The sequence below is a fragment of the Melopsittacus undulatus genome, chromosome 2 (genome assembly GCF_012275295.1).
Source record: "Melopsittacus undulatus isolate bMelUnd1 chromosome 2, bMelUnd1.mat.Z, whole genome shotgun sequence".
NCBI lineage: Eukaryota > Metazoa > Chordata > Aves > Psittaciformes > Psittaculidae > Melopsittacus > Melopsittacus undulatus.
Genome location: NC_047528.1, coordinates 2317449 through 2388447, shown reverse-complemented (window position 1 = coordinate 2388447; position 70999 = coordinate 2317449). Strand labels below are relative to the sequence as shown.

Sequence of the window (70999 nt, the reverse complement as noted above, 5' to 3'; positions counted from 1 at the left end):
TGCCCTGGGCTACACAGCTACAAGGGGTGGTAGTCATTGTGAGCTTCATGGCACTTCTCTCAAGTTGGATGTATTTCAAGGGATCCCAAACTTTGATTTAAGGGTTACAGGGCAAGAAATGTAAAGATAAGGGGGAAGATGGGTTCCCTAAATGAATATAGTTAAAGGATGGCTGTATGGAGCAGAATCATAGAGTCATAGAATGGTTTGGGACAGAAAGGACCTTAAGATCATCCAGTTCTAACCCCCTGCCATGGGCAGGGACACCTCACACTAAACCATGTCTCTGTCCAACCTGGCCTTGGACACTGCCAGGGATGGAGGATTCACAACCTCCCTGGGCAACCCATTCTTGTGACTCACAGTAAAGAACTTCTTCCTTATATCTAACTTGAACTTCCCCTGTTTCAGTCTGAACCCATCACCCCTTGTCCTATCACTGCAGTCCCTGATGAAGAGCCCCTCTCCAGCATCCTTGGAGCCCCCTTCAGACACTGGAAGCTGCTCTGAGGTCTCCATGCAGCTTCTCTTCTCCAGGCTGAATCAATAGACAGCATCCCCTGGTCACTCCACCACTTCCCATCACCGAGCTCATCCTGCAAGGGGCCAATAAGGAGGTTTTTCTTCCCTTCTTTCCACCTGGATACAAGACACAGACCCTCAGCATGGAACCAGCTTCTCCCAGCACTACATCCCTGTTGGCTGCTCATCCTCCAAAGGCCTCTGCCTGGCTCTGCTCCACTAATGCTCTCTGTATCATACCGAAACAATCAGCCAGCACCAGTGTGTATGTCTATTGAGACCAGCGAGCAGTGGGTCAAGAGTGCACCCCAGGAGAACATGGTGTAAATAACTGACTCCATCTGCTCCGGGTCAGAACAGCTTCAACTCATCAGAGGGAACCCCAGAGCCTCCATCGGCAGCAAAGGGGCTTTTCTGTGTCCATCCAGGGAGCTGGCCCTGGAAAAAGCCAAACAGGCTCTCAAGTGTTTACACTGTCAGGCTCTGAGGTATTCATCTTCATCCCGAAACACATTCCTCACAGAACACTTCAGTGCTTCAAGCTGTATCATGGGGAGAGCTGAGGAAATAAGAACTGGGAGGATGATGGGAGCCGTCCTGCATCCCATACAGCAGCCACTGCTCCCATGCCTGGGGTGTCTCGCAAGAGGCAGCAGGATACTGCATGGTGCTGGTTTGTTTTCATCCTGCCATGAGCACCTGAAATGAAGGGTTATATCCCTGTGCATTATATCTATGTTATATCCCTGTGCATTATATCCATGTTATATCCCTGTGCATTATATCCATGTTATATCCCTGTGAACCTTTGTCAGCTCAGTGATATGTGGGGAAGCAAAGGAGTTGTTGCAAACCCAAGCATGAAACTTTCCTGCCTGCTGAGTTCCTCCTCTCAGACTTACAAGCAAACCATAAGACAAGTTTTCTTCTTTCATTAGGGACTGTAGTGACAGGACAAGGGGTAACGGGTTGAAACTTAAACAGCAGAGGTTTAGACTTTATATAAGGCAGAAGTTCTTTACTGTGAGGGTGCTGAGGCACTGGAATGGGTTGCCCAGGGAGGTTGTGAATGCTCCATCCCTGGCAGTGTTCAAGGCCAGGTTGGACAGAGCCTTGGGTGCCATGGTTTAGTGTGAGGTGTCCCTGCCCATGTCAGGGGGTTGGAACTGGATGATCTTAAGGTCCTTTCCAACCATAACTATTCTATGATTCTATGATTCTTTGCTCTCAAGCCCAAGAAAGTAACCAGGACAGTACAACCCATGGAAGCAGCAGCTCCTTAAATGCATAAATTTAATCTAATTTCAAACACTGTTTTTAGTGGGATATTGTTTCCACTTCATGATTTTGACACTTTTTTTGTCCCCTCCCACCTGCCAGCTGTAATATATATACACATACATATATATATGTATGGTCATTCTTTTCCTACTGCTGATCTCCTGACAGCATACATCCTTTAAAGACTTTTGATGGGTAATAAAACACTGGGAATAAAGCACTGGGGAATAAAGCACCAGGTATAACCTGGTCTGCAAAGAGCTGGAGTGCTGAGCATCACTGCCTCTGCCTTCTCCCCTGGCCAGCTTCATTATATATCCCTCTGCCAAAAGCACACGGGGATGAGATGTGTGTAGTCACAGATGCTCTGATTACTTCTGTGCCCTCATCCAGGATCCAGACAGATCTATTTTACATGGGGGCAGACCAGAGGTGCCCACCTCATTTAACACGACTCACCCTGGCAAGGGGTTTCTCAAGCATCAGGGAGGTTATAGAACCATAGAATCATAGAATAGTTAGGGTTGGAAAGGACCTTAAGATCATGAAGTTCCAACCCCCCTGTTGGTTTTGGCCTGTGTTGAAAGAGCTACAGCCCATCACTCTTCTCCTATGTCCAGCTGAGAAACAGGGAATATGTTTTTCTTATGCTCTGTTTTAAGAGAAATGGCAGAAGGTGATTTGCTTCCTTAGGAAATTTGGATGCCAGGTCAATCCCTCCATCTGCACCCTTGTTCCCTCCATCTCCAGATGATCTGAAGTCGATCTTCCTTTTCCCCTGCGCCCAAGACTTGCCATTGTCTTTGTGAGATCTCTCTGCATCCCCTCTATATGAAGTTGTGAGCACAGCTGGAAATAATGCAGGGTGTGCTCACAAGGAGTTTCCATGGAAGCTGTGACATTAAAACCCTCCAGACCTGGTGGCGATATCATCCCTGAGCCTTTGAGGCTTTGCTGGGAGTGGGATGGAGTTGGAATGGAGCAGCAGCCAGTACATCGAGAAGGAATTTGATATGTTAAGCCAAGGATGGATTAAGGTTAAGTGGGCCCCATATCCACCTCATTTTGACCCATCCAGAAAGAACTTCCCGGCCTCCCAGGACTTTTTCCTTCCCTCGAAGACAAGTGGAATCACCAGAACTGGGTGGTGAGGAGCTTAATACATGAATAATGATGCAATCCTGGTCTTGACCAGAAGGTTGGTTTAGGTTGTCTTATGGTCATACCAGACAGGTCTGCTCCACCTCCATGTATAAAGAGGTAGTCTGCAGAGGGCCCTTTGCATGGATGATCCCAAAAAGTGATAAGGACATGGCTGCATTCCTGGGGGAAAGAAGAGATACTGAATTAGTGGGTTAGGCCCCAAAGGAAAACTCTCTTCACCTTTATTCTTCTTTCTCTTCCTCTCTCAGTCAGGTTCTACACAGCCTGTGGTTACTTTTCCTATAAAACCCACTGCTTAGTGCTTTCACAAAGCATTTTCTTCCCCCCACAAGTGATTTCCAGCTGTTCCAGGATATGGGCTCCATTCCTGGCAGTGCTGTGCCTGCATGCACAGCTCTGGCTGCCTTTAAGCAGCGTGGCACACGAATGACTCACACCTGCAGAAGAAAGATGGGATGAAAGACACGCTACTTGTCACCTGCAGCCTTGTGATCCAGACATCATGGAGCCTTGGGAAAGCTTGGATCAGGCTTCTCTGCAGCTGTCAGCTGCCTCTGTAATTGCCTATACACAGTTTGGCATGTTGAGGAACTCCTGAGCTGCATCTGAGCATCCTGGACCAGGCTCGAGTCACGCCACAAAGTCTGGTCCTGCTTGGCACCATAGACATTTGGTTGCAGGCAGGTAATTAGTAAGCTTTCTGGTGCACCATGTTGTAACATAATCGGCCTCCCTTTCTTCTGCTTTTTGAGGTAGAAATAAGAGATTCCAGAGTTTTTCTCTTTTGCAGCCATTAAACCAATTTTCTATGTTAAAAGGAGAAAGAAAAGACCCAGCAGCTCCTTCTGGGGGAAAGGATGGAGTTGGTAATGACTTACAGAGCTGTGAACCAGCAGCACAGAACAATAGGTCCCAGACAGAGGGGTTTTGACAAATGAAGTCCAGCCTACAACAGCCCAGGGGCTTGGAAAGAAATGATAGAGTCAATCTGGGCGAGAGATCTCACAACAAAAGATTAAGATCTGATGCTGTGTGAAGAGCTCCTGGGGAGAAAATAAACTTGCCATCCTTGCAAAACTGGTGGTTGCACCTCCCAGGATCCCATTGCTGGTCAGGGGTGAGGTTGCATGCAGAGGGAATCATGCTGTTCCCACGCCAGCTCCTACAGTCCCCACAGCATCAGTCCCCACATCACTGGGGCTATGTGGTCCCTCGACCCCTGTGGATGGCTGAGCTGTGTTAGAACCAAGAGGCATCACTGAATCTGGCCTTTCCCTCATAGGTTTTGATTTTCAGCCTCATTCTGTGGCAACATGTGGTTTTGTTTTCAACTGTTTATTATGATGTCTTGTGTGCTCTGTTTTGGAAAGGAGCTGGGTCTATAGCTGATGGATATGGTCCCGCGATGCAAGAGAAATGTCTCCTTTTAAATTTCTTAGTTTAAAGAGAGATCTGATTACTCCTAAGCTTTATTTACATGCTATGCAATTTTCCCATTGGCATCATTAAAGAACCAGCCTTTAGCTGTGTTTTAAACACAACATTTTCTTGCAATAGTGGAGATCATAGACTCATAGAATGGTTTGGGTTGGAAAGGACCTTAAAATGATCTAGTTTCAACACCCTGCCATGGGCAGGGACCCCTCACACTAGACCATGCTGCCCAAGGCTCTGTCCAAGGCTGGTTCCATGTGAAGCCTCAAGGGCACATCAGCTTTAATGATATTAAAGGGGGAAAATATCAACCATAAAGAATAAGATTATCTTGCTTTTTACTAGCATCTTCCAACTGGAGACAGCCCCAACACAAACAGATCCAACCCTCTGAATTTGCAAAGTAGCTTCATTCTCCTCTATAAGTGCAAAAATGAAGGGAGAGAAGTGAATATTGCTTATATTTCTTATTGTTTCTATAGCTTCAAGTGGCAAAGGTTTCAGTGGGCTTGTGCAGAGCAGGATGAGACCCAGAGAGAGTACAGGAGACCCAAGTATTGGTCCCTTACCTCTTCCTCTTTCACTGCTCTAGTCTGTCTCATTGGCTTTCATCCCACAAGGCTGTCTGTGCTCAGAACCCAAATATATATACTGCAATATATAATATATATATAATATATCAAATATATTACTATAATATGTAAATATTTGCTTGTTTGTCATGGCATTGCTGTGCCAGCCCAAAAGCAGCCTGAATAGCAGCGTGTGTTCTATCCCAGCCCTGGAAGGCACTGACTGGGGCTGGAGAGTCCTGCTTTAACTAGATGTGGCTTTACATCATGCCCTGAGAATATCCAGAAGAACGACTGCTCATCCACCAAAATGAAAGCAAAATTAATGGCCCCTATTCACCTTCATTTTGGGAAGAAATTCATGTGCACCCAAACCCTCTGAGATTGCTCTGTTTTCCATCCAGCTCCTCATCCAGTCATAACTGACTAAACTACTTTATATTCCCTTGGATGCCTGCCCAGAAAATGTGTGGTTTCTTAGAATATATATATAGATGTATACACTGCTTTAATACCAGCCAATACCTTCTGAAACGTAGGTGGCCAGAGAGGCATTGGCTGCTCTTTTCCTATTCCATATTTCAGAAATGAGTTGACATTCGTATATAAATCCTGCTTAAGCTTTCATGGAGTTTTAGTAGCAATATTGAAAGGGAATGTCAGCAACCGCTTAGCTGGAGATAATAACTAAGGTAGCCGAGCAAATCTTCATTTCCAGGAAATTCTGTCAGTTAGGCAAAAAAAGGATCAGTTTGGACCATAATAATAGTAATAATCTCGATTCCTTTTCATGAACGAAGTAGGTGCTGTGAGGTCGAAAGGAAATTTGAAAATGGATGGATAAGGTCCTAATTTCCTTTAATATTTCCCGTGTAAAGGCTTCAAGTTAAAGATTGATTTTTCCAATCAACATTACGAGTGTAATGACCTGGAGGTATGATCACAGATCACGTAGCAGATGGGGAGCAATGGAAAAAGAGCTACTGCTGTTGGAATGCGTTTTGTCTTCGTTGTTTTTCTCAGGGAAACCTGCAGTAGATTGAAGGGAAAAGGTGGGATTCTGAAGCGTGCAACAGGAAAAACTCCACTTGCTAACGTAGGAATAAAGACTGAAGAATTTGGCCCAGAAGCAAAGTCTCTTAGGAAAGGAAAGCACATATGTCAAATTTAATTGGGATTTCAAAGGGATTCCCGACACACAAATGGCATTTATAATTTGGTCCCATAAATACAGAAATCATGAAGCTTTGGTCAAAACTTATTTTGCCAACCAAAGGAAGTGTGATTTTCACTGAAATGAAGACTTTCTTTCAGAGTCCTGACTCCAACACAATCCCATGTTAAACTTGAGTAGGCAAATTCAATGTGCAGGGTCTGTGTCTCCACCTTTCAGAATGGAACTCTTTGACCTTCTTTTGTACCATTTTTCATAGGACAAGCACTGATTTCATGAAAGAAAACCTTAAGAACTCTTAAAATTATGGATTTCATATGAAATCGGATGATTTTCTTGAAACCAGGTGGATTTTTGATGGATTAGATTTTTTTCCTGGTGCATTTTTGTGTGTGCTTGCATGTTTGGATTTCAGGGGTGGAAGGCACCAAATGCAAAGGCAGAAAAGCAAGTTCTCATTCCCAATTTTCATCCTAAACACACTACTAAATGCATTAGATAGAAGCCCTGTTTTCTGGCTCCCTTTAGGAGCAAACAATTTGGGATGGAACACCAAAACCAAGGGTAGAAAATGGACAGGGAGCTGGGACAGAGCAAACTCACTGTTTTTATAAGTCATAAAATCATACAATAGAATGACAGAATGGTTTGGGTTGGAAGGGACCTTAAAGATCAACCAGTTCCAACCCCTTGGTCACTACAGGTAACTGGGGACCAGCGTTTGCCCCTGATTTCACTCTTTTTTGGCTAATTCATCCCTTTATTTCCGTATTTATTTTGTGTTAGCTTCTGCATAATGTGTCTTCCCTGTAGGAATCATTACTCGTGCTCCTGGGTGCATACAGCAGGATGTGTTCTTGCATCTGCTGTTCTCCCCCCTTACAGCTGCTGCCTGTGACTTTAACACCTTCTCTTTGGGGTTTGGAGAAGGATGTCTTCATCCCCAGACTCACCCAGGTTAGTGAGGAGATCTGATGGTTTCTGGATCAATGCATACATGCATTGGTGCTTATTGCTCCTTCTCATCATCAGCCATGCCAAGGACACAGAGCCACCCCAAGGATGCTGCACGTGTTGTCATCCCGATTGCATCCTTGGCAAGAGATATCCTTCATCCGGGATGTCTCATGGTGCATCTGACAGATGGTCCTCCCTACAATGACCCAGGTGCATGCAGCTGAGAGGGCTGCAAAAGCACCTGCACCCCTTCCTGCTGTGTTCAGAGCGCTCCAAGGACATCTTTCTACACCTTTTTTGTTGGGATAAGTGACATTTCCCCCCTCATCTCAGCTGATCCCATCCCACCCACCCCAGCATGGAACAAAGATCAATGGGAGCTGTCGGACAAGCAAAGAGTGCGAACCTCATCACGAGAGGGAAGGATGCAGAGGGAGAAGCAGTGAAAATGTGTATTGTTCCCAGTATAACGCAACAATGGAACCTGACTCCTTCTGAAAACCTCCAAAGCACTTAAAAATGGGAATCCGGTCCCTCGCCCCCTCTCCGCCCCACATACTCTGAAGTGTACAACAATAGAAACTCTGTTCCTACGGGTTCCCCTACAAATGACCCCTGGAAAGCGTCGACTGCTTCCTGTAGGCTCCTGCCATCATCCCTTTCCCCATAATATCTGCATCTGCTTCCAGATCCGTAATCACATTCCCCTAATTGAGCTGTGAAGTAGGATTTACGTGACCCCATTTAGATTTCGTCGCTTGCCAATAAGGAGATAGTTATTTCAAATGAGACACAAGGAACATGAGATTCTGATCTGAGGGAGGATTTAATATCTAATAATATGTGCCTGGCTATAGGTGATAATTTAAGATGAGTTTACAGAGCCCCTGTAATTACATTCTCTATGTGTGCTTTGTTGTGGTTACCAGGTAACTGCAAAGGGATTACATGAATACTTATGCTTGACAGGTTAGACACTGCTGATAGTGGGATTAGCATCATTTTTTTCCCCCTTGTAATGCTTTGTGCTAATATCTGGGACTCATATCAGGATAAAGGCACCTCACCAGCAGAAAAAAACCCCACTAATGACATGCTTCTTATCTGTGGCATCAATTTGCCTTTCCCTGCAGCATTGCACTCACATTTTGGAATACAGATCAGTCCTTTCTTCCTCTGTGATACATCCAGGATAGCTTAAGTTAGGTTGGAAATCTCTGATCTTGTGTTTCATAGAGTCTGAACAACATCATTTCTGTTAAACCTATGAAACTTGGTGTATGTGCATGTTTGTGTGTGTGTTTGGACATAGTAGTTTAGATATATATACCTATATATATATATATAGTGTTATATGTTGGGGGATATAAATACAAACAGGGTATGGACACAGGAGCAAGTCACCAAGGCAAGGGCGTGAAGTTTCAGTGTGTCATACTGCCCACATCCATGCTCTTACTCTGTGGTAAGCATGAGGTAATGGGAGATGAAATCATGCCCCTTAATTAGAGACAGCAGACATGGCTCACGTTCGCCATGGTACAGGAGGGTGTGCACCACACTGTCCTGTGCCCTCAAAGGATCCATCACGACTCTTTCGCAGGCCCCAGACAACATTATTGTGGAGTCACATCCTTGGCAACTGCATAGATTTGGGATTAACATGGATCTTTGGGGTGTCCGGCTGGTTTGCTCCTCACCTGAGATGTGTTAAATCATGGCAAGGTCTTAGAATAATAGAATCATAGAATGGTTTGGGTTGGAAAGGACCTTAAGCTCATCCAGTTCCAACCCCTGCCATGGGCAGGGACACCTCACACTAAACCATGGCACCCAAGGCTTCATCCAACCTGGCCTTGAACACTGCCAGGGATGGAGCATTCACAGCTTCCGTGGGCAACCCATTCCAGTGCCTCAGCACCCTCACAGTAAAGAACTTCTTCCTTATATCCAATCTAAACTTCCCCTGTTTAAGTTTTAACCCATCACCCCTTGTCCTATCACTACAGTCCCTGATGAAGAGCCCCTCCCCAGCATCCCTATAGGCCCCCTTCAGATACTGGAAGCTGCTATGAGGTCTTCTCTGAATAAGAGTGGTTTGTGTTGGAATGAACCTTAGCACCATTGAGTTCCACACAAGGTCCCTTCCAGAATCCCATAGAATATGACTCTGCAGTAGCAACCTACCTTCAAAACTCCAGCTGATGAAGAGCTGCCTTTTGCCACTAGAGGCTACATCTGTAAGGGTCAATGCAATAACAGGCCCTAAAATGGAGCAGCCCCTTCCAAACTCCCTACTGGGAAAGGGTTTTCCTGCAGAAGAGCTTTGTTTTCTGCAGACAACGGAAAGCTGAATAGAGCAATGCTGTAAGGGAACCATTGGGTTGAGTGCTTGTTTAAATAGCTCATCTCCTCTGGTGTAAGTGTTGTCCCAGTACTACATGAGCTCAGTGAGAATTACTATTAGTCATGGACCTGATTTTCTTCTCATCATCCATTTACTGAATCTGATCAAGCTCTCTTAAGCCAGGAAGAACAACCCAATTGTATTCCCAGGCCAGGAGAGAGGGAATGGTGATCAAAACAAGCCTGGCCAGCAATCACCCTCAGTTTTACACTGCTGCGGTAGAACCCATACAGATATTACATGGGTGTCACATTATGATAACCCAGGTTTAACCACTCCAAGCTTAAGCAAGGATTTGGTTGCCAATGATTTCAGAAATGACTTCTATTTCGCCACTCTTTGTGAGCAGGCTGCTGTTTGCACATGAAAACGGTCAACTTGCATAAGACAGATCTACAACATGAGCAATGGGACTGAATGCTTGGGATCTGATTTATTGCAAGGGCTCTGTATGGAGCTTTCAGAGGGTGGAAACCTGCACTGAAGAAGGAGGAAATGATTTGAAGGGAGTCTGCTTTTAAGTAGAAAAGAAGTAATTTGCTGGATGTTTTCAGATACTGTTGATGTTCTCACATTTAAGGCATGAAAAGGAACCGTTTCTAGCAGCGGGGCTGTGAGCAGGAGCCATCCTTTGATCTATATCTGCACACAGTGGGGTGGGGTCTATGAATTACAAGGAAACTTAATGCACTGTCATTCTTAAATGAAACCACACCAGCTAATTAAATGGAGGCCCAGGGACTGGTTTGCAAGTATGGAAATCTCTATCCTGTGCAGCTCTGCAGCTTGGGGTAAGTCACTTAACCTCTGTGTTTCCCAGTCCCCCTCCCCATAGCCTCCCTGTCTACTGATGAAGAATTAGGTATGATTTACACAGAGCTGTATGAATGCATTTTCCTCATCTTTCAGGACTCTGACATTAATCAGATGTGCACGCCTTGACATAGCATCTGGTTGGCCTCTACATGTCCTCCGTCAGCCAGGCTGCTGTGTGGGCTGGCTGCTCATAGGGTCTCTGTTGGTCATCATAGAGGCAAAGGTTTGGAGACCCAGACACTGGAGGATGTGGGTCAAGCAGGGAGCATGGTCCCACAAGACCACGAGAAGCACTTAATCTCTCCTCTTTAACTCTCACATTGTGATGGGCCAGCCAGAACTTCCCCACATGACATCTTCCCTTGGCCAGGACCATCATATAAGAAATATGATGAGCATTAGCCTAACTCACCCTGGATATATCAGACTGATAGCACATGTATATCTAGCTATCTGATGGCCAGCAGTCTTCTGGAAGCCACATCTTTAGGTGGGCTGCTGAATGTCTGCAAACCCAGCAGGTCATTTGTAAAAGTAGTAGATCATCATTAAAACCCAGGAAGAGCATTATCTTGCTCATGAAGTTAGCAAACTACCTCAGCAAGAAAGAGAGGAAGAGATTACCCCCAAAGCAGTAAAATGATAGATTACTAGGGAGACAAGTTATCAAGTACAACAGAGAGCAGTAGATCAAGTTAAAAGTAGTAGTTGGCCATGCAGGTCATGAAGGGGGTGTTGTCTATTCTGGTTTCACCATTGTAGAAGTACCAATTTGGTTGGAAAAGGGTGAATACATCCAAAACCTTATCTAGCTTCCAAGTATTGGGAATGCCTGTTTACCTGTGGAAAGGTTTTGCTGTTGGATGGAAAACTGGAGTTTCACCATGGAAGAAGCTGCCCTCGAGCTCTGGTTGTTTCTGGAGGGCCAGGTCAGATTTCCATGCCAAAACAAGGGGTGTCTGTAAAATGCTCTCAGTCCACATTCAATCTATAGGGTTTTAGGGGGTGATAGGTTTCTTGTTTGCTTCCAGCAGCATTTGGGAAGGCCAAGGCACTAAACTGATACTGACTCAATCATACAAAGTCAAACCAGTCTGTACAAACCTTGGGGCCAACAAAAAGGACCTGAGCCTCTCATGTAGCAGTCACAGAATAAGAACCCCAGGCCTGGATCCATCACCTCTACATGAGATGAGACTATCTTGGTTATGTCTGTGGCAGCTCCAGGATCAATGTGAGAAGCCCTCAGTGAGTGATTGAGACTTCACTGCAGAGGTTTGTCTTTATCCCATGGTTTAGGGAGAAGCCCCAATGCAGCTCCTATTCAAAACTAGGTGCTTCATTTAGGTTGGAGGTTCCTCTGTGTCAATGAAACAGGAATGCCAGAGTAGAACACGCTCCTCAGCCTCACCTAGGGCTTGGGAAACTGCAATGACAAGTGCTCATTAGAAATAAATGGGACAGGGGTATCTCAGAAAACTTGATTCCTTGAGATGCTGGGATAACTTCTTACAGGGGCCATGGAGATGCTGCACTGGAGCCAGGCTGAGAGAGCTGGGCTGGGGCAGCCTGGACAAGAGAAGGCTCCTGAAGGAGAGAGCTGAGAGCAGCTCCAGTGCCTAAAGGGGCTGCAGGAAAGCTGGAGAGGGGCTTGGGACAAGGGCCTGGAGGGCCAGGCCAAGGGGAATGGCTTGAACCTGCCCAAGAGAGAGGAGACTGAGCTGAGCTCTGAGGCAGAAGCTGTTCCCTGGGAGGGTGTTGAGGCCCTGGCACAGGGAAGGATTTCATGGAATCATGAGGTTTGTACTGGCCCAGCCCTCAAGCCTCAAGATTCAGCTGCATCCCCTGCCAGCCCCCTCTGCCTGCAGGTTTGCATCACCCTCTTCCCAAAGAATCTGCCTCTATGACCAGGCATCTGAGGACCTTGGCAACCCTTGGACCATCCTAGTAGTGCTGGTGGCTGCTGTGCCACCAGCTCATATGCCATCCATGTCCTTGGCATCCCAGAGCTGAAGATGCAGTCATGATGCTGGGCAGTTCCTGGACAAAGCATCCTTTTGCCTGGTACATTTGAGGTCCTCTTTGCTCACCACCCCAGGGCAGAGCTTTGTGGACTGGCCTATGGCCATCTCTTCTACCAGGGCTGCATCAACCCTTTCCACACCCTATTGAAATCACACATATGAAGACAACCCTGCTCTGTAATTCTGAACCCTGAGACATCAGCAAGGATCCATCCAGGTTGCTCCTCTCCATCCAAAGGTGCAAAATCTCCCTGGGAGACCCAATAGCCCCTGTGTGAGACCAGGGTCTGGCACGCAGCAAAGGGAGCTGGTTTGCATTATCGAGTTCCCTTGCACATAGCCTGATTTATTAATATCTGGAGCAATCTGTGCAGGGCTATATTCACCGAGCTAATTTTAAGTGGCTTTTTAAAGCAAACAAACACAGGATTCCAACTATTCCTCCTCTGCTGCCCCATCTCTGAGCTTGCTCCAGCAGGAAAAGAGGACCCCACAAGGACTGGGCTTCACTGCTGGGTATCAAAACAAACACACACACACACAAAAAGGGACCTGGCTGCTAACCTCAGGCAGCTTCATTTATTACACACAGCTCTGTGTTTTAAAGGGAGCCGCCTGCCCTGCTGTGCCCGGCTCTTTATTCCCTGTCGGAGCATTTCATGAGCAAAACCAAGCTGCTTCTGAGCCGCTCTGCTCATAGCCTGTGCACAAGGAGACTTTGTTCTGTATGGAAGTGAGCTGGCTGATAGCCCCACATGCTCACTGCAGGGCACCCAGCACCCCATAGAACCCTTCGGGGCATTGCAACAGAGTGCAGAGAGCTGCTTTGCCATGGGAAGATGAAGGCTGATGAGAAGCCATCAAGAGGAACCACTATGGGGAGAGCCAGAACAGTTGACACAGGGGGCTTGGACCACTAGGCTTTGCTGGAGAGCATCCATCAATGCCCAAATGGCCCATGCTGCTCCGAATTTGGGTTAATAACAGTACTTTTCAGTCCTAATAGCCTTGGGGACATGTTGTAAGGGAGCATTACTGTGGGCAGAGCCATTCCTCCACCACTGAGGACCATAGCATAGCAAGATGCTCCATGAGCCCAAGGATGGAGACAGATGCTTGGACACTGAGCAGCAGAGCATCCTCCAGAGCTCTATGAGATGATTATTTGGTGGACTCACGTTAGGAAATGCACCATTCACTGCTTCCCTATGGTATGAGGGAAAAAGAAAAGCCAGCTTGATTTATGTCTTTAATACTGAATTACATGACCCTATCAAGCCCTGTTGCAATAGGGATGCTTCTAACACACTACCATAACACATAGGTGAGTCTTCGCAGGAGCAAAGCCTGACTCCATGGCACCAGGGAAGGGCCTAATTGATACCTGCCATGATGGTGTTTTTGACTGTAAAAGCCCCAAACCCCCTCCTTTTAACCTCATTTACTGCTGGAAGAGCAGCAGGTGCGGGCGGCAGCTCTACAAGGCCTCGTGACAATGTGGGATTGTTTCCTGCCGTGCGCTGGGAAACAATGGGAATCATCCTGGGGAATGGGACATCTGCAAAACCTCATTTCCAGGACAGTGATGCCTATTCCAGAACAGCTTCAGAAACAGCCTTGGCGGAGGAAGAAAACGACGTCTTTTCCACACAAAGCAGTGTTAAAACAGCTCTCGGGGATCCATTCTCCATCCTCAAATGCAAATAAAACCCAGTTCTGGTCTTTTCCAGATCCCATCCAAATATGATGTGAGCAGCAGCTCAGGGAGGGGATCCTGCCCCTCTGCTGTGCTCTGAGGGGACCCCCCCTGTAGACACTGGGGCAGCAGCACAAATGGGACCTGGAGCTGCTGGAGCGAGGCCAGAGGAGGCCATGGAGCTGCTGCGAGGGCTGGAGCAGCTCTGCTCTGGAGCCAGGCTGAGAGAGCTGGGCTGGGGCAGCCTGGACAAGAGAAGGCTCCTGAAGGGGAGAGCTGAGAGCAGCTCCAGTGCCTAAAGGGGCTGCAGGAAAGCTGGAGGAGGTGTCCCTGTCTGGAACTGGATGAGCTTTAAGGTCCCTTCCATCACAAACCAGTCTGGGACTATCAGGTCTCATTCAGACCGCACAGACCCAGAGCTCCCCATCAGCGCAGCCGCACACCGGCCTTATAACAGTGATCAAAGTAGGGCGAGGGCTGTTTCCCAGCTGGCTCGTTGGTCTAGGGGTATGATTCTCGGTTTGGGTCCGAGAGGTCCCGGGTTCAAATCCCGGACGAGCCCTTCTTTTCTTGTTCCGTTTTCCTTTATTTCCCCACAATCCGTTCCCTGTCCACGCACACTCCCCACGGGTGAATTTTCCCTCCCGAGGAGGGTCTGTGTGTGCGTGACCTGCTAAAAACGGCCTCGACGTAAAAGAAATAAAGGAACTTCTTTCCCTTTCGCTCTCTATGGGGAGGGACGAAAACAAAAGCAGGGCTCGTCCGGGATTTGAACCCGGGACCTCTCGCACCCTAAGCGAGAATCATACCCCTAGACCAACGAGCCGACACGCTAGCACCCGCCCCGCCCGCCTTCTGTTCCGAACGTGCTGACGTCACCGCGCTGCGTTCCGCCCCCCCGCTGCCTGTCTCTTCCCCTGCCTGCTGTCTGCCACCGGCTGCACCCGCTGCCTGCACTTCCCACTGCCTACAACCCCCCTGCCTACGCGTCCCCTGCCTGCACCTGCACCGCGCTGCCTGCACCCAATCCCTGCCTGCAACCCATCCCTGCCTGCACCCCCTGCCAGCACCCCCCTGCTTGCACCCCCTCCACTGCTGCACCCGCCTTGCCTGCACACCCCGCTGCCTACGCATCCCACTCCCTGTACCCACCCGCTGCCTGCACACCCCATCCCCCTGCCTGCACCCTCGCTGCCTGCACCCAATCCCTGCCTGCACCCTCCTGCTTGCACCCCCTCCACTGTTGCACCCGCCTTGCCTGCACACCCCGCTGCCTACACATCCCGCTCCCTGTACTCACCCCCTGCCTGCACACCCCATCCCCCTGCCTGCACTCGCGCTGCCTGCACCCAGTCCCTGCCTGCACCCTCCCACTGCGTGCACCCCCCCCGCTGCCTGCACCCAGTCCCTGCCTGCACCCCCTCCACTGCTGCACCTGCCTTGCCTACACACCCCACTGCCTGCACATCCCACTCCCTGTACCCACCCACTGCCTGCACCCCCCCATGCCTACACCCCCCTGCTTGCACCCCCCACTCCCTGCACCCCACTGCCTCCACCCCTCAGCTTGCACCCCCCCATCTGCACGCCCCTGCCTGCACCTTCTGAACTCTTTGCCTTCACCCATACCCCAATAACCACTTGACCCCCTGTACCCACGCCTGCACCCACTGCTGCTGCTTGTACCCCCTTCTAGAGTACCCCTTCTTCCTTGCACCCATGTCTGCAAGCACTTAATCCAGCCACACACCCCCTGGAGGGATGTTCCTACCTTGCACCCCCAATTGTTCCCCTGCCACCAAGCCCTAAAGGGACCTTTTACCCTTGCATCCACCCAAGAAGTCTCTTTCTCCTTTGCAGCGGCTGTTGCCCTCTGGGGTTGTTCCTTGGACCGTGCTGACTGTGAGAAGGTGACAGAGAATTAATCATCCCCTATAGCAGCCTTCCAGTGTCTGAAGGGGGCTCCAAGGATGCTGGAGAGGGGCTCTTCATCAGGGACTGCAGTGATAGGACAAGGGGTGATGGGTTAAAACTGAAACAGGGGAAGTTCAGGTTGGAGATAAGGGAGCAGCTCTTTACTGTGCGGGTGAGCCCCTGTGTCCAACCTGGCCTTGAACACTGCCAGGGATGGGGCAGCCACAGCTTCTCTGGGCACCCTGTGCCAGCGCCTCAGCACCCTCCCAGGGAACAGCTTCTGCCTCAGAGCTCAGCTCAGTCTCCCCTCTCTTGGGCAGGTTCAAGCCATTCCCCTTGGCCTGGCCCTCCAGGCCCTTGTCCCAAGCCCCTCTCCAGCTTTCCTGCAGCCCCTTTAGGCACTGGAGCTGCTCTCAGGTCTCCCCAGAGCACAGCAGAGGGGCAGGATCCTCTCCCTGAGCTGCTGCTCATGCTCTGGGTGCAGCCCAGCACACGGGGGGTCAGTGCTCAAGCACCCATTGTTAGCTCATGTCCATTGTTCATCCATCAGCATCCCTTCTCCTTAGGGCTGCTCTCCACCCCTTCATCCCCATCCTATGCAGACAGTGGGGACTGACCACGCATTGCTGTGCCATGCACATTCCTAAGTATGCAGAAAAGAGGAGAAACATTAGAGGGAGCAGAGTGAGGCCACCTTGCTGCAGATCAGTCAGGTGTGTACATACTGCCTGAGTTAACAGTGTCACGTAAATACTGATGTCTCAGATGTGGTTTCATCACTGGGGGATGCGTAAAGCCCTAACCCACAGGGAGTGGCTTGTTTGATGCCAACAGTATGAAATGGTTATGGAGAAGATTGGGAGGGTTCAGGCATATGAAAAAGCAGCTAAAAGAGGCTTTAAGAAGACAAAACAAATCTGAAGGGCAATTTAATGCTAGAAAACTTAAACCTCTAGCTCAGATGCAGTGTTTAAAACTCAAATATACTTCAAAGTCTTCTGGGCATGTGCAGGTCCCAACATGTGGCATTTTCCTCAAGGACAGTTGAGCTTTTGTTTTGCATTTGGAGAAAAATAGTGACAAATTGTGTTGTCTGGGAGTACTGGGATTCATAGAATCATAGAATGGTTTGGGTTGGAAAGGACCTTAAGATCATCCAGTTCCAACCCCTGCCATGGGCAGGGACACCTCACACTAAACCATGGCACCCAAGGCTCTGTCCAACCTGGCCTTGAACACTGACAGGGATGGAGCATTCACCACTGCTTTAGGCACCCTGTGCCAGCGCCTCAGCACCCTCATGGGGAAGAACTTCTTCCTTATATCCAATATAAACTTCCCCTGTTTCAGTTTAAACCCATTCCCCCTTGTCCTGTCACTACAGTGATGTATCAGCCCCTTCCCTTGCCTCACATCCATGTGTGTTTCCTAGCAAAACCCACCCTCTCCAGCATCCAATCTCCTTTTGGGGTGAATCCAGGAGTTTGAGTTATTATTGCAATGATCGGCTTCACTCCCCATTAAAAGTCTCATTCTCTTTGGTAACTACCACTGGGCAAACGCTGTTATATCCCCTCTGCTGCTTAGAATTGCTCTGCGCAAGCTCAGGTACATACATACCTGGCAGCAACACAGAGTTAGACCTTCCTTTACATAGACTAAAACGTAATTTCCCCCTGGGGCAAAGGCTTTTCCAGCACTTTAAATCACATCCACCCTCTTTTGTCACCCCTGCCTTTATCATTTGCTCAGCCAAACGTGTGTCTGTGTCCATCCCCTCCATTGCCTCTGTGGGTATCCAGAGAGGCAAGGGAAATAATCTGGCCGTGGGTCCCCATTCCCCACCTCTCCCCCTGCCCAATAATAGGTTCTGTGATGTGGATTTCTGTCGACAGAGCGAGACGTCCGGCTCTCTCCTCCTTGATGAACACATCCCATGAGGACAATGATGGAGTTCCTGTGCAGTTTTCACCACTGACCTTTCCTCCTTCATGGACAGGGAATGAAGGCCGAGGGGACAGCAGAGCGCGTGTTATAACCCTGGAAAATGTGACTGTGTCTTTGTGGAATGCCATTTTCTTCCCCTTTCTTCCCTTTTTCTTCTTCTCTCCCCCCCACTTCCATTAGGAAACAGGCAGCGCTGAAAACGTGAATATATAAGGCAAAACATCACTGTCTGCTCCTCCTCCCCTCCGCTTCCCAGCCCCGTCTGAACAAGCAGCCAAGCTGTTAAATGCTTTTACCTGCTGTGTCCGAGTCAAAAGTTAAATAATGTGTGAAGGAAAAACAAGAGGCAGAGAGGGAATGTGGGAGACAGCCCCTTTTACAACAAGATAATTGTTACGTTATGAGAAGCAAATAACACCCTGCTCGTCCCCGGCTCTGTGTCCGTGACATCTTGACAGGTACATCTGAAGTCAATTATGGGCCTCTCACTGTGTTTCACTCCACTGCTTGGGCTGGATCCTGCAAACACACGTCCCAAAGCATCACCCCCTGGCAGCCAGCGCTTGCTCTTTGCAGCTCAGTGGGTTTGCAGTGGGGTTGGTTTGCTTTCTATGGGCCATTGTGGCTGCAGAAATGGCTTTGCCAAGAGGCTGGGGCATCCCAGCTGGCTGTGAATAGTGAGTTGGATGCTGGTGTCAAGGGAACTGCCTTTCCCCCATGCTTACAATGAGGAGTTCCTGCCAAAATAAGAGGGGTTTATTATTCTTGCTAGCTAAATAGCGCAGTTGCCACATCTTTTCTTCCTGGGGCTTGCTCGCTGCTCCTTGCTGCTGGAAAGCTTTTGCTGTCTAAGCCAATGTGTTCCTGTTTGCATACAGATACTGGTTTAACCCCAAGTGTTTCCACTGTTGCTGAATCTCCTTTACCAGCACTCCTTCCTCCTGCAAACCCTCTTCTGCATCACCCATCCCACCTTCATCCCCATGGAAGGGTGTCCTGTGTGTCTCAATTCATTGTAATTGCTAGTAGTTGAGTCAGTGTAGTAAATGAAAGGGCTCTTGGTCCTTTCTAGACACGGATTTCTCTCAACTGCATCAGCAACCAGATGTCTTTGAGCTGCCTCTGTGTTTGATGGGGAGTTCATTGGAAAGCAATTCATCTGTCTTCTCCCATGGCTGCATTTAGAAGAGGTGTCAATGTGTCCCTCTTTCTATCTTGACTATAATGGAAGCTGGACATAACTACCTCAGATGGAGGGTACATGGGATGAATGTGTTTGGTCAGATGTCTCCTGCACCATGCATAGAAATGTGTGGTGCACTCATTAGGAATGCTTATTTAGTCTCCTTTTTTAATATCACTTTTATTGTGGTTCATATTCAAAGAGATGAGGAATTTGATGAGTGGAAGAGTGAATTTCCCTTCAGACTTTCCTCCAGGAGCTGCATATGTCCTGATGGATCTGAGTTTCTTAAAGGGAGGGAATAAAGAGAGGACCCTGTATATGTATGGTACAAAAGAGACATCTCTTCTGTTGCCCATGTTGGGTAGCCTGAGCTGAGAGCCACCAAGACAAAATGGGTTTGTCTGCATTGCTGACCACGAGAACACTAGAGGATGAGCTTGAGACCATCCTGATGGGCCACATTCCTCATGCCCAGCTTGAAGTGAGCATACTCGAGTGCTCATGAGCAGGGAGTGTGAGTCTGAACCTGTTTTGTCGCCTTCTGTCTGATGCATAGACCTATATAGCATTACCCGAGCAGGTTTCACACCCTCAAGCATCGGTTTCGTGCTAGAAAACACCACTCCGGTGGTCTGCAGCACACCCGCATTGTATTTCAGACAGTTTAACTTGGCCAAAACACACAAAACAGTTGTTATGTCTTGGGGCCAGAGGGGCAACACATGAGCTGGGGGAAAGCTGGTGTGCAGTGTGAGGGGGATGTGCTCCAGAAAGGGACACCCACTGCTCCATAGCCCTTGCCTCAGGGCCAGAACACTTGTTAGGCCCCTCTTATTTGGCAGTGTATCCATGACCTATGAGTCTTTACATGTCTCTTTATGCGATCTTCATACATACCTCAACATTAACTATGGCTCCATGGGTGAAGATGTCTGGCTATATCCACAAAACTAGGCTATGGGGAATGGAAAAGTGCTGAAGACTTGAGATCTACAGTTCAAAGAGGGGTTTTCTGGTCCTGTAGACTGGTTGGCATGTGGTACGTGCTCCCCAAGAGTGAGTTGAAACACCAATGGAGATGTAGGTCCTCCCCTTGGAGAGATGCAATGGTGAGGAAGACCATGAAAAGCTTCCCCCCACCCTTACGTCTGTGTTCTTTGACTTCTGCTTCAGCTTTGAAGTTCAAATAAAAGCAGAAACTTGAAAGAAAACCTCATCCAAAGCTCCCCCAGAGGCAGCTTTACCCCTGCAGCCATAGTGAGACCACAAGCTGTTTGCTTGGGGAGGTGTACCTTGCCCTGCTATTTCACTGGCACTCAGCAGAGTCTCACCTCCAGCTCAAACCCAAAGTCCATATCATCTTTGTCTGCCCAGCGCTGAGCTTTTACATTTGACCCCTCTAATAATGACATTACTATTCATGGAATCATAAAATCACAGAAGGGTTTGGGTTGGAAAGGACCTTAAGATCATCCAGTTCCAACCCCCCATGCCTTACACCAAACCATGTCACCCAAGGCTCTTTCCAACGTGGCCTTGAACCTTTGGGCAACCCATTCCAGTGCCTCACCACCCTCACAATAAAGAACTTTTTCCTTGTATCTGACCTAAACTTCCCCTGTTTCAGTTTAAACCCATTGCCCTTGTCCTATTGTTAATGTCCCTTGGTCATCTTCATTAATACAATGAATACCTTATCTCTTTTACTCTGAGGATGGATTTTGCTGAATCCATTCAGCTATTGCTTTATGTTATGAATTTACTGTTATCAGTGCGTTCTGTCTTTCTAACTTGGATGAAAACTCCACAAAGACAATAATCAATCGTGAGTAAATACACATTGCCACACACTTCACAACAGATTTACAACCTGGATACCCTCAAGACTTCTAAGTAAAGACCATATGGGGGCTTTTCCCCATACACTTTATTTGGAAGGTGTTCCTGGAAGACCAGGGCTCAGTGGTGGGATTGGGAACCAACTGAACCAGACCCGTAGTCATGCTTATGGGATTGCAAGCATTTTTAATGCTCTTGGAGAAAACACCAAACAAAATAGTTTGGAATTAGGTTGAAGGTACTTAAGACTGATATTTTACCCAGAGGCAGAATATATCAGGCAAGACTCTTGTCTTTCTATCGCTCACAGATAGAAGGGAAGGGAACTCATTTGATGTTCGCTCTGAGTAGACCTGCCTCGAGCCTACCATGCATTCTTAATATTAGCCCTAAAAGCATTCCAGGTACAGTTCTAGATGCTGAAGGGATTTCAGAAATGCCTTTGTGCTGCATGCCAAACTGCTCAAGGCAGGGCTCCATTGTGTCAGCAGTTTCCAATCAAGCCTTTCCATGCCTCTTTTGGGGAGTCACTGAAAGAGTTACGCATTAAATGGTGAGCAAAAGCTTTCCATAGAGCCTAAAAACTGAGGTTGCTCATTGCAGCTGCTGTAGGTGGGTTGGGGTGTTCTGCTGAAGGACCTGGTCCCATCTGGGTTCGTATGGCAGTGGCGAGAAGAGGGGAATACTTTTGTTTGGCTTAGTTTGCACATTAACTGGGGTTTGCACCAAATTTCATCGTCATATTTTACAATTCCATCCCAAGCAGGAAATCTAGACTATGGATCAGTGGCTGCCCTAATTTTTATTGGCATATCATGATCTTTATTGGTGGAATTATGAGCTAGCTGGGCTTTACAGTCTTGTGTAATGAAGCCAATACATTACTACCAGCATGATGTTTTAAATTTAATGTAGCAAAGAACAAAGTTTGTTTTCTCCTTGCTTTTGTTCTCTTTCTTTCTCTTTCTTTCTTTCTTTCTTTCTTTCTTTCTTTCTTTCTTTCTTTCTTTCTTTCTTTCTTTCTTTCTTTCTTTCTTTCTTTCTTTCTTTCTTTCTTTTTTATTCTGTTTTCTTCTTTTCCTTCCTTCTTCACAGACTGGTTTGTGTTGGAAGGGACCTTAAAGCTCATCCAGCTCCAACCCCTGCCATGGGCAGGGACCCCTTCCACTGGAGCAGCTGCTCCAAGCCCCTGTGTCCAACCTGGCCTTGAGCACTGCCAGGGATGGGGCAGCCACAGCTTCTCTGGGCACCCTGTGCCAGCGCCTCAGCACCCTCCCAGGGAACAGCTTCTGCCTCAGAGCTCAGCTCAGTCTCCCCTCTCTTGGGCAGATTCAAGCCATTCCCCTTGGTCTGTCCCTACAGGCCCTTGTCCCAAGCCCCAGCACCTCCATTCCTAAGCCAGGATCAAACCCATCAAGTTGCTTAGCAGGACTTTGTGTTCCACTTCCAAAAAGCTTAATGAAAGAATAAATAATAATAATAAAAAAAACCTTTTTGTGACTTTTTTTGTGTGCTTTTGTCATGATTTCGGAATGAGAATGCTCACAGCAGTGATGTAAAGGATGAGAGGATCAGGCCCCCAATGCTGCCAGAGGTGTTGCTGCAGCCAGAGGAGCACATCTGGCTTCTCAGATCCTAGGACCATGGGTTGGCAGCATGAGCAACAAGAAGGAGCTGTGCTTTACTTGTAAACCACACCAAGTTATGATGGTGTCACCACAGAACCATAAACGTTGAGTCCCACAATACCCGTTTTACAGTCTCCATCCAGCCCAAAGCCTTGCTTCAATATTGCTTGCACATAATCTTCGGTTTGTAACATTTGCTTAATTCCTTCTTGTTAAAAACCCCAGAGGAAGAATAGGCTAGTCCTAACCTCTTCTGGCCTGCAGTTCTGAGCTATTAATCTGTCATGTCAGCATATTTTATTAATACTCTTTTCCTGCGGACGAGAGGTGGAATACATCATAAGTCACTTACCATCTGCTGTGTGAGTGCGTTGTAAAGCATCTTTCTTCCATAGATTATTGCTTTGATAGATTAGGGGCTTGTACAGCCGTGATGCCTCATCCCATCAATTTTAAGCTCCCAGAAGAGCCTTCACGGCTGAAGTATCTGATCAGTGTAAAAGTCTTCAACAGCATCTCACTGTGCCTCTGCGGGCTAAGAGAGTGCTATTACACCCACTTTCCAGATGAGGACATGGTGTCCCAGGTTTCTGATGCATTGCTTAAATAGAGTGCTTTCTCCTTCTCTCCCATCCCTGGCAATGGGGAGAGATATGCAGGTCTAGAGGAGAACAGCCTCTTCTCCAGGTTGAATCAGGGATGGATCTGGATTCTAGGGGTGCCTTGTAGCATCTCAGCCTGTGAGCCATCTGCTCTGCATTTTGGAGGCTGAACACATCTACACCAGCAGCTCCTATGGTCAGAGCTGCATCAGTGCAGTTGGGGTACTACAGACCTTGCCAGAGCAGCAGCATCTGTGGGTGCAAAGCTCACCCACTGCTGTCAGAATCCTCATGTTGTTTTAGCTGTATTTAAACCTGGGTGCTTAAGAATGAACAATTGTGCTGAGATTAAAGAAAATGAGAAAGAGGGAGGCCCTAGGATAGAAGGGGCTTTTTTCAGCCTAAAGAAGGCATCTAAAGAAGGGGGATGACCCTGAAGTGCCTTGCTCCATCCCACTGCAACTGCAAGATGGTGTCATCCCTTTCATTGCACTTGTTTTTTCACATTTGCAGAGATGAGGGATCTGTGGGCAGCTGATACATCAGTGGTTCCCATTCTGCCTACCCTGATGCAGTGTCTCACAGCACATCCATGGCCTCCTCTGACCTCACACCAACAGCTCCACATCCCTCTTGTGTTGTTGCCCCAGAGTAGAGGGGGAAAATCCCCTTCCTGAAGAGCTTTCCAAGCTGCTGGTACATCTGAGCCACTGACTGCATGAGTTTGGCCTCAGAAACCAGCAGTTCCTGGTGTACTGGAGCTGGTGTCAGACCTGAAAACCACCTGATCTTAAGTGGTCCTTTTGGGAAAGCTCAGTCTTTCTGAGGAGGGCTTGGAAAACAAGGACTGATCAAAGGCATGGTTGAACAAGGGGCACCAAGTGCCATACATCAAGTTAAACTTCATAAGCCTGGGGTTTTGTATGAAAGCATGTGTTACCTGCATAAAGAAATACAGTGTGAAGAGCTCAGGAATAGATCAAACATGAGGCATCCATGAAGATGGGGAATAAAGATGTCAATCAAAGGAATAAGGCATATCAGTCTGTAGTCCAAGAGTTGCTGAGAGGCCATGGTAGTTGGGATGTAGCATTGCCCAGCTGGATTTTCACTGTATCTTGCTCTCCAGATAACCCAAATCAAAGTGGACCACCACTCCTTGCTGCCCCTAAGCACTCATCTCCCTCATCTTGGCATGCTTAGCACCCCAAAACCCTCACCTACCCAAAAGCAGTTCAGCATTCTCAGGGTTAAATTGGATTTGGTGTCCAACCAAGACCTGGCAGCTGAATTTTAGCCCAGCATGAGATTTTTTATGGTCAAATTATAAACCCCAGAAAAAGGAGAAAATATACCCCCCAAAAAAATCCAGTCTGGGGTTTATAATGGAAATCATGACAGAGCCCTGATTGTAGTAGCAGGAACAGCATCACTCTTACATGGTCATAAACTGGTACTGTCCTGCGGGGTATTGTAAAAGGGAATAAAGGCGTCTAAAGTGCATTTGGTACCCACAAAACCTGGGAGGAGGTGGGTGCCATGACTGGATGGGAAAAGGGCTGCTTGCCAAGATTAACTTTAAAGGATTAAATCTACTCCTTGCTGTAAAACATCGTCTATGGTGTCCCTGTATCCCTGTGTTGAGGGAGGTGAGATGCTGAACTGGCCTCTTTGCAGGGGTCATGGTGGTTCTTTGCACCCTTGAGGTAGGGAAAATGAAACGTGTCCATTTCCAGGATGGATGGTTGTCTATATGTGAGTAAATCCAAATTATATTGGGCTAACCAATGCTGAACTGCAGTGATTTTTCATTATGTGGGTCTAACAAGGTTAGGCTCAGTCTTTCCATAGAATCATAGAATAGTTAGGGTTGGAAAGGACCTTAAGATCCTTCCAACATTAAAGTAGAAAAGCAAAACGTAATAAAGCTTCTGCACCTGATCTTTATTATTATCTGGGCCATAAAGGGAGGCAAAGCAGTGGTGAGTTGCTTGCAAATCCCAGCTTCTGAACTCCTGCTCTAGATGCTGAGTTTGCAATGAATTTGGTCCATCCTCTCCAGGACTTCCTAAAGATCTAGTGTGAAATGTCCCAGCCTGTGGCAGGGGCTTGGAACTAGATGATATTAAGGTCCTTTCCAGCTCAAACCATTATATGATTGTATGATTCTATGGAGCAGAAATGATATTAGGCTCCAGCAGAGAGAATGATACAATAAAGAACAAAATACTCACATTTTATTGCCTTACTCATCCATGGTTTCTTGAGTATGACTTATGGAAGCTCTGTTTTACACTGATGCAAGCTTTATCTGCTGCTGTCTTGGCCAGCTCATTCTTAATACCGAGACCTATGGGCCTCTGCTGACTTTCTTGGTTAAATAAATTCAAGAAAATATAAACATTAATGGAAGCCTCTTTATTTATGGCTAGATTGGAGCACAGCCTCTTACACCATGGGTCCCATCCAAACCCCATTCATCTGAAGCCTACCGACATCCCTGCATCAGGCCCTATCTTTGGGCTTTTCCTTCTCGCTATAAAAGGGGCAGTTCAAAAGTCACTTTAAACCCGATTACATTATCCCATAAAAGCCATTCCACACAAAACTCCCAGACTTTGGCACCTCCGGGGAGGCCGAGCATCGGGATGTTTTAGTGGCTGTTGTTTGAAGGCTGAAGATATTCCTCCCGCAGCGATGCCTCTCCCCCTTCTCCTCTCCATGCCAACCATCCCACACTCTAAATATCTCCTCATGAAGCGTTTTGCAATGCATCACGAGCTGTTTGTGGCCAAACACATTGTTTGCTCTTCTGGATGATATGGAACCTACTTGCAGCTCTTCAGACACTTTCTCATATTGTTCATTGCCAAACATTGATTTGTTTTGGCCTGGTTGGATGGGAGAAAGCTTTCTGCTGCTTTTATTAGTATTGTCTTATTATTGTTTATTCAGGGATGCTTTCAGCCACATGTGCTTGGATAACGGCTGGGTTGTCATTCCTATGTCTGCCTGGATGCATTCTTATGCTTCTTCCCTTCGCCCCTATATTTTACCTTCTCCAGTTCAAAAAAACCCCAAAACAACCCCAAACCACCACAAAAGCAAGAAAACCAAACACCACCCAACAGCCAAAGAACAGTTGCGTGCTCTTTTTGTGCTGAAGAAGAAAGAAGCAGCACAAAACGTTAAAAACATGGAAAAATATAGGAGTTGTCCCATAGCGGATTAAGATGAGTCAGTAGTTGAAGCTGTTGTGTTTTCACATGGAAGTAGCAAGTTCTGGGTTATTCTCTTAGCATAAAGACTTATTGTTATCACAGCTGTGGGAGGGATAAAAGGAGCAGTGAGAAGGAGGATCAGCTCCTTGGTGAATATGAATTATTATAGTTTATTAAGGCTGTGGCTTTTCACATCTGATCGTGTCTTGTTGGTATCAATAGAGCTTTTACATGGAGTCAAGTGGGGACTGGATTCAGAAGCTAAAAGGCAAGAAGAAAGCGCTTGGTTAGACCTCCAGAATGGTGAGAAACAGGGAATCTACCCAAAGCATCAATCCCTAAACCTCTGTGTGAGCACAAATGCATCCTTTAGGATGGCATCCAGACTTGTTGGGTTTATAGACAGTGTGGTCCTTCCCAACTGTGCCTGTTTAAGCATGTGGGCATCCAGGCATGGTATGTGTGGTGCCGCAGGATTAGGAAGCTGCCAGTCTGACAGAGTGGGATAATACAAGGCATCCTGATTCCTATATATCAGTGTTTAAAAATAAAGAATACTATTTATATGCTTTGTGCCAGGGAATTTGTGTGCATATAGTAAGAGGGATTTTGTACCCTCTGGTGTATCACAGTACTATAGTCAACCTACAGACCAGATCTAGGAACTGCTTGCAGGTTGGTTGCACTATTTCTCACTGAATTTAGGATAACAACCTTGACTTCCAGGGAAAATGGTATGTTAGGCAGGTGGGATGGGATCTCCTCTATAGGATACAGCCTATGTAAGCTGGTGAAACAGCACTATAGTCCCAACTAGGTCATACCAGCATGGCCACACTCTGCCACACGCATCCTTTGGAGGCATCCAGAATCCTCCTTAGATCCATCTCACAGGGGCTGATGAAGACCTGGGATGGAGGTGGGATCAGACAAGAGGATTTTGCATGATGTCTTAAGGCTTTTGTGGCTTCTGTGCATGCAGCTCAGCATGGGAAAAGTCTGCTTGCATTTTGCCTTCCTTTTCAAGCGCATCAGCACTGGTGGGATGTGGGTATGTACCCGGGTATCACTGAACCATAGAATGATCAGTTCCAAACCCCTGCCACAGGCAGGAACACCTTCCACTATAGCAGGTTGTTCCAAGCCCCATCCAACCTGGCCTTGAGCACTGCCAGGGAAGGGTCACCTAAGGTGGCTCAAACAAGGCCCTACTTCTCTTTCCCATTACCTCACCTTAATGAACTCCCTATAACCACCCTCCTGCCAAGCCCTGGACTTATTGAGCGAAGTGACAAATGGCTTTCAGATCTGCCTTGCATTTTGCTGAGGAGAGAAGGAGCTTTGTGAATATTTACCCTGCAGATTTCCTCAATTAAAATAGCTTGGAGAGTATTTGTTCTGTAGATTCCATGCAATTAAGTGAATAAGCGATAAGAAGCAGCTCATGTTTTCCAAGAGCAGGATGATGTCCAAGCGATAGCGCAGCAATGGCAAAAGGAACAGATGCCTGCTTGTGTTTTTATGCCAACCTATAATTAACCCTTGGAATAGCTATGGAATAAAAATCAAGTAACCCAGTGCAAAGTCAGGCCCTGAATCCATACTACAACCTCTAAAGTTTAACCAACCCAAGTGCAAGGTCCTACACCTAGGTTGGAGCAATCCCAGGCACAGCTACAGGTTGGGCAGAGAACAGATTCAGAGCAGCCCAAGGAGGAGGACTTGGGGGTGTTGGTCAATGAGAAACTGAACATGAGCCGGATGCAGTGTGTGCTCACAGCCCAGAAAGCAACCGTATCCTGGGCTGCATCCAAAGGAGCGTGACCAGCAGGGAGAAGGAGGTGATCCTGCCCCTCTGCTCTGCTCTGGTGAGACCTCACCTGGAGCATTGTGTGCAGTTCTGGGGTCCTCAACATAAGGACATGGAACTGTTGGAACAAGTCCAGAGGAGGCCACGAGGATGCTCAGGGGCTGGAGCAGCTCCTGTATGGAGCCAGGCTGAGAACATTGGGGCTGTTGAGCCTGGAGAAGAGAAGCTGCATGGAGACCTCAGAGCAGCTTCCAGTGTCTGAAGGGGGCTACAAGGATGCTGGAGAGGGGCTCTTCATTAGGGACTGCAGTGATAGGACAAGGGGTAATGGGTTGAAACTTAAACAGCAGAGGTTTAGATTGGATCTAAGGCAGAAGTTCTTTACTGTGAGGGTGCTGAGGCACTGGAATGGGTTGCCCAGGGAAGCTGTGAATGTTCCATCCCTGGCAGTGTTCAAGGCCAGGTTGGACAGAGCCTTGGGTGCCATGGTTTAGTGTGAGGTGTCCCTGCCCATGGCAGGGGGGTTGGAACTGGGTGATCTTAAGGTCTTTTCCAACCCAAACCATTCTGTGGGTCTATAAATCTATGATTCTAAAGTTCTCTATCTTGATCAGAACTTCACAAACTTTAATGATAGACATGATCCATCATGGAAGAGGAACCAAAGACTGTAATTAGATGTTTGTAGGTAAACAGGAAGCCTATCTGAGCCAAGAAAGTGGAGTCAGAGACAAATCACACCAAGATCAGGAAGAAATCACTCAGGAAAGGAAATCAGTGCTTTCAACAAAAGGAGTTCATCTCCACTCTTTTCCTGGTAATTTTCATTAAGAACTAAATAACCAAATCTGGGTGTTTCTGAGAAAGGATTAAGGGGATTTGTACCTGGAAGACCATTCCTTAATAAAACTACCTGGAAGATAGCTCAAGCTGGGATGGCTTAAGGATGTCTGAAGGATGTCTTAAAAGATGCCTAAGAAAATAAAAGACCAGCTTATTGGAAGATGGGCTTGGAGCAACCTGCTCTAGGGAAGGTGTCCCTGTCTGTGGCAGGGGGTTGAAGCTGGATGAGCTTTAAGGTCCTTTCCAACACAAACCAGTCTGGGATTCCATGAATCCATAAAGCAGAGTCATCTGGGACAGATTTTCCTTGTCCTAATGGTTCCCGGCTGAATTTAAAGGCATTGTACTTTGCCTGGTACCTTGCCAGCTCTTGTCAGTTAGGTCACAATGTGATTATGCCATTAATTCCCTTTCTGTCCCAAATCTCCATCAAAAAAAAGCATCCTTTTTATCACAGTTGCAAATAGAAATACTTGCCTAAGATGGGGCTTTGGGATCCTTCCCATTCTGGGTACTGTAGGTTCTCCATTCCATCCATGGATTGCAATGAACCAAAGTGACCCATGTCTTATCTTGGTTTTGTCTGAAAATGTGTCCTATCAGCAGAATAAGTCATGACTGGATCCTTAGGAGTGTTCAGCCCCTTTGGTCACAGCTGGGTTTGAAGGATATGCACACAAACAGCATAGGAATAGCTTCCCAGAAGCTTTTACAGCATAAAATCCACCTTTCCTACAAGGAAACTTGTCTAAAAACCTCTCCAAAAGCCCTTTGGATAACCTGGCCCTCATTCTGCCTTGCATGAGGTGGTCCCAAGACCCACTGAGTCAGAGCAAAACCTGGCGCAGCTCTCTCCTGGTCCCTGCTTCCCACTACAGAGTCAGAATGGATGTTGGGATCAGGGACTAGGTTAAAACTGGGCAGAAATAGGGATGTCTAACAAATGTCTTGCTCACAGATGAGGTGTTTTTACTCTCAGCCAGCATTTACAAAGCTGGGACCATAATGGCAGATGCTCCCCTGAATATTTAACACTATTCCCTCTATTCCAAACAGGCTATTCAGGCATTTTCCCCCTTTCCAGTCGGTCTCCATCTCTTCACTCTTGCAAATCACTGTTATTAATTATGCACCCACTGCTAAGCCCTCATGTGAGGACTCAGAACACCATAGCAAAGGAGGGGTTACTGGGCTTCATAGGGAAGAGAAAGCACTACCCCACCCTGAAGGGATCCTTCAGCATTGGAAAGAGGAGCTGACAGCTGGTTTTTATTAGGATAGAGGCCTTTTAAAGGCAGTGTTGGGGTAGGGGTGGGACCTTTGGTCCGGAAGAGAAGCGTGTTCTGCTCAGTCCCAAGGCTGGAAGGTTGGGATTGCATGGTCTGCAGCCAAATGGTGCAAGAGTCATGAAGCTCTGCTTTGATTTGCTCTGGATGGTGATGGGAACTGGGCTGGTGCAGTGGGACAAGAGCTGGCCACTGCTGTGGCTTGGACTGGGCACTCCTGCAGCATAGGTGATGAGTGATGGTATTAAAGACAAGGTGAGGGAGACAAACAGCACTGAAATACAAGGAAAATGAGCTGTGGGTCTGAATGCAAACCCTTTGCAAGCAGGTAAGCAGGGCATTAGTGCACAAAAATCCCTGTTACTTAATGGCTGGGTGGGAGGAGAAAAGGGGCAGAATAAAGCAGAGCTATGAGGCTGCAGGCTTGCATTTTACCCTGGAAAATGCTATAATCTTCTGTAAGGTGTTTGGTGGGGGAGAAATCTCAGGTTGCTGCAATCTTGCTGCTTTATAGGGATGGCTTTGCATGCCAGAGGAGGACAAACTGTGGCCTCATCCCCTTTTGAAGCTGTCCATGTTATAACTACAAAGGAGTTTGCCTATGTGCTCTGTAAGATCTGGCATCCATCACCAGGGTTTGGGCTCTATGAGAGCCACAGAGCATTCACCTCCCTCTGACTGTGCCTTCTTGGGACAAAAAACCCATTTCCATCATTTGCCTCAGAGTTGCCATGTACCACTGAGGTGTAACTGGAGCTGCATCCCCTCCACATGCATAGCAGTGATGTGATAGATGCTCACACATTGCTCCTGTGCACCCTGTTACCTGCCATGGTGTGCTCCCATTTTAATTCCCTGGCTGGCCTCAGAGCAACCTCATGTTAAAAAAGGAATAATCCATTTCTGAGGAGCTGTTTTCCATTTCCCAGACATGTGGCATTTCCCACTGGATGCTGCACAGACCAGGAAGGGCTGTACCCAGTCTTGTATTTACCCCTCAGAACTATCAGTGCTTCCTATAAGGCAATCTAGGGAAAGCATTCCTTAAGTCCAGAGTGCTTGAGTGAGTGCAGAGGAGGCCATAGGGATGCTGCGAGGGCTGGAGCAGCTCTGCTCTGGAGCCAGGCTGAGAGAGCTGGGCTGGGGCAGCCTGGACAAGAGAAGGCTCCTGAAGGGGAGAGCTGAGAGCAGCTCCAGTGCCTAAAGGGGCTGCAGGAAAGCTGGAGAGGGGCTTGGGACAAGGGCCTGGAGGGCCAGGCCAAGGGGAATGGCTTGAACCTGCCCAAGAGAGGGGAGACTGAGCTGAGCTCTGAGGCAGAAGCTGTTCCCTGTGAGGGTGCTGAGGCGCTGGCACAGGGTGCCCAGAGAAGCTGTGGCTGCCCCATCCCTGGCAGTGCTCAAGGCCAGGTTGGACACAGGGGCTTGGAGCAGCTGCTCCAGTGGAAGGGGTCCCTGCCCGTGGCAGGGGTTGGAGCTGGATGAGCTTTAAGGTCCCTTCAACCCAAGCCAGTCTGGGGTTCTGTGAAACCAGTAACTGAATAGGGTCAAGAGCACAGACCCATCACTGACCTCTAATTCATCATTAATAGGCATTGCTCAGTAAAGTCTGGTAGGACTTGGTGGAATTCAGATAGATATTTCCCAATGTGTGGATGCATTCACCCTGTTTTGGGTACCAGAGCTTAGTTTCCCATGCCCGTTGCACACCAGGCTGGTAAATGACCATTAGCCTGAAGTTACTGGTATTTATAGCTGAAGCCTATGTCTGAAGATGGTCAGAATACTCATTTAAAAGGGAGGAATCCCATCCCGTCCCTGGCTGTGCTGCCATATGGCACCTTCCAGCCACCATTCCCTTCTCTATGAGATTTAACCCCCCCCTCCAGGACATTTATCAATGGCTCCTTTGAGCTTCACACACAGAACACACCCCAACACTGGGTGAAGTGCTATCCTAACCCCTCTGCGGGTGTGATGGCTTTCATAGCTCATTCATAGCTCACAGCATCTTGAAACTCGCTGATAAAACCCTAATACCACAGCCCACAGTGCACATAACTATGTCACATTGATAAATATTTGCAGAGTGCCACAACTTGGCACAGCTCTATAGAGATGTGTTAAATAAAGGAGCACAGCCGCCTGTTCCAGGACAGTTTATGCTTCAGTCCCGGTTCTGCATATGCTTAATGTTATCCTGAGTCATCCATAGAGGGCCTTCTCCTATAGGCAGGATGGAAGAAGAAGAAAGGGTGAGGAGTAGAAGTGACTGATAAATGATGCTACTGAAACAGCATGGGTGGGTCTGTGGGTTTAGGGATGCAATAGGTTGGGGGAAACTGGATGGAGAAGGACTTGGGGTGCTGGGTGAGGAGCAGCTCCCCATGACCCGGCTTCAGTGAGCGCTGGAGCCCAGAACCCCCCCATGTGATGGGGCACCCCCAGAGTGTGAGCAGCAGCTCAGGGAGGGGATCCTGCCCCTCTGCTGTGCTCTGGGGTGACCCCCCTGCAGCCCTGATCCAGCTCTGGGGCAGCAGCACAAGAGATGCTGCAAAGCCAAAACGGGTTCTTTGCTCAGCAACCACTCGTATCCACTGGGTTAAATGGGTTTGGAAAGCCCAGCTCTGATTTATTTGTTGTCACATCAGTGTGGCGAGTTCTCTTTCATGGGAAAGCCTGGAATATGTAGATCAAGTTATCTTCTAATGGTGGAAATTGTAATAGCTTTGACTCACAGAAGTAGTGAGCAAGGTAACGATTGCTAGAAATGAAACCCCATATACATCCCCATAGGTATCTCTTCACTTTCCAGGTGCCCCAAAAGCATCCATGCTTTGCCACCAGACCCCACTGTGTGCATGAGGAGCAGGAGACAAAGATCTGCAACATTTCTGCTATGGACATCCCTGATTCATCAAAGCACTTAAATCACACAGTGTCCCATAGAAATTAAAAGGAATTAAACATGTGCTGAGATGTTATGGCACAAACATGGGCCTTGGGGGTTCTCTATGCACAAAATCATCTCAGGTTAAAGGTTTTGGTTGGTTTTACAGTTCCTAAAGCTCTTCCTGAATAACCCCTATATGCATGCGGTTAGTCCAGAGCACAGATGATCCTAAGGTCTTTCCCAACCCTAACCATTCTATGATTCTATGGTAATATCCTTAATGTATATACATCCTTTCTCACTAGCCTTCTGGTTCCGTACTCTTTATCCCACCTTTTGGCTTCTACCTCCTACATCCTCCTGTCCGGATGAACACTGTGGACAAGCAGCTCCCATGAGGGCTGCAAGGAGCAGATAATTCTGCCCCTAGCACCATTATTTATGGTTCCCAGCATGTTGTCCTCTCAAAAGAAACCTTAACAAACTGTTAGGGCTCAAGATAACCATAAAGAACCATCTCCCCCTTTTCATATTCCTCCTCCACACCATCATTTTGGGTCATTCAGCTCATAGCCCTAATATTTAGGCCATGGAGTGCTGGTGGTAGGACTTGCCTTGGTGTGTTGTGTCTGCACAGCTCCAAGCACAGCAGGTGCCTCCTGCAAGATCATGAGTATTATGACTACTGCTACTCACTACTTCTGCTCCTATTGATTAATAACAACCACATTTCCCCAGCAGCCCTTTAAAGATTAAGGTAATATGGAAAAAGGCTGTTTGTACAGAAATCAGGGCATTTGCACAGCAGAGCTGGACCGCAATCGATATTCCAGGCAGTGTAAATAAGTCCTCCTTGTAGGTACATGTATCTGGGGGGCACCGGGGTGGAAATGGGGGTCTATAGCAGTCTGAGCACTTATGGGCAACTGTCACACATAGAAAAATGGACACACTGTGCAAAGCTGCTGGCAAAGCCGGGTCTTAAATAAGGAATAGTGCCCTGGGGAGCTTGGGGTTGTGTGTATGGCGTTCTTTGCAGTTCCCATAGGAAAGCCCATTAGCGACCTGTGTATATGAACGCGATCTTTCCGGCACAGGGACACACACATAAACATATGATGCTGTATAAATAGCTGTTCCCAAAATAGACCTTTAGGAAACGTATTCTCCGTCTCTTGGTCCTGGGACTAAAGAGTTTATTCTGCTCTTTCCTTCCACCTGACAGTCACAGTTACCCTGAGTGGTCAAAATGACACCGGTGCTTTTGCAACCAGCACCCTTTAGTTCAGTCCACAGCTGACACAGACTCATGAGGTTTGAGGTTGAGGAGCCAGTTGTGCTTTGCTTTCTTAAGGGTATTTTTTCTTTACCTTTCTTTTTCCTTTTCTTTTCTCTTTATCTTTTTTTTACATTCTCCTTTTCCTTTTTCATTTCCTTTTCCCTTTCCTTTTTTTTTCTTTTTCTTTTCCTTTTTCCCTCTTTTCATTTTCCCTTTTTATCTTCTCTTTTTCTGTTTCCTTTTCTCAATTTTCCCTTTTCTTTTATATTTTTTCCCTTTTCTTTTTAATCTCTTTTTCTTTTCCTTTTTATTTCCTCCTTTTTTCCCCTTTTCCTTTTTTCCCTTTTCTTTTTAATTTTCTCCTTTTTATTTCTCTCTTTTTTTTCTTTCTCTTTTTTTCCTCTTCCTCATTTTCTGTCTCCTTTTTATTTCCTTTTCTTCTCGATTTTACCTTTTTCCTCCTTTTCCCCTACCACTCAACCCCCATCCCCACCCCTGCCGTGAAATCGAACCCCAGATCTCAACATCTGAACTTCCCACCGCTTAAACCCAGATCAAACAGCAGGAGGCTGAGGACCCCGAAGGCTGCGGCAGGACCCGGCTGGGCAGGACGCGCACCCCGCAGGGGCCAATGCAGGGCAGTGATTTATCCCTCAATGCCCGGAGGAGGAAATCCACCTGACGGCATGAAAACTATCATTGTCCTTTAATTGCGGAGCGCAGCAAAGCCTCGGGAGAGGTAACGGAGGAAGGTTTCCGGTGAACCCACGAACGGGCTATTTCTGCTGCTAATCATTAACCGCTCATTACAATAACGCACTTGGGGCACCGGCTCCCGGCCCCTCGGTTGGGGGGGGATCGATCCCCAAAGGGGGATAACTCAAGCCCCGCAGGGGGATGCGCGGAGCCCTTTGTTATGCTAATCTGGGCTGACATCACGCCGCATATCAAAGCCGAGGGGGCCGCATATAAGGAGGCTCCGAGGGCTGCCCCGGCAGAGCCGGTCCGGACCCCGAGCAGCCCCGGAACGGGTGCAGGTAAGCGGGGAACAGCGAGAGGGGTATGAGCCGCTGCTGGGATATGGGGGAGCGGGGAGTGACCGGATGGAGCACCCCGAAACGCTGAAGGGGTGGCCAAGAAGAGGGCAAAGAGAGTTGGGGGGGTTAAAGGGAGGGGGTGGCTTGAAGGCTGTAAGGGAGATGGGAGACGTCGGGAGGGAGGTGCAGGGATTGCAGAGACCCGGTGGGGTACAGGGAAAAGTGAACTGTGGAGGCTGCAAAGGAAAGAGGAGATCCAAGGGGATGTAGGGGCAGAGGAGGTTTGGAGGCTGCAAAGGAGGGGGGAGACCCTGCAAAGGGAGGATGAAGGGAGAAGGGAGACCCAGGGGAATGCAGGCAAAGGTGGGTTTTGGAGGCTGCAAAGGAAAAGGGAGACCCGGGGGCATGCAGGGATTGAGGAGGTTTGACCTGGGACCTGGTGGGGTGCAGGAGAAAGGGGGGGACCTAAGGATTGCAAGGGAGAAGGAGACCCACAGTGTGAGATGGGTGCACTGCATGGGAGAGGGGAGACCCAAGGGCTGGAAAGGTCCCTTCTGAAGGTTGAAGTGAAAGGGGAGAGCTGGGGACTAAAAGGGAGGGTGAAGATGGAGAAGGATGTGGGGACACCTAAAATGCAGGGGCTGCAAGGGAGAGGGAGACAGGAAGGGTGCAAGAGGCATATGGGTTGCAATGGAGAAGGGAGATGGAAAGAGGAGACCCGGGAGCTGCAAAGGAGGGGAGAGGCTGTATGGAGAGGAGAGACCTGGGGCTGGAATCAGCCCCACCACCTTGTCCCTGCTCCCCATCCTCACTGCAGGTCAACTGGGGATGCGCTATCCCTGGGGGAGAACTGGAGGTTGGCACTGGGTTCAGGTGGATCTTTCCTTCTTGGGTGGGAAAGCTGGAAAAATGGGATGGATACTCACACATTTCCATATAATCCATATTGCCTATTCCTATCTTTGGGATCGGACTCTTGGAGGTGTTGGATGGGGGTGTTCTCAGTGCACAGGAGTGGGGCTGGCTGCAGACAGCCTCGGGTAAAGGGAAAAGAAAGCATTGAGTTAAAACCAGCTCCAGTTTTTAGGAGCCCACAGGCCACTTGCTGCTGGTTTGATCAGTGACCCAGAGCTCTCCAGAGCTGTAAACATCACGTCTGCCCCTAAGAGTCTCCCTCCCCTCCCCTTGCAAATTCCTCTTGCAAACGTAACCTGTGCTGGGCTGAGTGGAAAAAGGCATTATTACCTCCCCAAGTAACAGGGGTGCGAATGCAGGCCAAGCTTGCAGCTCTTAGGGTGGGCATAGGGGGATACATCACTTCTATTCCTCCCTGGGGGTTGGAAACACCCCCCAAGAGTGTGTTTTGTTTAAGGCAGGGGGCAAAGCAGAGGGTGATGTTGTCTGGTCAGGGTTAGCGAGAGGGTTTTAGAGCATCTGAGCCATTTTACACCCGACTCTTGTGTTGTTCAGCAATTCAGCAGAGGGAGATAAGGGGTCTGAAATATCTAAATGGACACTAAAAGGCATGGGCAGGATTAAGGGCTGAAGGTTTCCAGTGTGCTTATGGAAGGGTGGGAAGAAAAGAGCTTCCAGAGATTAAGAGATACAGAAATACCCCGAAACAAGGAGCATGGCTGGGTGCTTGCAGGAGCACTGCCTTTAAGGGACACATTGAAGCCAAATCCAAGCAGGCATTAAGGAAAAACAACCCACAGTGATGAAATCCTGCCTCCCTTGTAGTCAGTTGGAGTTTTGTCTCGGACTTCAAGGGAACAGGGAACTTGCCCCTAGAGGTTATTAAAATCCTTTGTAATAACAGCACTTCTCTAGTAACGCTTTACACCAGGCGCTGGGGTTGGGGTAGCCAAAACCCAGCCTGAATGGAAAAATACACTGCAGATAGCAGGGAAAACACCCCCAAATATGCCTTCCTCCAACCCAATTGCTCCCAAAATGGAGCTATCAGGGCAGAAAGCTGCAGATGGGACAAATCCCAAGCTTGGGGTCAGGTAGGATGTTCTTTTCCCAGGGTATGGGGTTCGCTGAAGTGATGCCGACTGCTCCAGCCATTCCCAGTTGTATCCCGAATCCCTATGAGGGTGCAATGAGGGGGGATGCCAGTGTGCAGTATGACTCCCGAGGTGCAATGTGGCAGGCAGGGTTTGCTGTTTATTTTAGTATTGGCTTTCTGCTGGGGTGGGAAATCACCACAAAGACCACAGAGAGCAGCCCGGAGCGGTGTCTGAAGTGAGTAAGTGAAGGGAAACCCATTTACTGCTATTAATACCACTGCTAAAATAAGCAAGCAGTGCCCTGGAGACACAGAGGAACCCGTCTCTAAGAACTGAAGCCCTGCACCTGGTTTGTTTGTGTGCTTGGGCTGAAGAAGAGAACAACAGCAGTAAAAGGCAAAGGGAGGAAGGATCCTTAAGAGCTTTTGTGTCCTGTTGGCTGCTCCCTGGAGTCAGAAATGTGATTTCATGTTTACGGAGTTGCAGCCTTTTCCGTGAGCTCCAGGTGCCCGAGGACTTGGAAGGAGTGAGAGGCAGAGTTAATGAGGTGAGAAGGAAAGCAGAAGGGAAAAGAGCAAAAGGCATTTTGTTGTAACAGATCAGACCGAAACATCTGCAGGGCACGGGCACCTGCGTTGGGTTGGGCTGTGCTGCTTCCATCGTTTGTCTTCTCTGCAGGAAGAGAAGGGAGAGGAATAAAGAGAGATGAATTTGGGCTCGTTTAAGGATTTATCTTCTTTTTGTTACACAAACCTTTTGGAGAGAGAAGGGGGGCAATAGAAAACCTGAAGCAGCGAATGAAGCCTTGCCATGTGCAGGGTTAACTGGAAACACACAATCAGACCATAACTCAGGGTGTAATTCAAGCCATACGGTTTGTCTGTCTGTTGACTCGGAAGGTTCTATCAAGGCTTGGCGAGGGAGGGGACTGAGAGGGGAGAATCCAAACCCTTCGTGATTCATAAACCACTCCTTTGCAATAGGGATAATAGAGCTCTCTCCCGCGACGGCTCGCTCAGCCTCGGAGCTAACCGTGGCTCGTGCTCTTTCTCTCTCCTTTCAGGTTGTTCAACTTCCAAGGACCAGCAATTCCCAAGCTGAAGGGAAATATATTGTGCAAAAAAACAGGAAAACCCCTTTTTTTGTGTTCTTTTTCCTTTGGAGAAGCCGATTTCCTTCATCAAGTGGGGGAAAGTGGAGAAAATGAAGCCGAATCCGCGAGTTTTCTTAGCTGGTTTTCTGTCCTTGCTTCTGCAGACGGGGCTTTGCTATGGGATAAAATGGATGTAAGTACCTGCCTATCTCTCTGTGTTTTTAAAGCCTTTATAGGCATTGCTGGTCTCCTCCCCAGTTTTTGCTATTTGAGGCACGCTGTGAAGCTGTTTAAAGAGCAGCGAGCGCTGCGTCTCTCCAGGCATTCATTGATTTCAAGTGTGTGTGTACTAGGGGCTTGTGCTAACAATACGTCTCCATCTTCTTTCCAAAATATGCATGATTTAAGCTCTCTTTTTATCTTCTCCTCATTGATACCCAAGGAAAAGCACACACTTGAGCGCTCACATGAGCCACTTCATGAAGTTTCTAGCATTAGCTCTTACCATGCTGGGAAACTCTCCCACTGGGACCACTGGTCGTGCTGAGTAGGAGATGAGAGCAATAGGGACGGCTGCTAAGATAATGCCGCCAATTTCCAACCACAGGGGATGCTTGACAGATAACAGGGGGGGTTTGTGGACCTTTTAACCTCTGGATTTCATGAAGGGTGTTAAAAACGAGGCGGGGGGGGGAAGGAGGGTGAAGGAATACCAGGGAGTGTGGTCAAGTCTGGATTGAGTTTCCTCGGAGGTAATGTCACTGCAAACCAAGTGAAAACATCACTATCTCATTTCTTTGCTTAAGCAAGCAATCAATTAGTTGCTTGCTGCAAAACAAACAAACAAGCCCCTCCAGCACCCATCTGGTTTCATGTCCTCGATGAGTGATGTCTTTCCTATTCAGTTTTGAAGCTGTGCACAGGATAAAGGAGGGGATGTGGGCTAGCCCTAAATGAGCATCTTCCGTAGAAGAAAAAGCCCAGTTAAATGCAATGACAGGAAGAGTTTGTTGTGTAGGGTATAGCGTGTTGAGGTGAGGATCTTTGGGTTAGGTGGAGAAACTGGGATGAGAGGTCCCTGCTTTGTTCTCCTTATGACACTGGCCCTGTGCTACCTCTCATTCCCATTTCACTGTCCCAGTCATTGTCATTTGAGGCTCTCCTGGAGTCACCTTTTATAAAGGCTCTCTTAAATCTGGATATCTGCAGATTAAAGTATCTTGTTGGAGCCAGTGTTTTCAATGCCCTGCATGCAGACAGGGGAGATATGACCTTCCAGGTGGCAATACATCCTCTTCAAAGAGAGGCATCCACCACAGCTGTCAAGAGATGCGGGGAGCTGCTTGAGACCACAATTATATGTGTAAAGAGAAGCAGGGTGAATCCCTCTGTAGAGTGCTTAAATGCACATGACTGGGGGGAGGAATAGGCAGCCTACTTTAGGGCATCTTTTGCTTGCTGTCTCCATACTCTAAGGACCACCTTGCAAGTAGAGGAGAGTCAGGATCTGATTTGCTCTTCACTGTCTTAGCTTTACACCTCGTAGTAGTGACCATGGCTAAATTACATAGCCCAGCTATTTCTTTCTGTCAGCTTCCTTAAGTATTTAGGCTCTCAGCTCTGCATATACATATATATATATATATATATATATATACAACATATGAGATAGATATACATACATCCAGCACCTTGCACAAGGTGGGCATCTCCTCTCTGCAGGGCATTTATCACCATGCCCATGAGCTGACAGAGCCTGGACTCACTCAGAACCTTTATTTCAGTGCAGCACAGAAATCAAGCTGGTTTGTGGCACCCTGATTCCTCAGGGCACTTATGTACAGACCCATAAGTGAGTGGAGGGGCTCTCTCAAACCCTTGCCATTAGGGTCCCACTAAGCATGATGCTAAATCCCGAGCAAAGAGCCTGGGTTTCCCCAAAGGGCAGAGGTGAGATGGGCTTAAGAGGGAACCTGATAGCATTGTATCAAGCAATAGACATGAAAAACAGGTTGGAAATCAGTGCAAGCTCCCCATTACTTTGCTGGCAAAAGCAGCTTTTTGGCTGGTAAGTGGTTAAATGCAAGAGTTGCTTTTGGGGATGGGGGAGAAGCAGAGGAAAGACGCTGCAGTTGCTGCTCCTCCCCTTCCCAGCAGACATATCCCCCCTATCGCAGAGCGAGTGGGGAAGATGAAAGCCAGGATTAAAGTGGCATTTGAAGCTCGAACTGCATCCAGATGTGCTCCCCTCACACCTGTTTAAAGCCTGGCAGGGACCTGCACTCCCTGTCCCAGGGCACTTCACCACTGGGATGCTGCCAGTTGGGATCTCACAGAATTATAGTGTTTTTTTGCTTTCATTTGCTGTTTTTCCTCACTTCTCCACCCTTGTTTTTCTATGGAAACATAGGCCAATTTTCCCCTCCTCCCCATCACTCTCTTTTCCCTGTCAGCACTGGGGCTAGGGTACCATCCTTGGAAACTCCCTGGCTAAACTCTTATGGAACAGAGATTGATGCTACTGAATACCAAGTAATACTTCAGAGCTGCAATCACAGCCCTGGACTCACATGCTGGGTGCTGCACATTCAATCCCTGCCTCTTCTAATGCTCGTGGATGGAGAAGGAGGGGGGGAAAAGGGATGGGATGAAGAGGGAGGAAAGTGCTACGAGATGTTTTCGGTCTTAGGCTTGTCTCAGCGGTCTGCCCTATGCGATGTTGTTGTAGGCACAGTGCCAAAGAGAGCTTCAAAGAGGGTTTGGGATGGAAAGGGGAAGATAAGGGGGTGGGTTTTGCCAGCCTGGGGAAGAGGGAGCAACTGATATGAGAGGCGATAGGAAACTCAATTTTGATGCAGGGTGTGATGTAATTGCAGGGAGAAGAAAACACCCTCTTCAGCTGTTTAGTGCTTCCCTGTAACACAATTACCCCCCCATAAATCAGTAGAAGAAGGGAGAAGCTAAAAGGGAGTTATTTGTCTTGTTTTAGTTGGCTTACTTTTACGAGTTCTATGGTCCTCATCCCCATGGCTGTAAATCACCACTGTGCCCTTCCCTGCCACAGATGCACTGTCGAGCATCCAGCGTGGTGCATGGATGGTCAGCAGCTCAGAAACGTGCTCTTGCTGCTGGAGAGATTGCATTTTGGCCTCTTCCATCTGAAATCCAGGGAACTAATGGAGTACGGACAGACCTTTGTAGGATCGGGGCTGTCATGGAGAGGCAGCCTTTCAATTCAATGCATATAAGACCCTGAGTCTTGTTTTTGCATGCTGCATTCTGCAGCCACTTTCCCATCCTAGAGCAGGGTTTTGTTGCATCACTTTGTGGTCCTCAAGGTTTGTTTTGAATGGGGAAGCAAGGCAGCCATCGGTTTCAATGAGAGATATCTTAGTGCCAATACCTGTAGGGACTCTTATCACACTACCCACCTTCTTTTGCACCCCCTTTAGCTTTCCTAGGGGGGCTTAGGTTTGGCCAAGCAGCTGAAGCAAGGTTTTTGGGTAGAGCTGAAAAACAGATGAGCACTAGAGGGAGCTGCAGCCAGATGTGCATGCTGCAGATGTTGGGATGTCCAGGCACCAAGTAGTTTTTGAGGCACTTCTGTCCCTTTAGGGGTTGGCATCTCCTCTGTTCAGGACACAGGTTGGACTGTCCCTCTGTATTGAGTGTCATCCACCTTCACTACAATAGTGGCTGTAAAGAAGCCCAACGTAGCAAGTGGTCGTGTGGCTTTCAGGATCAGCCCCCAGCATCAAGTAGTAGCATTAGGAACCCCATCATTTACACATGGAGCTTGGCCACTTTGACAGAAGCCCCTGTTTTGATGCCCTGGACATGCCCCATGCCCTCTGGAGCCAGCCCAGCTTTGTTGCACATGGTGAAATCACTGCCCTTCAGTAGCGCATTGGTGAACCCAGGATGTCCCCCAGCTCCCCACGAGCATCACCTCTCTGCAGCCAGCAGAAAGCAAGGAGGAGAGGGGAGGAATGGAAAGGGTTTGTGCTTCCCGGCACCGTCTGCTTCTCTCCTTTAACCAGCAAAGGGGGGAGCTGGGACTTGGGGGCACGGGCGCCTGCAAGGAGCCCGTCTGCCTGGCAAAGGGGCTGCTAGATGAGCTGCTGTGAAAGGACTGCAGGACGGGGAGCGAGGGAAAGGGGGGGGACACACACAACGGCTTTGAAGTTAGCTCTTCGCTCAGGAAAACTTGACAAAGCTCCATGGCCTTCCCCAGTGCTTGGAGAGCCAATGCGCCGTTGGCATCCACTTCAGTCGAGCTTGGGTGGAAGTCAACAGCCCTGTGCCCGCTGCTGCCAGCGCTGGATTTGGCACCGTGTCTGAAAGCAGCTCTTATTTTAAGGCTTTACTTCTGGGTTGGTTTCCCCTCCTCCTCCTCCTCTTTATTTCTTTTTTCCCCTCTTTTTCTATATAAATCTTGTGTTCTGTTTAAGAACTCTTTGCACAACCAGTGGGATGTGGTGGCTTTTCCAGCGCTTGTTGGTTCCGAGACTGAAACTGATGCAGGGCAGGGCAGCAGGAGCCTGGGCTTCCTCTGATTACCAGGACAAGGTTATTGTAGCAGTTCAGCAAGGCTTTTCCAGTTGAAAACCTGGGGAAAATGAGGCTTCTGCAGATTAAAAACCCTCAATGAGATTGAATGTAAAAAACACATAGACTCAATCTCTGCCTCTCTTTATTATAGTTTACTGCACACTTCGCTGTGCTTAAATCTTTCTTTTCCCAGCCAAATCTCTGCAAGATTGAGCTGTTTAAGAATAGGCATAAAAGAGTGCTTTTGCAGAAAACAAAGGGGACAATTTGGAGCAGAAGTTCATGGTTTCACTAACAGGCCTTCTGTGAGGCCTTTCTTGGGTCATATCACATAAGGGAGAACAGCGAGATACCCTCCAGAGAGAGCCCACATCAGAAAGAGAGAAGGTCCTTCCACCCTTTAAGGGTGTTTTAAAGGGCATTAATGCTTCATTGCTCAATTCAAGGAGTTTTTCCTCCCTTTGGCTTGGTCAGGAACAGTTTGCTGCTCACAGTGATCCTTGTAAACCAAATAATGCATGGCTTTTAGTGATAACCAGCTCAGATCTGATGGCATTTATCCCAAGATGCTGCTCCTATGAATAGCCTCCTCACAGATCCCAGATCTGCAGGGATGGGCCCATACCTCTCAAAGGACCTAATACTGTGGAGCATTCATGTTTTGGAATGAATTTATTAACTGCCTGAGATAATTAAATGAGTAAATGAAAGTCCTGATCCATCCATGCATCATGTTTCCTCTGTAATTACGTTTATGGTTTGCTGTCAGTACCCATAACTTCAGTTGAAAGCTCGGCTATGCTATATATAAAGCAGGAGATGTTTGGCTTGGGGCCTGTTTATTTAAAGGGATGGGTCAAATATGTATGTATAAAAAGCCCAATCATCCCCTCCATTGTCCTCAGCTTTCTGGAGAATGGAAGATGGGGCAGGAGAATCAGAGGAGAGCATGACATTAGGAAGAGGAAACAGTGAAAACCAGCATTTATAAGGTGGTGGCAGGTAAAAGTGTGAGTCCTGATAAAGGTGTTCATCAGGTTTTTGACACCAGATGGAGGACTAAAGGCTATTCTGCAAACTGTGCCTTTGGGGGCTGCTTTATTCAGGCTGAATGTGCCCCATCGGTGGCTCCAGTTCTCCTCCCATTGATGGTGGTCAATAGAGACCGGGTGGAGATGGGATAGAAACCACCAAATGCCACCACGGACGAGCCTTTTCTGGGGGAAGATGATTTCCTTTACACTGCCCCACAAATGGACTTTGCTCCCCATCAATATCCTTTGGGGGATATTGGATCCCTAATGGGCATCCCTCCATGGTGCTGCCAGAATGTGGGGAGCAGGGAGGGTTGGTGCCTTTCCATTGGGAAGGTTTGGACCGGCAATGGGTGGAGAAGACATTTCTGAGTGCAGGACAGAGACTGAGCAAACCTTTGCTGTCAGGGCATGGACTAGATGACCTAATAGGCCTCTTGCATTCCTGATCTGTGATTTATTGGTGCACTTTTCGGGCTCAGCAAGCGACTGCAGTAACTGTGAGTTTTCTTTTCCATCTCCATTACCCTTTACTTTTTCCTCCCGACGCTTGGAGATGTTTCCAATTTTAGGTTCTCCCAAGCAAAGGCATGAAGGTCAGGCCTGGGAGATGCTCAGAAAACACCTTTCTGCCTCTTGGATCTTTACTCTTGGTGGGTCCCCTGGAGCTCAGTTCATTCAATGGGAAAAAGCCATCACTGCCATTTAGTGAGCTCTCCTCAATGGGGCCATGGTCCTTCCTCTCTTTACTGTCTGGAAGATATTTCCCCTCTTCCATGAAGCAAATTTCTTTCTTGTTGCATTATGTATTTGCTTCTGTTATTTGATAGGACAAGGGGTAACTGGTTGAAACTTAAACAGCAGAGGTTTAGATTGGATATAAGGAAGAAGTTCTTTACTGTGAGGGTGCTGAGGCACTGGAATGGGTTGCCCAGGGAAGTTGTGAATGCTCCATCCCTGGCAGTGTTCAAGACCAGGTTGGATGAAGCCTTGGGTGCCATGGTTTAGTGTGAGGTGTCCCTGCCCATGGCAGGGGGTTGGAACTGGATGATCTTAAGGTCATTTCCAACCCTAACTATTCTGTGATTCTATGATTCTATGGTGATCATTTCAGGCCATCTGTAATAACCTGATCTTGTTGTATCACATCCCCTTTTATCACAACGGGGATGAGTTTCTGTCTGTATTCAGCTCTCATTCCATCCTGCCAGTGGTTATTTCTGCTGTTCCCAACTTGTCTGTAATGGTGAGATGCCTCAATGTAGGCTTCCAGGTCCTTTAAAAATGCTGAAGACATCTATATAGGACTAGAAAATGTAGTGCAGGACCTAGGGGTAACATCCCAAGGCCTCTAAAGCATCCCTTGGCATCTCTGATTAGACAACTGAGCTGGTGCCCTGTAGTGCAGCATCTCTCACAGCATTCCTCATGTGCCTGAAGCTCGGAATGTGAAGCTGTCTCATTTTGCTGCCTCACCCTGCCTGCCTATGCTGCTGCTGGGACACACTGTGCTGGAGTATTTGTCATTTTAACTCTATTGGTGACGAGCTGCTTTGGCCTCTTGCCTGATTTGTGTTCCAGCCCATTCCGGAGGGCTGCTGATAGGCTTTCTGGGATAAGTTTTCACAGGTTGCTGGTGCCAAGTGCTAGGGGTTGGACACATCTCACTCTGCTCTGCGTTTATGCAGTCCAGATGCCTGCATCCGAGCTTGATGCCTGAGTTCCCTTTATAGTGCAGAAATTAGCACTCCTAGGGCATGATGTTATCCTATTGCAGATCTTCGAAGCACATCAAGGTAATTGCTCTCTAGATGTGTCTTTTCCTTTCCACAGCCTGAAGGAGGACCCTGAAGGGCCACCATGAGGTCCAAACTGTAGAGTTTTGCAGCTAGGTGATACATTGTCCAAAGACTCATGGGTCTACCCTTAAGGACGTGATATAGCTGAGATACCTGAGCATCCAAAACATCACCAGTAGGTTTCATCTCCATGAGCTCAGGTCCAGCACTGGGTCACATCTAAGGCAGGATGAGTTGCCTTTTGAAAGTGCCCCTCTTCAGATGGGGAGCATTGCATGGGCAACAGTGGGCAAGGGAATGAGATGAACTACAGGGCAACTAAATAGTCCCCTTTCCATTCCCCTTGAAACTCACTGGCCAGAACTTCTGCTCGCTGTACATTTAATGGACCTCTTTAAATACATGTATGGTGCATATATTTGCATAGCTAGCAGAGTGGTGCTTTCCCTTCCAAGGTTGTACCTGATTATCTAGTGCCAGCAAAGCCAAACTCCAGCCACTTGGGACTTTGTCAGTGCAGACCTAGTCAGCCCTAGTGAGGATCATAGCTTTTCCCAGCTGGAATAATGGTTGGGGTTAGCAGTTATGTGCAACCCAGAGAGAGCTCCAACATACACAGCAGCTGGTTCAAGCCAAGTTTGAGGGAGCTGGTGGAACATAGATGTGTTTTCCTGAAAACCGGAGATCAGAGCTAATACCCACGATCTTGGTTAGGGCTCAATTTTAGCTCCGTTTCCATCTCATTTAACTTCTAAAGGATGTGGATGTTACAGTAATAAAGTGAAATGCACCCAGAAATGTGTCTGCTAATAAGCCAAACTAACCAAGATGGCTTAGGATGAAACTGAAAGGCAACACATTTAACAAGGAGAGAAGGAAATATGTGTTAAGGCACTTGTGTTGCCAGGATCAGGTGCCAGTTACTGATGCAGCCAGCTAGAAAGTTGTTTTATGGGAATGAATAACATTTATGACTACCCTAAGCGGGTCATAAAGATACAAAGAGAGTTACACACCAGGCTTCTGCTGCTCGCTGTGGGTGCTTGGGGAAGAAGAGCATGCTCCATCCCTGGCAGTGTTCAAGGCCAGGTTGGACAGAGCCTTGGGTGCCATGGTTTAGTGTGAGGTGTCCCTGCCTATGGCAGAGGGGTTGGAACTGGATGATCTTAAGGTCCTTTCCAACCCAAACCATTCCGTGATTTTATGATCCTATGCATGGCAGCATTTGCTGTTTTTCACTTGGAAACACTGGGAATTACACACTAGAAGAACCAGTGGGGTCTTTGGGGTGCTGTTGGTTTCTTCACTGGCGCTAGTGGATCCCTCCTCAGTATGTGCTTTCCCTGCACATACTCTGTGCTTCCACACTACGTTTTTGGAGCCTACAGAAACAGACTTATCTACATGCAGCAGTGATGGATTTGGTGAAGGCCCTTGGCGTTAATGCTAAGGGAAAGCATCTGTTTTGCAAACGTGGTGGCTTTTCCCTGGGCCTTGCAGGGGATTTTCTCCATAATTAATTACATGACATTTAGCATAATCCTCAGAGAGTGAGTGAGACAGATGCTGAATGCAAAACACTGATAACACCAACTTCTCTTTCCCTCCCCCCTTGGAATACCACAGTCTTGGAAGATCCAGCTTTCTGTTATCATGGGAATGATGGGTCATTTTTCACTCTGTTGGGGGGTCTGTCCTACTTCGTTCTTCAGCAAAAACCCTTCCCGTAAGGATTTACACATTCAATCAACTTGGCATGTGCCCCAGGATCTTTGTCCAGGCTCTCTCAGATGATGGAGAGTGCACTTCTAGAGAGTGTTTCTTCCTGCCTACCTTAAACACCTACTTTAGCTGAGATAAATCGCTCTTCATAGTTGCTATCTTTCTTGTCAGCTTAAACTAAACACCTATTTACAGGTAGCTAAAATGAAGTCAGATGAGCTTCATTTGTAGTTCACTAGACTGGAGGTGATGGAGAAGCATTCACTAGACTGCAGGTGATGGAGAAATTCATATTGACCTGGAGATTAAGTGGGATTTTTTGCAGGTTTTAATGCCTTTTTGCATGTGTTTGCCTCCTCAGAGCCTTGTCCAAGACTCCTTCAGCTCTGGCTCTGAATCAAACCCAGCACTGCAAGCAGCTCGAAGGCTTGGTGGTTTCCCAGGTACAACTGTGCCGCAGCAACCTGGAGCTAATGCAGACCATCATCCAGGCGGCACGGGAAGTGATAAAGACCTGCCGTAAAACCTTCTCGGACATGAGGTGGAACTGCTCTTCCATTGAGCTGGCTCCTAACTACCTGCTGGACTTAGAGAGAGGTAAACAGCCCTGCTGTCAGCCGGGGACATGAGTGAGTAGAGTCAGTTGGTGTGTGTGTGTATGTGTACTGGGGCTGGAAGGGTCTTGCTACCAATGGGATGTTGAGGAACTACATAGACTTGTCTTGTTCTCTGAGACCATGTTCATTGTTATGGGGCCAGTCATGCCCAGGTGGTCTCCAGTCCAAAGTCTTCCATAAAGCATGCCCCCATCCTGGTCTGCTCATCTCATTAGGAGTCATGGTGCTCTTGCTCACAGCCACGGAGCTGCTGCTCGGAGCATACAGGCTTGTCAAGCAGCAGGCTGCACAGTCAGATCTCATGGGTCAGAGCATCCTTATATGCTCATGCTGCAGCTCTGTGGTCTCCCATGCTAGCTTCATGACCTGCTGGCAAGCAGCATCCATCACAGTGACAAAAGGAGGCAGGAGAGTCCATGGAGGGGCTCCAAGAGTAGATCACACCATGACAGACAAGTTATATGTGCCTCCTTGTCCTGTTGGGATTTTGCTTGATATTGAAGAGCTCACTTAAGTGATGTTTCAAGCTAATGATGCCATGGGAGGTTTCACCTTCAGTGGCTTGGTGTGCTTGCTACTTTGTGGGGCACAGATTGTGTGGATCTATTGTTAGGGGACTTTGGGCTTTCCCAGGATGCTGAGCTGGAGTTCTTGTCTCTTCCAGGCACAAGGGAGTCAGCATTTGTGTATGCCCTTTCTGCTGCTGCCATCAGCCACACCATTGCCAGAGCCTGCACCACCGGGGACCTCCCTGGCTGTTCCTGTGGTCCCATCCCAGGTGAGACACCTGGACCTGGGTATCGATGGGGAGGATGTGCAGACAACCTCAACTATGGTCTTATCATGGGGTCCAAATTTTCAGATGCTCCCATGAAGATGAAAAAATCAGGATCACAAGCCAATAAACTGATGCATCTGCACAACAGTGAAGTAGGGAGACAGGTAACAAATCCACGAGAGTTATTGTAATTGTACAATCATCCGTAGTGGTCGGTCGCTCTGTGAGGTTCAGTGTCTCTATCAGCTAGCAAAGGAGCAGGCTTCTCCCACGTTGCTCTGAACTCCTTTGGCCTGCTGAAGACTGTGGTGCTATGACCCACACTGGGACTCAGGAGGTCCTGAATGCTATTATCAGCCCTATAATGTAGAACCATGGGTGGGATGCTTCATTGCCACCTTCTCCACAACAAGAATGGCTCTGGCTTGCTTGAGGTCTGGTGGGGATGGGTCCCGTCGTGCTCTGCCAAGGGCGTTGCAGAGGCAAAGTGCTGTGTAAGCGTGGAGGATTATCATCTGCCAGATGCATCCAGCAGCAGCTGCCTCCCTCCCAGCCATCCCCTGCAGCCAGGAGGGATGAGTCTTCCTTTCCAAACTGCTTTGCTAGTGATTATTCCCATATCTGGCAGAAGCTGCTTTTAACAGCTTGCATCCAGCGGAGGGATAATGCTTACCATGTGTACACCGAGGTGTAAATCCCTATCTCAGCCCTCTATACAGTGGGCAAATGGGTAGGGGGCTGTAAAGCTGAGCCTTGCACCCATCTCTGGGGATGCAGTGTGGTTCCCAAGGCTGGCCCTACCACACAGCCTGGATCTTTCCATGGCACCGGAGAGGATAAACCTTGCAGCATGTTAAGCTCATTGGCAGTTTCCTGTGTAGCTACAGGTTGAACTCACCTTTGCAGAGCACAACCATGCCAAACCTGCCTCCTCTGGGCGTTTTACTCTACCATTCCCACTCTATCTGATTTATTTTTCATGATGTTTTAAGCTTTTGTTTTAATTTCAATGGGAAGATCTTCCTTTGGGACATAGCATTGCCATGGCTGCTGGATTCAGCCCTTCTTAGCAGTGTCCCACCAAAATTAAACTAGTGCAGAACCAAAGTAAAAGGCTCTTCTGGCCCCACAGCCAGGAGAAAAGCAGGGTGAGAATGCCCTGAATCCATCAGAGCCTTGACATCTTTATCCCAAAGAGCTGCTGAGAGCAAAAATGGATGTTAATGGCCTATTTAATGGATTACTTTGATTTCCAGCTCCTTAGGAATTTAGAAGGGGGGTGTGTGTGTGTGGAAATGCAGCTCTTTTGTAGATATCTGATCAAAATCAAAATGCTTTTCTGTCTGCTGGCTGCAAAAGTACCTTGGTGAAAGCAGTATTGCGATAACCCTAAGTATTCCATGATCCTATGATAGCGATCACCAAGGAGTTGTTTGGTATCTCATTCCCTTTGCACAGGAGCTACTCCAGAGCGACTGTGCAGATATCAGAGCAGCATTCCTTTCCTATAGCACACCCTACTAAGAAAGTGCTTTCTTTAGCAAGCTTGTGAGATGTTTGGAGGTAAGAGAAGGGCATTTCCTAACTCCTGCATTCCTTTTTGCAGGTCTTGAAAGCCTCTCTTGAAATGAAATGTAAGTGCCATGGAGTTTCTGGGTCATGCTCTATCAAGACCTGTTGGAAAGGCCTTCAAGAGCTGCGGGACATTGCACTGGACCTCAAAAACAAGTATTTATCAGCCACCAAAGTCGTTCACCGGCCCATGGGCACACGCAAATACCTTGTGCCAAAGGATATTGATATCAGGCCGGTTAAAGAGACAGAGCTGATTTACCTGCAGAGCTCGCCTGATTTCTGCATGAAGAATGAAAAAGTGGGGTCGCATGGGACCCAGGACAGGTGAGGGTTTCTGCAGTGGGTGCTGATTGTGTTCTGAGCCCCAAAGAGGGATGGGGAAGAGGGGAACATGTATGGAGGAGAGGCAAATACCTATATGCGTGCAGGTCAAGGGTAACTCTAACACATGGTGTGGTCTATAGATACCTAAGTGATGCCTATGTTCAAAAACAGGTCTGCCATCCCTTGCATTATACAGGCAGGCACAAGATACCTTTTGAAATCCCCCACACCTCCACAGCAGCTTATAATGATCAAGCAGATGCTTTATGTTGTGTTAATACTCTCCAAGTCATTTCCTGCAGTCACTACTGATGTGATGAGTTGTTATACTACTGTAAGGCTCTTCTAAGTAGGCATGTGTTGACTCCATTATGACCAGCACTCTTAAGCAGCATTAAAAAAGCCCTAATAACTACTAAGGTTATTTTTTAGGGTTTTCTTTTTCTGTTGCATTTAAAAAATCCAGGTGTGTTTGTGTTTCTTATGTCTCTGCAGAGGAATTTCTTCATCCCATTAATATTAGTGATTTAAGGTCATCCTGCCCAGCCTCCACTGGGTATGGTCCTGTCCCCTTTCACAGGCAGCAGACATGCTTGTCTCCTCCATGGTCTGTTTAATTCCACCCAAGACAAACCATTTCCATGTTCCAGCAGTCTGAGCATCTCTAGGTGGGCAGCAGACCATTTGACAGCCAAATAGCTGTGGTTTTCAAGATGTCTCATTAGTTGCTATCTGTTGGCCAGGCTTTACATAGTTCTCATAATTCATCTTTGCCCTTACTGTTACTTTATGGTGGAGCCTTGGACAGTCCAGTTGTAAGGAGCATGTGCCTGCCCTTTTGCGGGGTGTTTTCATTTTAACTCCTGTTGGATATAGAGGTAATTCCACTGCTTTGATTCAGTGGATAGAAGGCTTTGTTGTATTGAAAATGAAATAAATGACCCAAATGCAGAAAAGATACTCTTTGGATATCTTTGATTCATACAAAGTGTTTAGTGGAGGGACTTTATAAGCTATCCCTTCAGCAATGGCCATTTAATCTGGAACTGCAACTCTATAGACAATATATCACCATTTAACTGCTGGAACTGCTCAGGAGATGAAGACAGTTAAGTGAGACAAGTGTTTCCTCTTTGTTGTCTGATGTTTCAGGCCAGCTTTAGTTTTGTATCCTCCAAAAGCACTGGCTTGACTGCTCTACAACAGCACTTGTCTGGCTGCTTTGTGGTGGGAACACCAGGCTGATGCTCATTGCCAGCCCAGTGGTGGAGCAGTGATTAGCAAGTGAAGATGTTTATGAGTCACTGAGGACTGTAGGGAAAATACATGTGTTCAAAAGGGGGTTTCTGAGGGAAAATGTAATTTGAGTGGAAGCTGTGTTTTTGTGGATTTGTATGGATTTTGACAAATTTGTGTCTCGAAAAAGGCCTCTTTGTTGTGTGCTTCGCAATGAAAAGAGCTGTGGAGGTCATTTGGAAATTAATTTTATAGGAATTGTGTGAAATCAACAGACTGTGTCAAAACCAAAACCAAATCCATTCCAGATTTGCCAAGCTAAACATTTTCCATGGGCTGAAATCCTTTCAAGGGAGAGGCATGGCTGCTTCTTCATCTAATTCCATTTCACCGCAGATTTCTGCCTTTTTATCCCAGCTAAGGATGAAAACTATGTCAAGTTCTTGACTGATGTGTTGTTTTCTTTTCCCTTCTGAGGATAGGAAAATGTGTATTGCAGGCATCTGTTTATCCTGAGCTGGGCGACAGCAGTGATTGTGAGCCTGCCAGGCGAGGGTCCAAAGGAAGTGAGATTGAGTGAGGATTTAGAGCCCCAAGATATTAAGGCAGGAGGGGAAGGCTTTCAAAAGGAACCTGTCAAGAAATGCTCCTGATGCTCAACACGATGATGGCTGTGGGAGGGGAGGAGGGTAAGATAGTCCCGTGCTGAGCTGCAGGCATCTCTCAGGCCATGTTTTAAGGTCATGTATAGTTAGGCTCATTTTCATCACAGTCCATCTGCAGGCTCTTGAGAAGGTGACTGGTGTCTCCACATTGGCACGAGTAACACAAGCCACAGCATCCCCCTTTCTGCATTGCAATAGCAAAGGAATAAGTGTAAAATGCACACAATGTGTTTGTGGATCTGTCCCTGCTTTCTGAGGGGAGCAAGGAGAAGAAGGGGATCTGTCTGGATGTGGTTCTAAGCCATATGGAACCATATGAAAGGTATCCCTGCTCATTGCAGGGGGGTTGGACCTAGATGAGCTTTAAGGGCCCTTCCAACCCAAGCCATTCTATGATTCCTTAACCTTCTCCTCCCATGGATGCCTTTTTCCCTTCACAATTATTGTCTCATGAAGATGACATCTAAATGTATTTTAAACGCAGTGGCTCTGTTCCAGCCAGCCGTGGGGCTGCAGATAGCGCCTAATGACAGGGATGAGGAAGAAGGAGCACAAAAGGGATGCTGTTAGAGAGGGCAGGGGAAAATGTGGTTCGTGCTTACTCTGCTAAGTAAAACACTTGCATGGAAATAACCCAAGCAGGTTTTTATTTTATAAGTAAAGTCCCAAAGGCATTTTAACACTTTATCCTTGTGCACATGAATTTCTTTGGGGGGAGATCCTGCTGCTTCTTACTAGGCTAATTGTTAAGGTCTTTTATGGCAAATGCAATCTAAAAGGGATTTTTAGTAGTGGTCCCTCAGTTCCTTTTCTCTCTTCTTCCACCACCTGTCTATTCCCTCTTTGGCCTTATTCTGGCCATGAGTGTGGGTGCAGGGATCACCTCACAGGGTGTTACAGAGCACACCCTGATCACCGTGGTACATGAGACTGATTTGGGCATTTCCAGCATCTTTCCAGCCCTTCTTTCTGCCTTCAGTGGGGTGCAGAGAGGAGGAGACACCATTAACAACTTTGGTCATCATATAACTGTTTGTGTTGGAAGGGACCTTAGAGCTCATCCAGCTCCAACCCCTGCCACAGGCAGGGACCCCTTCCACTGGAGCAGCTGCTCCAAGCCCCTGTGTCCAACCTGGCCTTGAGCACTGCCAGGGATGGGGCAGCCACAGCTTCTCTGGGCACCCTGTGCCAGTGCCTCAGCACCCTCCCAGGGAACAGCTTCTGCCTCAGAGCTCAGCTCAGTCTCCCCTCTCTTGGGCAGGTTCAAGCCATTCCCCTTGGCCTGGCCCTACAGGCCCTTGTCCCAAGCCCCTCTCCAGGTTTCTTGTTTCTTGTCCTCAAAAATGGATAGTTTTGCATCATATAGAGAAAAAGTCGTATCCCTCCACCCTTTCCCCCAGGTCTGGTGCTTGCTCAAAGCACACTAGAAGGAAGAGAGCAGTTGATGGCTCAGTTGCAACACCTTGGATGTATTGTGTTTCAGTGTATACTGCAGGGAACAATCCTGCACTGGCAGGTGGGTAGAAGGGATAATCTAATTGGTGGCTTCCATCTCTATAATTATCCCTTACATTATGTGTGTTTATCAGGCAGGAAAGAGAATTGTGTTACCTTGTAGTGGAATCAAATGAAAGTCCACTCGGAAAAGGTTCACTTGGTGGCTCAAAAGCCTTTCATTGCTCTTTGTTGAAAGGATTTTAAAGTCTTCTTTGGAGCAAGCCTGAAATGTCTTCTGAGATACCTTTTCCTTTCTTAGTCAGTTGAAATTAGAAATGGTTTGGAAACCCACTTGCCTCCAAGCACTTGGGATGCATCCAGATTCCAAAGTCAGGGAGCTGGACCCAAACCTGAGATTTGAAGCCTCTTTGAAGTGCTCACAATCTGATTAAGGAGCTGAGTGTTGCAACCGGTGTCCAAGGCTCCTGCAAACAGGCTTGTTGCAACCACAGCCCTCATCGGCTCCAGCCAAATTCCATGTGCTTGTGTGCCACCATCACGGTTTCATAGCCAAAGAAAGAGTGGTCTGGAATAAAACCTGAAGGAGCCGATCTGCAGAGCAGTGAGTAGATTGTACAGATTTCCATACAACAACTTAACCACTGGGAAAAGGTGTAGATGTTCCCATTTCAGAGCTTTCTTGGATAGAAGCTCCCTATAGCTCACCTTTTAATAAGGTAGTTCAGTTTCTCCTGCCTGGAAATGTTGCTGCTGGCTTTGAGTAAATGATAAATAGTAATTTATTGCCCTAAATAATAGCAGATTATAAACTTGGGATCTCTTGTGTGAGAAAAGAAACTAAAGTATTAACCTTCTTTATCAGTTGGGTGTAGTGTATCACGTTTCAAAGGCTGTTTAAGGTCCCTTAAGGGATCCAAGGCAAGGGAAATACTGCCATGTATGCAAAAGCCTTGCAGAGATAACCAAGCTGCTTATTGCTGATCTTTTCCAAAGCAGCCTTGAAGCCAAGTGAATGCTGTTTCCTCCCTGCTGAAGATGGGAAGGAGCTCTCTTACATTGCAGAAATGGGGCTGCAGCTCATCTGGGTTGGTTAGCCACCACTCCTTATGTGATTCACTGGCAACAGATATAGCTGCTCTTTGGTGATTGCTCCTTGCTTATGCATTCATCCTTTTCTGCAGCATTATTAGTCTTAAGTACCTCCCAAGCTGTCTTAGGCTGGTGTATTTTCTTGTATAGGAACACACATGAGCATGCAACTGGTGCTTGATGATGACTGCAAAGACTTCATGGCTGGTACCTCTTTGGCATCTTGGTGGTCCCAACAATGGGGCTGGCCAAATGCTGCAGAGAACATTGGTTTTCAGTGTTCAATAGCAGCCCTTGCTACTACTTGTTCACTGCCATAGAATCATAGAATAGTTAGGGTTGGAAAGGACCTTAAGATCATCCAGTTCCAACCCCCCTGCCATAGGCAGGGACACCTCACACTAAACCATATCACCCAAGGCTTCATCCAACCTGGTCTTGCACGGGTGATGGAATTTCTTAGCAGAAGCACTCATATTTAGGTGACAGAGTGGTAGTTATAGGTAGACAACAGCATTTGGTGTTTGGTTTTTGTTACAGCCTCTTTCAGTTTCTGTCCCTCAGTGCAGGGACAAGAAGTGATACAGTGAACTTTGCCTTTGAGTAGCTCATACCATGTGTGATGGTTTAGCAGTTTCGGGAGCTGTTTCCATGTGTGCCACCTTTTCTTCTTGGGATCCAACAAATGATCCCATTTGATGGGATGAATAACAAATAGCAAATAGCTCTTCTGTGAGTGTCCTAGGAGTTTAAACTGGAGGGAAGTCAGAAATAGGCAGCTTTCTGCTCCTCCCACCTGCAGTGCTATTTCTGCTTTCCCAGGGCAATGCACTCATAGCCAGTGCCCATTTCAGTATTTGGGCCAGCTGTGTTTTTGGGGGGCTGTTTCTAGTTAATCCCTAGGGAAGTCTGAATCCTTCCCACTTTGAGAGACCTGGAGTTGACCAGAAAGTTTCCTGAACAGGTTTGGGGATCATAAATTTAAGCAGTGGAAAGAGTAATTTCACACAGTGGGCAGTGAATTAGGGAACAAAATATTACAGCCAGCTCTCCTAAATGTGTTTAAGCCCTCTGCATCAAACCAGTGTTAGAGTTAAGGAATATCAGGGTTAGGAATGACTTTCCACAAAGCCTGATCTTATTTAGGAGCAAGACTGATTAATCCTTCTGCATCAAACCAGTGTTAGAGTTAAGGAATACCAGGGTTAGGAATGACTTTCCACAAAGCCTGATCTTATTTAGGAGCAAGACTGAACTGAGATTACCTAGTTACTGAAGGCATTTGTGTAAGCTGGTTTTAAAGTTTCCCTAAACAACCTGTTTTTAGGATTTTGTTATCCTCAGAGTTATGTTTTTCTTAATCTGAATTCAAACTAATCTAAAATCAAACTCATTTCTTGTCTTCTTTCCTCCATGTATAAAGAACATTTATTCTCTCCTTTTTGCAATGATCTTTCCTAGATGGGAAGATGCATCTTACAAACTTCCCTACATCAGTTCCTTTCCCTTTTCCTTTCTCAACTGCTCCTCTGATTCTCCTTGGAACACTCCCACATTTATCTGTATCTTTCTCAGACTGTGCTGCTTACTTTGCTGTTTAATCCACGCTCTCAGCTCCTTTTGCCCCAGCCTTATCCACAAGTTTTAAGCTCATTCTCTACTCCTCATTAATGAAAATACAGGCTGGTTCTGGGATCTCCCTCGACATCTCCTCGCTGACATGTACTATTGATAACTCTCTTTGGTACAGTTGTTCAGCATCAGTCTCTAGTCATTCCTTGTGGATGAGAAAGCAATTTAAAAGTAGTTAAGATTCTGCCCTCAAAATCTTCTGTAAAGATGCACTTTGATGTATTTTTAGCATTGTCCATTGTCCTACATGTCTCCAGGGGCATTTGAGTTGTTTTTCTCTTTCTTCCATATACTGCTGTTAAGACTTGACATTACCAGAGCAAGGGGCACCAAAGGAATGAAGAGGAATTTGATTTAAAAGAGAGAAATTGAATTACTTCTTTACATAGCAGTACTGTCTTTTGGGACTTGTGGCTGCTGCAGTTCATGGAGGCAGATGGTTTCCCTGAGGTCAGAAAGGGATGAAACAAGCCCACAGCCAAGATGTCCACAAGGGGATACTGAGATGTCTAGGCAGGAAAATACCTTCTATCATCCTTAATGTAACAGCCCAGGTGCCTGTGATGTATGAGGAAAAGGACTATAGAAAGTGGCTGGATTTGTGTTTTCCTCCCTGAAAAACATCTCCTACAGCTATTGGGAGAGGAATTGGGCCAGGCAGGGAGTTGTTGTGACCCAGAATGAGTTTTATATATACATATGCATATATATAAAGATATATATAAGCGCCTTCTACTTAGCAATAGGACTGGTGGGATGAGGTCCCAATGGACCATTACTTTGGGTGAAACATTACAGATGTGGTCTCAGTGTGGCTCTCAGATATCAGATGGGCAACCAAAAGATCTGTTCTTATATCTGCTGGTGGGACAGAAATGAACCAGCATCCCCAGCAAAACTAAGTGTGGCTGCCCCATCCCTGGCAGTGTTTGTGGCCAGGTTGGACACAGGGGCTTGGAGCAACCTGCTCTAGTGGAAGGTGTCCCTGTCCGTGGTAGGAGGTTGGAACTGGATGAGCTTTAAAGTCCCTTCTAACCCAAACTACTCTGTGATTCTATGATCTCCCCATAGCTTTTAAAATGAAAATGAAAACAACTATGAGATGGATTCGCTTCTCCATCTGGAGAAAGACTCTTAGAAGTACTGTGATGTCCTTCACCATCTCTGCTGAGGAGCCACCCCATGATGATGCTCTATGATGTTTCTCCAAATGAGGGCTGGAAAGGGTTGATTTTGGACAGGCATATTGAGTAGGATTTGTCCAGTCAGCAGGGCTGACCTCCTCCCTTCTTACATGAAGAAGGAAAACGCACTGTGACAATGTGAAAGCCTGTTCCTGAGCCAGGACCTTGGCTGGGATTATGCCTGAAGCATCATTTTTCACCGGTCTTCCAAGTGCTTGTAGAGGTTATAGTGTTGTGTTAAGATGCAATCGCCTGCCTTTGTGTTTTCTCTCTGGGGCTCAGGAGGAGGGCATTTCTCTGAGTTGCTGGAATTGTGCTGGATTGAGCCCAAAACAAATGAGATTGAACTTAACCCATCAGCAGGGAGCTTGGTGAGATCGCAGCCCCGGGCTCTGAAAGCAGATGCTCGAGGGCAGCTTCTGTGGGTAAACTCTGGTCTTTGGGCTCCTTTGTCTTCTCCCACTTGCTTTTTGTATGTATAGATACAGCTGAGAAAGTAACTCTGTTTAAAGAAAAAATACAGATAATTCATCCAGGCCTATGCTTTAAAATAGAAAACACAATCTCTGGTGAGTGGCATTGTAGAGAAAGTCTTCTAGAAGCCCATGTAGGTTCAGGATGGGGTCAAAAGCTTTGCTTTGCCTATTCAACCCATCCATCCAGAATGTGCCTGTTCTTTTATCCAGGAATGAGGGAAGATTGTGGATTTTTAAATAAGATTTAGGTTTTATTCCTTTTTATTTCAGGCTGGATAGGATGGGGACATCTATGGAAAGGAATAACTCATAGTAGATCCACTCATTTTCTACAAATTACAGGGGTGGGTGCAAGGAAAGGGAGATTCCCAGGTCCCAACAGAGCAGGTAGAAGAGTTTTGCTCTTTGAATAGGATAAATTTGACTGTTGGGTGCTTTGTACATTTGAGAAATGAATGTCCTCAGTGGTGAACTGGAGTCAGAATGGACCCATAGAATCATAGAATACTCAGGGTTGGAAAGGACATTAAGATCATCCAGTTCCAAACCCTGCCATGGGCAGGGACACCTCACACTAAACCATGGCACCCAAGGCTCTGTCCAACCTGGCCTTGAACACTGCCAGGGATGGAGCATTCACAACTTCCCTGGGCAACCCATTCCAGTGCCTCAGCATCCTCACAGTAAAGAACTTCTGCCTTATATCCAATTTAAACTTCCTCTGTTTAACTTCAAACCCATCACTACAGTCCCTGATGAAGAGCCCCTCTCCAGCATCCTTATAAGCCCCCTTCAGACACTGGAATCTGCTCTGAGGTCTCCACGCAGCTTCTCTTCTCCAGGCCAAACAGCCCCAACTTTCTCAGCCTATCTTTCTATGAGAGGTGCTCCAATCTATTCCTTTTCTTGGCCATATTAATGAGCTGTCAACAGGAGGTGGCACAGATGCACTGCACATCCATCACCACACCTCTGCAGACTCCCCATCCTCCTTAGGTGAACAGCTGAGCATCCACCTTTCCATCCACCGGTAAAGCTGAGTAACGTTGTCAAATACCCTCCCCTCTCCTAATGTCAACAGGCCTATGTTTGAACCTTTGCTCTGAATATTTAATGCATTTACTAATACATTTATGAGGAGTCATTTGGAGGTTTCCTGGCCGAGGGGCCCTGGCTCGCAGGGGCAGTAACAACGCCTTTGGTTCAGCCATCGGCAAACACGCTCAGTGTGGCTGCAGACCTCGGCTTCGGCAGAGGCTTTCAAAGGTTGGTAAATATTTACACAGCTCCTAAAAGAGGGGGAGCAAAAAGGGGAGGGTCTTTAAACACTGAACCTGGAGAGGAATGCGAGGCAGGAATAACAAACAGGAGGCCCGTCTGAGTCAGGAGAAAAGAAAGGAAGAACGAGAACAAGATCTCAGCACCTCATTAATCCTGTAACTTCTCCTAAAGCATTACCTCATGAGGAATTCCTATAAATCTCATGGATTTGTTTTCATCTATTAATGGAGTGCTCAGCTCATGCTTCTCTCTCCTTTCTTTGCCCCAGCTTTAGACTGTTTCTGGTCAAATAGCCATGCAGAATAAGATTTCTCCATCCTTAGAGGTGCTCAAGGCCAGGTTGAATGGGGCTTGGAGCAGCCTGCTCTAGTGGAAGGTGCCCATGGCAGGGGTTGGAACTGGATGAGCTTTAAGGTCCCTTCCAACCCAAACCATTCTATGACTCTATGTCACCAATTCCTCCACTCTCCATCCCACCTTTCTCACAGTAGTTTCATTACTAGATGATCTTAAGGTCCTTTCCAACCCTAACTATTCTATGATTCTATGACTCTAAGACTGCACCAATGTCACAACCCCATGGTCTTGGGTGCATAGTGAGACCTGTTACCCTACAGTGCTAGTGTCCAGCCAAGGACCTAACCAAACAAGAACACTTCCACCATGGGCTGTTTTTACAGGCCATAGAGAAACAGCATCTCTGGGACATAGAATCATAGAATAGTTAGGGTTGGAAAGGACCTTAAGATCATCTAGTTCCAACCCACTGCCATGGGCAGGGACACCTCACACTAAACCAAATCACCCAAGACTAAACTATATCACCCCAGATGCTTCATTGCATCCAAAAATGGGTTGGATGGATTGACATGGGCTTTCATGTCAAGTGTGGTCCATATGACCCAACTAAGTAAGACTGGGTCAAAATATGCCAAGTTGGGTCCAAATGACCCAACCTGGCATATTTTAGGGGAAAGAAATAGCTGTTTTTTGAGAATGACTGTGGGTCCATGATCAATGGATCAGTTCTGGGAATGGCTGTGGATCCATAACCAATGAATCAGTGAAAGAGAATCCCTAATCCACACGTTACATCTGAAACCCTCAACCCAGCCACTTGCAAGTGAACAAAGCGAGGGAACCCAACACAACAGCAGACTTATCCCGACAAGTCTGGCTTTAATTAAAAGCAGAAGCAAACCAAGCAGTGGAAGTCTGTGTGATATTTGGCGACTTGTCATCCTACCCTGTGCTCCCACTGTGCTGCCTGCTCCTGGGTCAGCACTTGGGGTGTTATAGTGCCAGTTCCCTGGCTGCTCTACCATGCTGGGAGACACTTTGGGGGGAGAAAGTGCAGAGTCCGGCCCTGCCAGTATCGGTTGTGATTTCCCTGATAGTGTCAGGGCTGGATAGTGGCTGTAAGAGCCTGTTTGGGAGCTTTCCCAGCCCTGAATCATTGGCATGGAGCCTGTACAAATACTCTGCCTGCAGGGTTTCTCCTTCACCCGTTGCAGGTTAGGTAGTGTTGGACAAACACCTGTGGTTGGGTTTTAAGGTATCATCTCCCTCTAGCTTCTTTCAAATAGCTTTGGAGCCTGCCTGCGGATGCAGATTGCAGGGGACTATAAGGTTTTGGTTTGGTGGAGGTATCATGATTTCCTTGTCTGCCTGTGCGTGAGCTGGGTCCTGCCTTGCTTGACAGGGAGCCTGAATGCTGCTGAGCCCAAACTGAGAGTCAGAACAGGAGTTTAATGTTAGTTTGGGTGTCAGAGCTGGTGATGTGAGTGGAGCTGAGGCTCTCCCTGCCTCCCTTGAAGGTGTCAGGGCTGCTTGGCTGGGTGCTCACCCCTGCCATGTGCTGGCTGCAGCTGAGATGCAACTGTGCTGGCATCACCCAGCGCCTTGCAGAGCTGTCAGATCCCAGCACGACCATGAGGCAGTGCTTTGGAAAGCCCTGCAGGGAAAGAAGTGTGAGCAGCAGGTTGGAGGGGGTGATCCTGCCCCTCTACTTTCATGAGACCCCACTTGCAGCACTGTGTGCAGTTCTGATGTCCTCAACTTACAAAGGACATAGAGCTGCTGGAGCAAGTCCAGAGGAGGCCACGAGGATGCTCAGGGGCTGGAGCAGCTCCTGTATGGAGCCAGGCTGAGAGCATTGGGGCTGTTGAGCCTGGAGAAGAGAAGCTGCGTGGAGACCTCAGAGCAGCTTCCAGTGTCTGAAGGGGGCTACAAGGATGGTGGGGGGGGGGCTGTAGCGATAGGACAAGGGGTGATGGGTTCAGGCTCAAATAGAGGAGATTTAGGTTTGATATAAGGAAGAAATTCTTTACTGTGAGAGTAGTCAGGCACTGGAAGTTGTGAATGCCCCATCCCTGGCAGTGTTCAAGGCCAGGTTGGACACAGGGGCTTGGAGCAGCTGCTCCAGTGGAAGGTGTCCCTGCCCGTTGCAGGGTGTTGGGCCTGGAAGACCTTTAAGCTGCCTTCAACCCAAACCATTCTATGTTTTGCACTCGCTGACTGCATCTTCTTTCCTTTAGGCAATGCAACAAGACCTCCAACGGGAGCGACAGCTGTGACTTGATGTGCTGCGGCAGAGGCTACAACCCCTACATGGACAAAGTGGTGGAGCGATGCCACTGCAAGTACCACTGGTGCTGCTATGTCACCTGTAAAAAGTGCGAGAGGACTGTCGAGAGATACGTGTGCAAGTGAGATCCCTCCTGTCTGCACCCGGGAGCTGAGATGCCAGCGGCAGCCCGGCCCTATACAGAGAGGAGAAATCATTTCCTTGACTAGATGTCGTTTATCTTGTAAAGACACAGACTTGAAGGAAGGTGGCAGGAGGAAAACAAGAAGCATTCACACCAGTAAAAAGAAGACCCTTAAAAGCCCCAAACAAATGTTTCCCCTGCCTATAAAATGCTCTCTGAGAAGACTAAAACTCATTCGGGATGTTATGTTCTTCCCGAGTATTTCCTATGGTCGCCAATGATGTTCAGCCATCAAGTGCCTTAGTATTTTGGGAAACAAAAGTAGAAAGCAACTCTTATGTGAAAACAACTAAGGCTCACATTTCCCTTCCAGCACAGGTACTCAGTCTGCATTAGGACCATCCCAAAAGGGATAAAGCTACGACTTCTCAGCAATAACTGCCTTTGTTGCCAAAGACTTTTAGCAGGTAAACATCCATCCCAGATGATAAAGGTGGAAGGATTTCAGGTCAACCCCCTGAAATGAACAATTCATTTTAACCTTTCTTTTACGCAGGTCTGAGACTTTGAATTCACTGCTGCAGGAAAAGCTATCCTTGGTTTATCCAGGCTGGATGGGGTTTTGAGTTCAGCCATGCAAAAAATGCCTTGGGATCACAGAGGCAGAATAGGACTTTGTTGGGTCTATGAGATAGGAGTGGGGACATTAGGATAAAATATCAAAGTGAAGGCAAAATCCAGTGGGAAAGTGGAAAAAACCCAACTCCTGCTCTCTTTCTGTCTTGCCCTTTGGGTACGATGCCCTTAGTCACATTGGGCCACATTGGGCTATCAAATCCTTAGGGAAATATGGATTTTTTCCTATACAAACTATTGACCCAGCCCCAAGAAACTGCAGAGAGCAGAACAAGCCTGGTCCAGGCTGCAGGGATCAGGGCAGCAGCTATTCCCAGCAGGAAGGAATGGGAACGTGTCAGTCCTTCACATGGCCCTGCCTTGAGACAGCAGAGAACCACTATCTGTGGCTGTACATATTTTGTATGAGAACATACAGAAATATTTATATCTCCTGCTTTTGTCTACTCTTCTTCCTACATAAATATATCGATATGTTATAAACAAGCATTAACAATAGTATGAAATAAATGCTGAAGTTACTGGTGCAACAGCATAATGTTAGATTATTATGTTTCCCTCTCCTACTTGGAAAGCAACCCTGGTTTTCCTCCCAAGGACGGGAGAAGTGCATGGCCCAAGGCACTCACTGGTGTGGGATAGAGAAGTTCCTTTACTCCCTGTCTCCCCAGCCTCTTCATTTGGAAGAGAATTAGCCAAGATACAGTGAAGACAAGGAAACAGAGCACTTGGAGAAAGGAAGAATCACCATTCTTGTTTTGTATCAACCATCATTCTCATTGGTAAAACATCTCAGTGCCCCTAAAGGAGCTTGATAACAAACGTGACTAATACCTCTCATGGTGGTTTGCTCCTGTGTATGAAGAGAAGCTGCTGTGCAGGGGAGGTTTTAGGTTCCATTCCTTGCTCTTTTACTCTTGCAATAGGCAGCCAGCTCTGTGTCCCTGTTAGGAAAGGGGATGTTGGAGGAGGGTGTTTGCTATAGGAATAAAAGGCAGTGGAGCCTTTGAGGTTCTTCAGATCATTCTGGGAATGCCATTCCCTAAGGAAGTGCTGTACACAACCAGAAAATCACTCCTACAGAAATGAGGGGAAACAGGGGCTCTTTTCTATGGGGAAATACGTCCATAACACTGCATTCTTCATCCAAATCCCCCCTTTTCCCCCCTCACCCAGCTGCTTTCTAAGAGGAAACTGCCTCTGACATCAACCTGAGCAGTCCTGAGACCTGGAGGAGAAAAGCATCGCTGGCTATAGAGCAGCATTAGAGATATTTTGCTCTCCTCAGCTACTTTGCTTTGCTGTAATGGGTTTGGTCTCCTCACCTCCTTCCCTCCCCCAGCCACGAGCAGGCAAAAAGAGGCCTTTGGTAGTTTGTCAGTGGTTTGTGTTATTGTCACCCCATAAAAGCTGGTGGACTAAAACGTCTCTGCAGTGTGGTGTGATGAGCGGTGGGTGTCTTTAGGCTGACATGCAGACAGGCTGGTGGCACAAATCCCACTGCTCTCCAAAGCCAGGACTTGGCTTCATTTGAGATGTAAAGAAACGGTCCACTTTCATTCTCTTAAGGAATTTTTATTTCCAGTTGCTGATGGAGCCAGCAAGGCAGAGATGTTCTGAGCGAAGAAAAATCTGAGCATTTCAATGCTATTCCATAATGACTCCTTTTCTTGCTCCCTTGCTGATGTCCTGAGTCTTTCTGCTTGGCGAAAAAAGCAGTGAGGTGGAAGAAATGCTCTATATGCACATTGTTTTCAGCTGTGTTTCACTCCTCCTGTGTTAGGGCTCTGCTCCTCAGCTGGTTTTCTCATGTCCGAAGAAACTTTGTAGAGCTCACTTTGTAGGGATGATGTGAGGAAGCTCACCAGGCATCTGCAGGTCCATCCGATGGGACATGACCCTTCAGCAGACTATGAGCCATGGTGGTACCTCATGTTTTGTCTCTGCCTCTGCCCATCACTGTCTGTTACTGAAGATAGCAGCCTCCCGGTATCTGAAGGGGGCTACAAGGATGCTGGAGAGGGGCTCTTCATCAGGGACTGCAGTGATAGGACAAGGGGTGATGGGTTCAAACTGAAACAGGGGAAGTTCAGGTTGGAGATAAGGAAGAAGCTCTTCCCTGTGAGGGTGCTGAGGCACTGGAATGGGTTGCCCAAGGAAGCTGTGAATGCTCCATCCCCTGGCAGTGTTCAAGGCCAGGTTGGATGAAGCCTTGGGTGCCATGGTTTAGTGTGAGGTGTCCCTGCCCATGGCAGGGGGTTGGAACTGGATGATCTTAAGGTTCTTTCCAACCTCAAGGATTCTATGCTGAACTGGAGTGCTGTGCTGTTGGAGGTTTGCAGTCTGGGGTATCCAGGCTCAAAATCTGCCTGCTCCTCTAAATAACTAATCATAGACTTCATCTGAGTTTTGCTTCTTTGAGCTGATACTGTGTGTCCCCAGCCCATACTCTGGGCTGTTGGTCTATGAACTAACATTGTTACACCCCTTTTCCTATAACTCCTAAGTTTCAGAGCCCTTTTTGGAGCAGCTGCACCCTGCATTGACAATGTGCATTACCAAGACAAGAGTAACGCACAGGGCAAGGTCTGATGGTAAACTGCAGCTTCCCTTGTTACACAGCCCTGTTTCATCCTGCAAACTAGGGTCATCTCCTTCCTGATGCTCTGACATCTTCTATTTTGCCCAGAAAATAGCTTTGTATAAGAGGGAGACAAGGGCTTTCTGTTTTCCTTTGAATAGAAACTAGGCATAAAAAGAGAGTTTATAACAAAGAATCGATAACACAAGACCATACTCTGGAAGGTCTAATGGTGCACGCTGTCCCTTGCAACCCAGCTTGATACTTTCCCCCTGGCATCAGCAGCAAAGCACAGAGACCAGAAGAGAGGTGCCCTTGGTCTCAATTGCAATTCCCACTGCAACAGGACTCCAGGCCATAGCTGCCAAGTTATTTTCTGTGTGGTCTGAAAGATATTTGGGAGAACATTTGTCACAAACCACTTTTGCAAGGAAAACATATCCCTAACAGCAGGGCAAGACCTTCATGTACCACTCTCCTTCACTCCCCCAGCCCTTCAGCAACCAGTTTTCAGGGCTTTGCTCCGAAACACTGAGGTCTTTCAGCTTCTGAATGAAATGGCTTTCATTATTGTGAATGTCTCAGGTGATGCTGCAGTTCTCTTTCTTATATCGCCCTATCAGATCCTAATAGCTGGTATAATTTGGCCAAGGTCCATGTCCTGCTACACAGCTCTGTTGATTTACATTAGTTGGGAAAATACAGCTGATATGTTCCCATAAATACTGTTATTTCCAACTATTGCAGTATTAGCCCTGAGGGAAGAAGACAAGCTATCTCGAGAAGTATTGTATCAGTGGCTTTGTAGCATCTACTCACTTGAAATAATAGCCATGGTTTAATAAACCAGTTTGGACTTGATTCTATTTCCACATCTGAGGATTTAGACCTTGTGTGCATCCAGCTGGATTTATATGTTTGATGAATTCCTCTTCCAATCCTCACCCCCTTCCAGTTTTATATCGTTTAGGTTTCTCCCTAAGGTAGGTAAATGATATTCATCACAGAAAACCCCCATTGGATGTTTTAGTCCACAAAATGGAAAGTATCTTAGTCACACTAAAGCAGCAGCCCATGAGTGTTTCATAAGCAGCTACAAAAGCTCTTGCTCAGGGGAAGGGGGGTGAGGAAAGGAGGTGAAAATCAGAATGGAATAGCATGGAATGGAATGGAATCATGGCATCACAGACTGATATGGGTTGGAAGGGATCTTAAAGCTCATGCAGTTCCAATCACCTGCCATGTGCAGGGACACCTTCCACTAGACCGGGTTGCTCAAAGCCTCTATACAATGAACAGTGCCTTTGTCAGGAAAGTGATAAATGAATCCCTAAGTGACCATTCCTTTTCCTACTAGAAAACAGATCCCTGTAGACAACCATTAGCATCCTCCAAGTAAGCTGGGCTTGTGCTGTCTACCTGCTCAGGGAAGAAGCTCTAGAGGTACTTGTGAGCATGGGGAGCAAGAGGAGAATTCAGCCCTGGGATGACTTGTCCTTAACACCCTCACCCCACCATGAAGGATTTGCCTTCCCTGCATCAGGAATGGTCATCAAACACCATCTCTTGGGGCTTTGCACCCAAGAGCTGCTCAGAGCAACCACAGAGGCGACTTTGTCCTCAGCACATGGGAGACAGAGCAGAAACCAAGATCTGGGAGAGGGGGAGAAGGAACAGGAAACAAAATCCACCTGAGATTAATGACTTTAACATGTACAACGTGTTGTGTTGCAGTTTGTTTCCCCCTCGGGACCCGTTTCATCAGTCAGGCAGAGTTTGATTAAATATCTCAGCAGAGCCATGGTTTATTCATCTAGAGCAAAACTTACCCCTATTGAAGGGAGCAGCATTAGCGTTGTGTTCTGATTGTAAGAGCAACTATAATAATAAAAACAATAACAATAGCATGCATTGTGGATGGGTTTTATTTGCTTTTGGGTCAGAATAAGCGGGCTGGGTTTGGTCTGCATTGTAAAGATGGAATGAGTTATTTTAAAGATCCTTTCTGGGCCATGTGGAAGGGGTTTTTTTGCTCTTTAAATGGAATGTTTGAAGGTATTCACCAGAACCATATGGCCTCGAGATTCCTCTTAAGAAAACAGAAAGGAAGAGAGGATATAACACAAGTGCACAACTCCGAGGAGCTGGAATGTGAAGGAACACGCTACAAAGGCTGCAGAGCTTATGGGAAAGGCATCAGATCCAGAATGTTGGGGTTCTTGTGCTGCCATCAGGGAAGAGCTTGAGACCCCCAAATTGTCATGGGCTGAGTTACTTTGGGGGTCTGCCCACCAGTATAGCAGAGCGACAGCTTGAACTGGGATGGCTCCTATGTTAAGGCTAAACATGTGTATAAGTGTTTTTCTGGATAAAGGCCAAAGCACTGAAAACCACAGAGAACTGAATCCTATAAATGCCAGTTATCGATATCTCAGATCTGTCTAAGTGGTAACTGCTGACAAACATGGGCTTGTTTAAATGGAGACCCGGATTTCTTTGGGATTTTCTAATGCTGGGCCCCAAATTCACTCAGTCTGGGATCAGGTTCGTAGTGTTGCTCAGTGGTGATGGATGATGAAACTAGGCTGGACCAAAGGTGGGACTATAGAATAGAAACAGGTAAAGCTGAGTGCTTATACCCCTATGTTTGAAGCTTTAAGGATGTGTGAGAGCTCAACATCTACATGCTTGAGAGTTGGTTGTTTTATTGAAATTCATACTGAATTTCAGAGAAAAGAGAGATTTAAAGTAAGTCCATCAATCTTTGGGGTTTGACCCCATTGTTTCTCATCCTATATTTCAAGCAATTTGGAGCACATCCAGAGGAGGCCATGGAGCTGCTGCGAGGGCTGGAGCAGCTCTGCTCTGGAGCCAGGCTGAGAGAGCTGGGCTGGGGCAGCCTGGACAAGAGAAGGCTCCTGAAGGGGAGAGCTGAGAGCAGCTCCAGTGCCTAAAGGGGCTGCAGGAAAGCTGGAGAGGGGCTTGGGACAAGGGCCTGGAGGGCCAGGCCAAGGGGAATGGCTTGAACCTGCCCAAGAGAGGGGAGACTGAGCTGAGCTCTGAGGCAGAAGCTGTTCCCTGGGAGGGTGCTGAGGCGCTGGCACAGGGTGCCCAGAGAAGCTGTGGTTGCCCCATCCCTGGCAGTGCTCAAGGCCAGGTTGGACACAGGGGCTTGGAGCAGCTGCTCCAGTGGAAGGGGTCCTTGCCTGTGGCAGGGGTTGGAACTGGATGAGCTTTAGGGTCCCTTCCAACCTAAACCACTCTGGGATTCTGTGATTCTATTGAGGATTATCCTAAAATAGCTTGAAATTTAGGATAAGAGGCTATAATTTAAGCCCTTATAAAAGGCATTAATAGCAGCAACTACATCACCAAAGGAAACCAACCTGCTGGCATATCTCAAGCCAAACGCCCTCCAGGTCCAGGAGGTTTATCACAGAAAGAAGGATCCAGACCTTCCTCTGCTGCATGCAGACACTGAACACCCAACCACCTGCAGCTACTTCCCCTCCTCCCCTACCTGCTCAATGTGCAGCTAATTTTACCCAGTGCTGCACGTGTTGACCAGGGCCAGGCTGAGGCAGGAAAACTGTTTTCCTTTCTCAACTCCTGCTCTATCCAGGGCTGCTTCCCTCATCTGGTTTGCACAGATTAAAACACCACCTCGGTGCTCACCTCTGCAGGTGCTTCCTTGCTTGCTGCAGGCAGCATGCAAGCTGCAGGCAGGGCGAGCTGGAAGTGCGTTTGCATTGGGAAAAGGGGGAAGTGATGTTTAGTAATTCCCTCTGTATCCCTGCTTGATGAGCAACCCTCGGTGTGACATAAATGTGTCAAGCTGATGGCTGCAAGGAATTGGCTGATTTAAGGCATCCACAACTTCCCTGCTCACCCTGACCCCTGTAATAACTCTTCTTGCACTGCAATCCATAGTGAAGCATCTGGTGCCATTTGAGGTTTTCCTCAGGACTTTGGAGTGACTTTGGTCCCACAGGTATCCCCTGTGCACAGCAGCTGGAAAAGCAATGTCAAGAGGACACCCAAAGGCATTTCAAATAGCATTAATCTTAAGTAATTAAATTGCACCCCTGCATCCAGTGATGCAAGGACTCAAGGATGCTTTTTTCCCTCTACAACACTGATCCCAAGGGCTCTTCCAGGTCCACCGATGATCAATAAACTGGGTGACACTCAAAACTGAGCTTTGCAAAGCCATCAGGCCAGTCCTGTCTCATCATTGCCACTGACACACATAGAATCCCAGCATGGTTTGGGTTGGAAAGGACCTCAAAACCCATTCACTTCCAACCCCTGCCATGTGCAGGGACACATTCCACTAGAGCAGCTTGCTCCAAGCCCCTGTGTCCAACCTGGCCTTGAGCACTGCCAGGGATGGGGCAGCCACAGCTTCTGTGGGCCAGATCAGATCTGGTCCTTACAGCCCCAATTCATCAAAGGGGATGCTGAGTTAAACAGGATCTTAGTGTAACATCCCAAGTTGTTGAATGAAAACCCGCAGGATGGATTCCCCTGCTCTGACACTGCACAGGTTGTATTGTCCTCAGCTCCCTGTGCTGTCAATGAAGATATTTCTAAAGTGCCCGAATCCTGGAGTGCCTCCAAAGAGGGGGTCAGGATAAGATGAATTGTGTCCATTGGGAGTCAGCGTGACCCTTTTCATATAGACATGATAGAGCAGATGTCAGAAGTCGGCTGAGATTTATCCTTAACCTCATGCTTGTCATATAGGTCCTTCTGTTTTGATGTTTGGTCTTCTTATAAACCAAGCTAATTAGTTGTTAAGCATAGCTGGACTATTAAAGCATGATCCTAAATAACTCCTATGCCCCAAATGATCGCAGCTGCTATCTATTATTTTACATAAATCGCTAAAAGACACTTCCAAATAAAACATGAAACAATGGATGAAATCAAGCATTGTAAACATAGCTGGTTAGATTTAACTTTTCCTCTTCTCTCCATTAGAGGGAACATTTTCATCTTGGGATTTGCACATAG

General features: G+C 47.4%; 1 protein-coding gene and 2 non-coding genes across 5 annotated transcripts; 2 read left to right on the top strand and 1 right to left on the bottom strand.

The window, feature by feature from the left end:
* The first annotated feature begins 14537 nt into the window (after window positions 1-14537).
* Window positions 14538-14609, top strand: TRNAP-UGG (transfer RNA proline (anticodon UGG)). Its single transcript has one exon. It is a non-coding gene; the product is annotated as a tRNA-Pro (tRNA).
* A 192-nt stretch (window positions 14610-14801) lies between these two features.
* TRNAP-AGG (transfer RNA proline (anticodon AGG)) lies at window positions 14802-14873 on the bottom strand. The gene has a single exon. It is a non-coding gene; the product is annotated as a tRNA-Pro (tRNA).
* A 20542-nt stretch (window positions 14874-35415) lies between these two features.
* On the top strand, window positions 35416-63934 carry WNT11 (Wnt family member 11). 3 transcript variants are annotated; one of them, XM_034074387.1, is made up of 7 exons: window positions 35416-35529; window positions 38605-38827; window positions 48102-48337; window positions 49022-49135; window positions 49220-49299; window positions 50742-51034; window positions 62593-63934. In XM_034074387.1, exons 2-7 carry the CDS (start codon window positions 38745-38747, stop codon window positions 62765-62767), a joined length of 981 nt encoding a protein of 326 aa, XP_033930278.1. In that variant the 5' UTR covers window positions 35416-35529; window positions 38605-38744; the 3' UTR covers window positions 62768-63934. The 3 variants fall into 3 exon arrangements, with proteins under 3 accessions (XP_033930278.1, XP_033930276.1, XP_033930277.1); XM_034074385.1 differs by having other exon boundaries at window positions 49022-49299; XM_034074386.1 differs by lacking the exon at window positions 35416-35529 and adding an exon at window positions 37815-38088 and having other exon boundaries at window positions 49022-49299.
* The last annotated feature ends 7065 nt before the right edge of the window (window positions 63935-70999 follow it).

Excerpts from the sequence above, each read along its gene's own strand:
- WNT11 (XM_034074385.1), top strand. The coding sequence starts at position 38,745 with ATGAAGCCGAATCCGCGAGTTTTCTTAGCTGGTTTTCTGTCCTTGCTT. Across the intron at positions 38,828-48,101 it reads TGCTATGGGATAAAATGGAT|AGCCTTGTCCAAGACTCCTT; the intron begins GTAAGTACCTGC and ends TTGCCTCCTCAG. Across the intron at positions 49,300-50,741 it reads ACAGTGAAGTAGGGAGACAG|GTCTTGAAAGCCTCTCTTGA; the intron begins GTAACAAATCCA and ends TCCTTTTTGCAG.